Genomic DNA, 53,515 nt, shown 5'->3' on the forward strand with positions numbered 1-53,515 from the left:
CCATCTCTGGTGGATGATCAAGCCCTGCCGCACAGCGTACAGAGCCTCCATCCCTGCCCAGGCACTCGGCTCACTGCAAGAGGGAGAGTGGGCTCTGCAGAGTCCAGCAGCCCCTCGTGGTGGCCAGCAGCTCTGCAGCCCCAATTCTGTGCAGCACATGGGATTCTGTGCAAAATCTGCACAATTCCCCCAGGAGTAAGTTTCACATCGAGTTTTACACGTCATTTTCTCTAGCACTCGTTTTCCATCTGTGTATTTCTCTGAATCTCCCTAACCCTTCTCTATTCCTTATCACTGATCATTCCACCTCAGGTTCCCAGGTCCTTCCCCTGAGTTTATTCCGTCATCTCTTGCTGCTCACTCAGATCATTTCCCTCCTCAGGATAATTTTGCATTCACTCTTCATTTGAATTTCCCTCCACTTTCTCCAGGCTTCTCTCTTTACACTGGTTTTACTTTATTTTTCCCTTTTTTATTCTTTCATTTCTTCTCTCCCTTAAACTTGCCCTGTGCGTGACCCTCCACATCTTCATCTAGCTGACATCACCCTGCCCTCTAACTCCTTCCCACCTAACCAGCCCTTCCTTCATGACTTGTAGGTCACACTCCTCAGTCCCTGGCTCTCCCACTCCCAGGATCCCTGCTGGTACAGAGCTTCCAGATTCTCCCCAACTCTCCAAATACTAATTAATTCTGTGTCCCTCCCACCCCCACATCTGCCTGTCCCCAGATGTTAATTCTCCCCCAACTCCACATCACTCCTTCCCCCAGCCCCTCCATCAGTTCTGACCCTTCCCAGCCCCCACATCTTCTCCTCAGAGCACCTATGATCCTCTTGCAGCTCCAGGGGTTCTTCCCCCTTCCCTCCCCTCCCCTTTCTTCCCCTCCCACCCCTGGTACTGCAGAGAGGAAGGAGGAGTTTCCAGGCATAGGTGCTGACTCTGTGGGTGCTCCGGGGTTGGAGCACCCACAGGGAAAAATTGGTGGGTGCAGCAGCCAACCTCCCCTCCCTGCCCCACCTCATCTCTGCCTCCACCTCCTCCTCTGAGCGCACTGCTTCCCTGCTTCTTCTCCCAGCGCTTGCTGCCACAAAACAGCTGTTTTGTGGCGTAACAAGCTCCGGGAGGGAAGGGGGAGGAGCAGGAATGCAGAGAGCTCAGGGGAGGAGGTGGGGAAGAGGTGGGGCCAAGGCGGGGATTTGGGGAAGGGGTTGGAATAGGGGCAGGGAGGGGGCAGAGTGGGGGTGGGGACTTTAAGAAAGGGGTTGGAATGGGGGTGGGGCAGGGGCAGAGTTGGGGTGGGGCTGAGGGGGTCGAGCACCCACCGGTGCCAGCAGAAGTGGGTGCCTAAGTTTCCAGGGGTCATAAAGCTAAGAGGCCAGAGGATTGGGTAGACAGGAGTCCTCCAGACAATAGGGGCTAGGATGACTTGGCTAGAGAAGCCCATTTTTGCATGTCCAGTGGGCTGTTTCCCCCCCTCCATGTCTCAGTGACACTGTCTGACCCAGCATCCCCAGAGTCCTCCTGGACCACACAGGACAGTGGCAAACAGGCTGCACAATCCCTGGGGCAATGAGATTGGCTTCTCTGCCTCTCTCACTCCCTGATTTCTACGGTTTGGCAGTGCAGAGGCTGCACAGAGTTGAGACCAGAAGCAACCTCCAGGGTCACAGTGATGGCATGATAGAAAGCCCGCAGGCAGAGACAACGGTGTGTGAGGCTAGGGAGGCTGATCTCAGGGTCCCCAGAGGGATATTCCCCCCTCCCTTACGTGTCTCAGCGACACAGTCTGAGCCGGGATCCCCACCCGACCCAGAGCCAGCGTCGGATTCTCTCCCGAGGGATGGAGCCTGGTGGGAAAGTGAAGATTGGGGACTCGTCACCAGCATCAATAAATGTCACCTGCCCCCGGGTACAGTCCAGATAAACCCGGATCCTACTGGGGACCTGGCTCAGGGTCAGGGGGGTTTCAGGGGTGGTGAGAGCCCGGAACTGATCCCTGCACCGCTGCACAGCCCAGATCCCTCCCTCAGGGCTGAGGCTGATCCATCCCTTCCTCCTCAAAGAGACTCTGGCCACCCCCACAGCCCAGTATCTCCCACCCCCCACCTTCACCTCCCAGGAATGACTCCCTGAGGTGAATCCCTCACAGCCCAGCACACAGAAACAATAGTCAAATCTCTCAGGGTTGTCGGGCAGTTGCTGCCATGTGTCTCCCCATCTCACACTTTTCCAATCCTGAGACAGGATGAGTTGGGGATGAGCCGTGTCTGGATCCAGAGTCACATTCGCTGGAGAGAGAAAGAGAATCAGAGTGTTAGGGGCAGAGCTCAGCCCTGAGGGAGGCTGGGGCCATTTCTCACACTCTCCAGCAGCCCTGTTCTGGCTGGGACAGGCCTGGATCCCAGAAAGCTGCCTCTGTCCTGGCGGTCTGAGGCTGAGCAGAGGTGTCACTGAAGCTCCTCACTCTGTTTCTCATTTGCTTGCAGAAGCTTCAGCTCCCTGTTCCCTCTGCTGGGGCTGCTCATTTCCCAGCAGCAGAGACACAGGCAGGAAGGTATCAGAAGCGTTTGGTGAGGAGGGAACGGAGGAGGCAGGTACCAGCTTTAAACCCCGGCGAGAAGCTCCCTCCCCTAATGAAACCTCCAGTCCCAGGCCAGGGAACAGAGAGGAAGGTGCAGTGCAGGGGAAGAGCTGCTTAAGACCAATGAGTTGGAAGTGGCATAGGGTGCGGGTAGCCCCATCACTAGCCCAGAGAGAAGGGAGGAGCTGCCAGCCTCAGAGGTAGCGCATCTCCCCAACCCAGGAAGCAGCTCCAATGGGCGAGCCCAGCCCTGACCAGAGGAAAGGCTGGATGTTGGAGAAGGGCGATGAGGAGTTTCTGGGTAAAGCAGAGGGATGTGGCAGCCCTCAGGGGAGAGAGCTCTGTTCGGGTGCTGCTCAGTGAGAATGAGAGGGCATGAACGCAGCATCATTTCATCCGTGGGCCTGAACGCAGCACTAAGTTTGTTGTTAGGAGTGTTTGACTTCACTTTGGGATCTCCCCAGGAGTGCTGGAAGCTTGAGAGATGTTGCGGGGGTCACAAAGTCCTGCTGTCTGTGGCCCCACCCCCTCCATAGCCCCGCCCCACTTCTCCTCTTCCTGCTGAAGCCCCACCCCCTGGCCAGGCTGAGAACCTTGGTCCCTGTGGAGAGCCCCTGTCCCTCCACCTGGCCTGGGCAGAGATCTGGGGGCACAGAGAGCAGCCCTTGGCCCATAGAATCATAGAATATCAGGGTTGGAAGGGACCTCAGGAGATCATCTAGTCCAACCCCCTGCTCAAAGCAGGACCAATCCCCAATTTTTGCCCCAGATCCCTAAATGGCCCCCTCAAGGATTGAACTCACAACCCTGGGTTTAGCAGGCCAATGCTCAAACCACTGAGCTATCCCTCCCCCCCAATATCCCCACTCTCCAGAGTGCGTCACCCAGAGCAGGTAGAGGATGCAGGGCTCCCCAGTGCAGCTCCCCAGTGGCAGCCTGGCTCTAGTTTTTGGCCTGGCCAGGAGGCAGGGCCTCAGGGGAAGAGGAGCAGGGGTGGGGCAACTGAGAGGGGCCAGCACTGGGAAGAGGCTGGAGCTGTGGGCAGCGGAGAGCTGATCAGCTGCCCCAACATGAAGCACTGTCTGCGATGCTCCACGCCTGCCCAAGGCTTGAGGTTTGGGGGAAACTTGGCCTCCTGCCACCAAACTATGCCCATGTTAAAAATTGGGGGTGGGGGCATGCCCCCCTGGTCCACCTTGTTCCTGTGCCCCTGGATCTCCTCGCTGTTCAGTGTGTTTTAGGGCTCTGTGTGCCATGGCCACTGTTGGTTTGTTTGGTAACTTTAGCTACAATCTCATGAAGATGTTTTCACTGGAATTTTCTCATAATTTAAAGACAATCTCCAGCTGCAAACTCACCCAGTCTGTGTGCTCCTAGGGGTTCCCCTCTTTTTGTCTCCACTTCATATGGCAGAGCATCTGGAGCAGGAAAGGAGAAAAGAGACGAGATGTCAGGCTCTCATATCTATAATGACAACCTCACTCTGAACTCATAGACCTGTGTTTTAATTATGATAAAGAACCAGATCGAGACACATTCAGGTATTTAATATAAAAAGTTCTGAAACCTTCTATTTCCTCTCTCATTCAGACCTCTCCCAGTAATGGCAGCAACATGATCTTCCATGAAGCCTCACAACCATCTCAGGACACACAATCTGTAACAGAGATTTACTTTTCCCTCATCATCCCCTCCCACCCTTCAGACTCCAGTTGGTTTGTCTCATTCACTTACTGCCTTTTATAGTAATCTAGACCCAGATCATACAAAGACTTTGGCATAAAAAGAAAAGGAGGACTTGTGGCACCTTAGAGACTAACCAATTTATTTGAGCATGAGCTTTCGTGAGCTACAGCTCACTTCATCTCTAAGGTGCCACAAGTACTCCTTTTCTTTTTGCGAATACAGACTAACACGGCTGTTCCTCTGAAATTTGGCATAAAAGTAATTTTACCCACTTTGGTCCCTTTGACACTAATGGGCTGTTAAGAGGCTGTGAAATCCTGGCTCTAATTGTGAGTCTGTTTACTCAGTTTCTCTAGCATGACCAGCACGATGGGGCCTTGTCCTTCATAGGCAGATATAGGAATAATAATAAAATCATTTTTTCAATGTGGAAAGTGAGGCTCAGAGAAGGTGGTTCAGTGAGCCAGATTCACCCCTGGCAAAAGGAAAGAGGGGAGGGGCCATTTGTGACTCCGCTGTTCAGTGGCTGCCGGGGCTGGTGCAGACTTTGGCCCAGGCTGAGGAAGTTCTGAAGCCAGACAGAGCTACCTCCCTCTGACAATGGCCCCTGTGTGCCTTGCCCAGCGTGCAGTGTCAGAGGCCCAGCTTTACACTGCCCACCTCCCTCTGTCCCTCGTCCACCCCCCCTCCCTTTTCCACCCGCCCTCGCCACCCCCACCCCATTCCCAGCCCTCTCAGGAACACGCCTTCTGCCTGCAGCTGCTGGGGAGGAGACACAAGAGGCTCCTGTGCTGGAGGGATCCCTCACCGGGGGGGGGGAGGGGCTTTCTCCTTCCCTGCAGCCCATTTGGCCCAGACTAGCTGCCGTACGGGACCAGAACCCAGTGATGGGCTGGGGCCAGCTTTTGGACAGACCGAGATGGAGCGTTTATACTGACTGACTTAGCTTTGGCCTGGACTCTGGTTAGCAGTTTGCTTGGCAAAAGGAAATGTTGCCTTAAATTGCCTTGTTATTAAGTGATGTGTTCATAAGTTGCTATGTGGGACAAAGAGATGTTTTGACCATGCAACAGACACCCAAAGGAGCAGTTAGCAAAGTCTGCAACACCTATGCAGAGAAGAGAATAGAGACATGAAAATAGCTTTGACAGCAAAAGCCCTGCTTTTAAAAAGCTCATGCATGTGTAGTCTGAGTTATAAAAGGTGCTCAAAGGTGATTGGAAAAGAAAAGACAGTTACCTTTTCCATAACTGGTGTTCTTCGAGATGTGTTGCTCACATCCATTTCACAGTAGGTGTGCGTGCTCGCCATATGCACTATTACTGGAAGTTTTTCCCCTAGCAGTACCCATAGGGCAGCGCCTCCATGGCGCAATATAAGGGGCGCTGTGCACTCCCCCAATCCTCAGTTCCTTCTTGCCGGACAACTCTGACAGTGGGGAAGGAGGGTGGGATGTGGAATGGACACGAGGAACACATCTCAAAGAACACCAGTTTCAGAAAAAAGAACGAGGTGTACTTGTGGCCTTTGTCCACACTAGGAGTTGAGGTCGAATTTAGCAGCATTAAATCGATTTAACCCTGCACCCGTCCACACGACGAAGCCCTTTTTTTCAACTTAAAGGGCTCTTAAAATCGATTTCCTTGCTCCACCCCCGACAAGGGGATTAGCGCTGAAATCGGCCTTGCCGGGTCGAATTTGGGGTACTGTGGACACAATTAGACGGTATTGGCCTCTGGGTGCTATCCCAGAGTGCTCAATTGTGACCACTCTGGACAGCACTCTCAACTCAGATGCACTGGCCAGGTAGACAGGAAAAGGCCCGCGAACTTTTGAATTTCAATTTCATGTTTGGCCAGCTTGGCAAGCTGCAGGTGACCATGATGGAGTCCCAGAATCGCAAAAGAGCTCCAGCATGGACCGAACGGGAGGTACGGGATCTGATCGCTGTATGGGGAGAGGAATCCGTGCTATCAGAACTCCGATCCAGTTTTTGAAATGCCAAAACATTTGTCAAAATCTACCAGGGCATGAAGGACAGAGACCAAAACAGGGACCTGAAGCAGTGCCGCGTGAAACTTAAGGCGCTGAGGCAAGCCCACCAGAAAACCAGAGAGGCGAACAGCCACGCCGGGTCAGAGCCCAAAACATGCCACTTCTATGATGAGCTGCAGGCCATTTTAGGGGGTTCAGCCACCACTACCCCAGCCGTGTTGTTTGACTCCTTCAATGGAGATGGAGGCAACACGGAAGCAGGTTTTGAGGACGAGGAAGATGATGATGATGATGAGGTTGTAGATAGCTCACAGCAAGCAAGCGGAGAAACCGGTTTTCCCGACAGCCAGGAACTGTTTCTGACCCTGGACCTGGAGCCAGTACCCCCCGAACCTACCCAAGGCTGCCTCCCAGACCCAACAGGCGGAGAAGGGACCTCTGGTGAGTGTACCTTTTAAAATACTATACATGGTTTAAAAGCAAGCATGTTTAATGATTAATTTGCCCTGGCATTCGTGGCTCTCCTGGATGTACTCACAAAGCTTTTGTAAAAGGTTTCTGGGGAGGGCAACCTTATTCCATCCACCATGGTAGGACAGGTTTCAGAGTAACAGCCACACTCCAAGCCAGTAGCATGTACTCTGGAATCATTGTAGAACAAAGCCTTGCAGTGTATGTTTGCTGGTGTTCTTTATCCGTTCTTTATCTCTCTGTGTTATCGTCAGGAGAGTGATATCATTCATGGTCACCTGGTTGAAATAGGGTGCTTTTCTGAAGGGGACATTCAGAGGTGCCCTGGAATCATTGTAGAACAAAGCCTTGCAGTGTATGTTTGCTGGTGTTCTTTATCCGTTCTTTATCTCTCTGTGTTATCGTCAGGAGAGTGATATCATTCATGGTCACCTGGTTGAAATAGGGTGCTTTTCTGAAGGGGACATTCAGAGGTGCCCATTCCTGCTGGTCTGTTTGCCTGTAGCTGAACAGGAATGTTCCCCGCTGTTAGCCACGGGGACGGGGGAGGGCCTAGCCACACACTGTGGGGAGGCAAAATGCAACCTTGGAGCGAAAGCACATGTGCTACGTATGTAATGTTAACAGCAAGGTTTACCGTGAAAGAGTGTACCCATTGTTCTATAAAATGTGTCTTTTTAAATACCACTGTCCCCTTTTTTTTCCCCACCAGTTGCATGTGTTTCAATGATCACAGGATCTTCTCCTTCCCAGAGGCTAGCAAAGATCAGAAGGTGAAAAAAACGCACTTGTGATGAAATGTTCTCTGAGCTCAGGCTGTCCTCCCGCACTGACAGAGCACAGAGGAATGCGTGGAGGCAGACAATGTCAGAGTGCAGGAAAGCACAAAATGACTGGGAGGAGAGGTGGCGGGCAGAAGAGAGTAAGTGGCAGGCTGAAGACAGGGCTGAAGCTGGAAGGTGGCAGCAGCATGATGAGAGGAGGCAGGATTCAATGCTGAGGCTGCTGGAGGATCAAAGTAATATGCTCCAGTGTATGGTTGAGCTGCAGGAAAGGCAGCAGGAGCACAGACTGCCACTGCTGCCCCTCTGTAACCAACCGCCCTCCTCCCCAAGTTCCATAGCCTCCACACCCAGAGGCCCAAGAATACGGTGGGGGGGCTTCTGGCCACCCAGCCACTCCACCCCAGAGGATTGCCCAAGCAACAGAAGGCTGGCATTCAATCAGTTTTAAACTTTTAAAGTGCTGTGAGGCCTTGTCCTTCCCCCTCCACCACCCCTCCTGGTGCTTCTCTCCTCCACCATCCCTCCCGGGCTACTTTGGTAGTTATCCCACTATTTGTGTGATGAATGAATAAAGAATGCATGAATGTGAAGCAACAATGACTTCATTGCCTCTGCAAGCGGTGATCGAAGGGAGGAGGGGAGGATGGTTAGCTTACAGGGAAGTAGAGTGAACCAAGGGACGGGGGGTTTCATCAAGGAGAAACAAACAGAACTTTCACACTGTAGCCTGTCCAGTCATGAAGCTGGTTTTCAAAGCTTCTCTGATGTGCACAGCGCCCTCCTGTGCCTGTCTAACCACCCTGGTGTCTGGCTGTGCATAACCAGCAGCCAGGCAATTTGCCTCAACCTCCCACCCCACCATAAATGTCTCTCCCTTACTCTCTCAGATATTGTGGAGCACACAGCAAGCAGTAATAACAATGGGAATATTGGTTTTGTTGAGGTCTAACCGAGTCAGTAAACTGCACCAGCGCGCCTTTAAACGTCCAAATGCACATTCTACCATCATTCTGCACTTGCTCAGCCTGTAGCTGAACAGCTCCTGACTACTGTCCAGGCTTCATGAGCCATGGCATTAAGGGGTAGACTAGATGCCCAAGGATAACTATAGGCATTTCAACATCCCCAATGGTTATTTTCTGGTCTGGGAATAAAGTCCCTTCCTGCAGCTTTTGAAACAGACCAGAGTTCCTGAAGATGCGAGCATCATGCACCTTTCCCGGCCATCCCACGTTGATGTTGGTGAAACGTCCCTTGTGATCCACCAGTGCTTGCAGCACTATTGAAAAGTACCCATTGCAGTTTATGTACTCGTCGGCTTGGTGCTCCGGTGCCAAGATAGGGATATGGGTTCCGTCTATGGCCCCACCACATTTAGGGAATCCCATTGCAGCAAAGCCATCCACTATGACCTGCACATTTCCCAGGGTCACTACCCTTGATATCAGCAGATCTTTGATTGCGTGGGCTACTTGCATCACAGCAGCCCCCACAGTAGATTTGCCCACTCCAAATTGATTCCCGACTGACCGGTAGCTGTCTGGCATTGCAAGCTTCCACAGGACTATTGCCACTCGCTTCTCAGCTGTGAGGTCTGCTCTCATCTTGGTATTCTTGCACCTCAGGGCAGGGGAAAGCAAGTCACAAAGTTCCATGAAAGTGCCCTTACACATGCGAAAGTTTCGCAGCCACTGGGAATCGTCCCAGACCTGCAAAACTATGCGGTCCCACCAGTCTGTGCTTGTTTCCCGAGCCCAGAATAGGCGTTCCACCGCATGAACCTGCCCCATTAGTACCATGATGCATGCATTGCCAGGGGCCATGCTTTGAGAGAAGTCTGTGTCCATGTCCTCATCACTCTCGTCACCGCGCTGAGATTGCCTACTCACCCGGTATTGCTTTGCCAGGTTCTGGTGCTGCATATACTGCTGGATAATGCGTGTGGTGTTTAATGTGCTCCTAATTGCCAAAGTGATCTCAGCAGGCTCCATGCTTGCCATGGTATGGCGTCCGCACAGAAAAAAGGCACGGAACGATTGTCTGCCATTGCCCTGACAGAGGGAGGGGCGACTGACGACATGGCTTACAGGGTTGGCTTACAGGGAATTAAAATCAACAAAGGGGGTGGGTTTGCAAGAAACAGAATGGCCCCCTCAAGGACAGAACTCAAAACTGGGTTTAGCATACCGTTGATTTCACAGAGGGAGGAAGGAGAAAATGAATACAAAACAAATCTGGTCTATTTCTTGTTTTGATCCACTTCATCTATCTTTGTACATCTTGCTGGCAGCAGACTGTGCAGTACGACCGCTAGCCGTCGTCATCTCCTGGGTGCTCGGCAGAAGACGGTGCAGTATGACGACTAGCCATCATCTTCTGCTGGCTGGAGGTTAAAAGATAGTACACTGCCGGTAGGACTGAATCGCCATGAGACGAAACTTAAAAGGGAAATGACCTGGCTGAGTCACTCCCATGTTTACCCAGGTGCCCGGTTAAAAGAGCACCCAGGACTACGTCGATGACAGCTACCAGTCATACAGCACTGTCTGCTGCCAAAAGGCAATAAACTGCTGCTGTGTAGCAATGCAGTACCACGTCTGCCAGCACCCAGGAGACATACGGTGACAGTTTGCTGAGCGGGCTCCATGCTTGCCATGGTGTGGCATCTGCACAGGTAACTCAAGAAAAAAGGTGCAAAACGATTGTCTGCCCTTGCTTTCATGGAAGGAGGGAGGGAACGGGGGCCTGACAATATGTACCCAGAATCACCCATGACAATGCTTTAGCCCCATCAGGCACTGGGATTTCTACCCAGAATTCAAATGGGCGGTGGAGACTGTGGGAACTGTGGGATAGCTACCCACAGTGCAACGCTCCGGAAGTCAACGGTTGCCTCGGAACTGTGGACACACTCCGCCGACTACATGCACTTAGAGCATTTGTGTGGGGACACACACAATCGACTGTATAAAAACGCTTTCTACAAAACTGATTTCTATAAATTCGACCTAATTTCGTAGTGTAGACATACCCTGAGAGACTAACACATTTATTTGAGCATAAGTTTTGTGGGCTAAAACCCACTTCATTGGATGCATGCAGTGGAAAATACAGTAGGGAGATGTATATATACACCCAGAGAACATGAAAAAATGGGTGTTGCCATACAGACTATAACGAGAGTGATCAATTAAGGTGAGCTGTTATCAGCAGGAGAAAAAAACCTTTTGTAGTGATAATCAGGATGGCCCATTTCCAACAGTTGACAAGAAGGTGTGAGTGAGAGTAGGGCAGGGAAAATAAACATGGGAAAATAGTTTTACTTTGTGTAATGACCCATCCACTCCCAGTCTTTATTCAAGACTAATTTAATTTAGTTTAATCTGCTACCCAAGATCCATAAACCTGGAAATCCTGGATGCCCCATCACCACAGGCATTGGCACCCTGACAGCAGGATTGTCTGGCTATGGAGACTCCCTCCTCAGGCCCTACGCCACCAGCACTCCCAGCTATCTTCGAGACACCACTGACTTCCTGAGGAAACTACTATCCATCGGTGATCTTCCAGAAAACACCATCCTGGCCACTATGGATGTAGAAGCCCTCTACACCAACATTCCACACAAAGATGGACTACAAGCCGTCAGGAACAGTATCCCTGATAATGTCACGGCTAACCTGGTGGCTGAACTTTGTGACTTTGTCCTCACCCATAACTATTTCACATTTGCGGACAATGTATACCTTCAAGTCAGTGGCACTGCTATGGGTACCCCCATGGCCCCACAGTATGCCATGTAGATCCTTAATAATGCGTTGGAGGGGTTTTAGTTGGGGGCTGAAGGTGACCGCTAGTGGCGTTCTGTTATTTCAGCCCCCAACTAAAACCCCTCCAACGCATTATTAAGGATCTACAACCTATCCTAAAGGATGACCCAACACTCTCACAAGTCTTGGGAGACAGGCCAGTCCTTGCCTACAGACAGCCCCGCAACCTGAAGCAAATACTCACCAACAACCACATACCACACAACAGAACCACTAACCCAGGAACTTATCCTTGCAACAAAGCCCGTTGCCAATTGTGCCCACATATCTATTCAGGGGACACCATCACAGGGCCTAATAACATCAGCCACACTATCAGAGGCTCGTTCACCTGCACATCCACCAATGTGATATATGCCATCATGTGCCAGCAATGCCCCTCTGCCATGTACATTGGTCAAACGGGACAGTCTCTACGTAAAAGAATAAATGGACACAAATCAGATGTCAAGAATTATAACATTCATAAACCAGTCGGAGAACACTTCAATCTCTCTGGTCACGCAATCACAGACATGAAGGTCGCTATCTTAAAACAAAAAAACTTCAAATCCAGACTCCAGCGAGAAACTGCTGAATTGGAATTCATTTGCAAATTGGATACTATTAATTTAGGCTTAAATAGAGACTGGGAGTGGCTAAGTCATTATGCAAGGTAGCCTGTTTCCTCTTGTTTTTTCCTACCCCCCCCCCAGATGTTCTGGTTTAACTTGGATTTAAACTTGGAGAGTGGTCAGTTTAGATGAGCTATTACCAGCAGGAGAGTGAGTTTGTGTGTGTATGGGGGTGGGGGGATGTGAGAAAACCTGGATCTATGCAGGAAATAGCCCGACTTGATTATGTAAAGAGTTGTCACTTTGGATGGGCTAGCACCAGCAGGAGAGTGAATTTGTGTGGGGGGGTGGAGGGTGAGAAAACCTGGATTTGTGCTGGAAATGGCCCACCTGTTGATCACTTTACATAAGCTATTACCAGCAGGACAGTGGGGTGGGAGGAGGTATTGTTTCATATTCTCTGTGTGTATATAAAGTCTGCTGCAGTTTCCACGGTATACATCTGATGAAGTGAGCTGTAGCTCACGAAAGCTCATGCTCAAATAAATTGGTTAGTCTCTAAGGTGCCACAAGTACTCCTTTTCTTTTTGCGAATACAGACTAACACGGCTGTTCCTCTGAAACCTGTCAACATTCAAAAACTATTCAGAGAACACTTCAATCTCCCTGGTCACTCGATTACAGACCTAAAAGTCGCAATATTACAACAAAAAAACCTTCAAAAACAGACTCTAACAAGAGACTGCTGAGGTGGAATTAATTTGCAAACTGGACACCATTAAATTAGGCTTGAATAAAGACTACGAATGGATGTGTCATTACACAAAGTAAAACTATTTCCCCATGCTTATTTCCCCCCACTACTGTCACTCACACCTTCTTGTCAACTGTTTGAAATGGGCCATCCTGATTATCACTACAAAAGATTTTTCTCCTGCTGATAATAGCTCCCCTTAATTGATCACTCTCATTATAGTCTGTATGGCAACACCCATTTTTTTATGTTCTCTGTATATATATATATATATATATCTTCCTACTGTATTTTCCACTGCATGCATCCAATGAAGTGGCTTTGAGCCCATGAAAGCTTATGCTCAAATAAATTTGTTAGTCTCTAAGGTGCCACAAGTACTCCCCGTTCTTTTTGCTGATACAGACTAACACGGCTACCACTCTGAAACCAGTTACAGAAAAGGTAACTCTCTTTTCTTCTTCACGTGATTGCTCATGTGTATTCCGCAGTAGGTGATTCCCAAGCTATACCTGTTGGCGGTAGGTAGGAGTTCACAGACACTTGGGACGGAGCCCTGCCCTGCCAAACACGGCGTCTGGGAGGTGATCGCATAATGCGAGGTGAATGTGTGCACCGAAGACCATGTTGCAGCTCTACAAGCGTCTCGAATAGGGACGTGAGCCAGAAAGGCAGCGGACGAGGCTTGCTCCCTGGTAGAGTGCACTCTCACAGTTGGGGACGGGGGGACTCCCGCCAGGTCGTAACATGTACGGGTACACAAAGTGATCCGGCTAGAGAGCTGCTGAGTGGAGATCGGTCGACCCTTCATTCCTTCAGCCGTGGCGATAAACAACTGTGTAGATTTCCTGAACGGTTTTGTCCATTCCAGGTAAAATGCCAGGGCCCTTCTCACATCTAGCATGTGGAGGCAGCACTCCTCACTAGATACGTGAGGCTTGGGACAGAGGACTAGAAGGAAGATATCCTGGCCCATAGGATAGGCTGAGACTACTTTGGGGAGGAATGAAAGGTGTGGGCAGAACTGGACCTTGTCTTTATGAAAAAACGTATATGGGGGTTCGGAGGTCAGGCCCAAAGCTCTGAGACTTTCCTAGCTGAAGTGATTGCCATGAGAAAGGCTACTTTCCATGCAGGAGGAGGGGGTGTGGGCTGCAGGCTCTGGGGCAGGGGGTGAGGGGTGCAGGCTTCGGGACAGAGTTTGGGGGCAGGCTCTGGAAAGGAGTTTGTGGCCAGGACAGGATGTATGGGAAGGGGATGGGGGTGCAGGATCTGGGAGGCAGTTTGGGTACAGGTTGTGGACTGGTGCCAGAGGAGGGGGTGAGGGATGTAGGCTCTGGGCTGGGACAGGGGGTGCAGGAGGAGGGGTGAGAGGTGCAGGCTCTGGGACGAAGTTTGGGTGCAGGCTCTGGGCTGGGGCAGGGGGTGGGGGTGCAGGCTCTGTGAGGGAGTTTGGGGGCAGGAGGGGAGGTGTGGGAAGGGAGTAAGGGGTGCAGGCTCTGGGAGGAGGTGGGGGATGCAGCGTTTACCTGGGGCTCCTAGGCGGGGTGGGCTGGGGGCGGGTCTCCATGTTCTGCTACCCCCAGGCTCTGCCCCTGCAGCTTCCTATTGGCCACAGGAGTGCTTGGGATGGGGGCAGCAGGCGGAGACCCAGCCCCGCCCCACCCTGCCCAGGGGCCACAGGGAGGGGCCAACAGCCACAAGGAGTGAGCAGGCAGGAAGCCACTCAGCCCCGCTGTGCTGCCAGTGGTGGGTGGGGGCCCTGGGCCATTTTAAATCGCCTGGGGGACGTGCGGGGAAGAAGCGCTTGGGGGCAGCAGGTGGGGCCGTGGGAGAGACATGGTCCCAAACATTGCTGGAGCCGGATCCCGGGCCAGGAATATTCCTGGTGCCCAGGCACCACGGGCCCATATAACTGGCCACCTATGTGTGTGTCCTTGCACAGGCTGGTGGAAAGCTGATACGGCTGCCAGGTGCACTTTGACGAACAAGGGCGCTAGACCCTGGGCTCTTAGATGAAGGAGGTAATCCAGTATTAGCTGGAGGGGAGCAGCCACTGGTGAGACGCCATGATTAGCGGCCCATCAAGAGAACTTTGACCATTTTGCCAGATAAGCCTGATGCGTGGAGGGCCTCCTGCTTTCCAGGAAGGCTTGCTGGACACCCTCCAAACAGGTCCTTTCCTCTTGGTCTAACCACTGAGCATCCATGCCATGAGGTGGAGGGCTGCAAGGTTGAGGTGGATGAGGTGACTTGGTCCTGACAGAGAAGGTTTGGGTGGCCCAGCAGCAGCCATGGGTGGGGCAACGGACAGGTCCGTCAGAGTCCTGTACCAGTGTTGTCTAGGCCATGCCAGGGCAATCATGAGGATGTGAGCCTTGTCCAGCTTGATTTTTTGCAGGACCTTGCTGATCAACAGAATTGGAGGAAAGGCATATAGCAGCTGGCCCAACCAGGACAGAAGGAAGGCGTCGGAGATCACGCCCTTGCCCAGGACTCTCCTGGAGCAAAACTGGGGGTACCGGCGGTTCTGCCTGGTCACAAAGAGGTCCACTTGGGGAGTGCCCCACGTTTGGAAGATCATGTGAGCCACCTCCAGATGCAGCAACCACTCGTGCTGGGAGGAGAAGTCCCAGCTCAGGTGATCCACCTCGAGAGTTCTGGATGCCAGGTAAGTGGTAGACTTCCAAGTCGATATTGTGGGTGATGCAGAAATCCCACAGCAGGAGGGCTTCCAGGCAGAGGGCTATAGAGCGGGCTCTGACTTGCGTGTTGGTGTAGAACATCAAGGCCGTGTTGTCCATGAGAACTCTGACTACCCCGCCTGCAAGGCACTAGTGAAAAGCCATGCAGGCCAGACAGACTGCTCGGAGTTCTTTGATGTTTATGTGCAGGCCCAGTTCCTGCGCAGACCACTAGCCTTGGGTCTGGAGGTCTCTGACACGGGCTCCCCACCCCAAGTCCGATGCACCAATTCTATGGTGGGGGAGTGGCTCCTGAACGGGACCCCTTGGAGCTTGTTCTCCAGGGTGGTCCACCAAAGGAGGGAGGCAAGTATGGTCTCAGGCATGGTGAGGACTTTGTCCAATCTGTCTCCAGACTGGGAGAACGTTGAGGCCAACCAGAGCTGAAGGGGCCTCATTCTGAGTCTGGCATGGCGTACCACGTACATGCATGCTGCCATGTGGCCCAGGAGCTGGAGGCACTCCCTGGCCATTGTCACAGGAAACCTCGTGACTGCCCTAATGAGATCCCTCAAGGTTTCGAACATGTCCGGAGGAAGAGAAGCTCTGGCCGATGTCGCATCGAGAATTGCACCAATGAACTCTATTCGTTGTACCGATACCAACGTAGATTTGATGTTGTTTACCAACAGCCCCAGTGCGGTGCACATGGGCAGGAGGAGTGTTACATGGTCCTGTACCTGTGACCTGGAGCTGCCTTTGACCAACCAGTTGTCAAGATAGGGGAAGATCTGGACCTCCCCGACGTTTGAGGTAGGCTGCCACCACAGACATACACTTGTGAAGACTCTGGGTGCTGTTGAGAAGCCAAACGGGAGGTCGGTGAACTGGTAGTGTTCCTCTCCTACCATGAAGCAGAGGAAACATCTGTGTCCCTCGAATATGTGAATGTGAAAGTACGCATCTTGGAGATGGAGGGCAGCGTATGAGTCTCGGGGATCCAGGAAGGGAATAACGGAGGCCCGGGAGACCACACAGAACTTGAGTTTTACCATGTATTGGTTTAGCCCTCACAGGTCCAGGATGGGCTTGAGACCCCCTTTGGTCTTTGGGCTAAGGAAATAGTTGGAGTAGTAACCTTTGTTCCTGAACTCTGCAAGCACCATCTCCACCACTCCTAGGTGAAGGAGCTGCCACACCTCTTGCTCGAGCAGACTCTCCTGAGAGGGGTCTCTGATGTGGGACAGGGAGGGAGGGAGGGTGGGTAGGTGGAGTTGAAAGAAATTGGAGGGTATGGCCCCGGGAGATGGTGTTGAGTACCCAGCGGCCTGAGGTCAGCAGTGACCACTCTGGGAGGAGTGTGTAGAGATGGTTGGAGAAGGGTAGGGTGGGGGGATCCCTAGTGCAGACTGGTAAGTCATCCCCAGGTGTCCCATCAAAATGTGCACTTACCCACCTGCTTGCCCTTAGAGGGGCCAGGTTGGGGGGCGGACTGAGCCTGCCACTGTGAATGCTTCTTATAGGTTCTAGATTTCCTGTAAGAAGGTTCGTGCCAGGAGTGGGTGGCTTGGCTGGGGGCCTGCTGAGACTTAAACTTGGTCCTGGCCGGGGCCGGGACATAGAGGCCAAGAGTCTTTAAGGCCATGCAAGAGTCCTTGAGACCGGTGTAATTTTATGTCTGTTTGCTCTGCGAACAGGGCCTTGCTGTCGAAGGGGAGGTCCTCCAGGGAGCTCTGTGCCTCATTGGACAGCCTGGACAAGAGTAGCTACGACGCCCTCCGCATGGACACTGCAGAAGCCATGGTTCTTGCTGCCATGTTTGACGCGTCCAAGGCTGCCTGAAGGGCTGCTCTGGCAGCAGCGGTGCCCTCCTCCACCAGGACCTTGTACTCTTTCCTGTCACGTTCCTGGAGGGAGTCCGTAAACTTAGGAATTGACCACCACAAGTTAAAATCATATCTGCCCAGCAGGGCTTGGTGGTTTGCCACCCTCAGCTGAAAGCTTGAAGAGGAATGAAGCTTTCTGCCTAACAAGTCCAGCCTCCTTGAGTCCTTATTCTTTGGGGTGGGCATGGGCTGGCCTTGGTGCTCCTTGTGGTTGACTGCCTTGACCACAAGGGAGTTGCAGGAGGGTGAGTGTACAGATATTGTGCCCCTTGGTGGGCACAAAATATTTCCGCTCTTCCCTCTTAGAGATGGGGGGCAAAGAAGATGGGGTCTGCCATAGGGCAGTGGAGATTTTTGTCACCCCCTTATGGAGCAGGAGGGCCACCCTAGCCAGCACTGTGGCTGAGAGGACATCAAAGAGGGAGTCCAAGGGCTCCTCAACCTCCTCAGCCTGTAAGTTGAGGCTTGAGGCCACTCTTTTCAGGAGCTCTTGGTGGGCCTGTGTATCCTCCTGGGGAACAGGAGAAGGGGGCGCCATAATGGCCTCATCCAGGGAGGATGAGGATGGACGTGCGGTGTCTGGTCCCCTTCTGAGTGTGGGACCAGAGAGGAGCATTCCACTGACCCCCTGCCTGGGTGGTTGAGAGCAATCACTCGAAGAAGAACTAATAAATATATAATATGGATGTGTATAATATGTCAGACATTGTAAGAGGGTAGTCGGAGCATCATAGGAGAAATCCCCTGTGACCCACCTATGCCCCAGGTAGGGCTGTCCTTAGGGGGCTGTGGGGCCTGGGACAACCTATCCTCCACCCCAGTAACTGGGTAATATTTCTTTCAGTATGTCTGTCATTACGTACTCTCATAGTAATTGTAATGGCAAGGCATGTTTGTGGTAGAAATAAAGGTTTGAATTAATCCACCTGAGTGACTTGGACCCCAACTGTGTGACATTCTCACCCAACAATTAAATAGAAGTGTCATCTAATTATGAACCAGTTGGCCAGAACCATTCTCCTCCCTCAATCTCAGAGGCTTATCCTAATTCCCCGCCCTCATCCCTCCACCCCCACAGATTCCTTCTTTGTACCTTTGAACTTCCTCAGAGTCTCCATTAGAGCACCAGTTTTCTGGGAGAAATCACAGAGCCTCTTTTCCAGCTCAGGAGAAATCTTCACTGACTGCTGGAACTTCCCCTTCTCACACCTGGAGAGAAAACATTTCACATGGTTCTATTTCAATTAGTGACGCATTATAAGTTGTTGCTAGTCAGTTGCTGTTCTAAAAGGCCTAGAGTCAGAATTCCTCTACTTCTCCCAGCCTTAGTGCAGATGCAACACAAACCATGGCCATGCAACCTTCCCCCCAAAGGACCAGCTCTGGGGACAAAAGGGGACATGAGTCTCTATAGCAAGTTCACTCTTTGGCCTCCATGCTCTGAGGGACAGGAGGTTTCCTTGTTAAGTGTTGTAGAAATCTGTCAACTTGGAACTAGACTGAGTCCCCCCTCCCCCAGCTCATTCCACACAGCTCTTCACACATTCCTCAGGTGGGAAAGACTCTTGACCATGGCTGCTCTGGGCTGAATGGTAACCAGGGCCCCAGCAGTGACAGGCCCATATTCCATCCCAACAATCCTGAGACAGCCAGTCCCCCAGGGATGTGACATCTCTTGGAAATACTGGAGGTCAGTTTTTCCCACTGAATGGAGAATTCCAGAGTCTTCTATAAAAGGGTGAGAATCTCAGGATTAAATGGATCAGAGAGATTTGTATCCAGAATATGACCTTCCCCACACATTTTGCTGTAGCGCCCTGGGGAGATGCGGTGCTAACATCACCACCAAGATTTTTCTCAGCATTGTGAAGTGTGAGGGGATGTGAGAGAGAGCCACGTACCTGCTCAAGGTGCTTCTGAGATCCTAGAGGAGAGAGAGAGGGAAAGAATTTCAGTCCCACCTGAAAAAAGAAAAGGAGGACTTGTGGCACCTTAGAGACTAACAAATTTATTAGAGCATGAGCTTTCATGAGCTACAGCTCATCCGATGAAGTGAGCTGTAGCTCACGAAAGCTTATGCTCTAATAAATTTGTGAGTCTCTAAGGTGCCACAAGTCCTCCTTTTCTTTTTACAGATACAGACTAACACGGCTGCTACTCTGAAAAAAGTCTCACCTGACACACTTAATTTTCCAAGAAAGGGATTTTGAAATATGGGGAAGAGAGGCCCTGCCCTGACTACATTGCCATATATTCACTGAAGTAATGGGGCTTTTGTCTCTCTTAATATCTATGTGTCTGTGACTGTGCAATGACCAATGGTCATTTACATTTCAGGAATGCACACATGGAATTACACGGTGGTCTCTGATTGCTGGACTCCTGTGCTCATGTTTTAGGAGCTGTCCTGTCCCTGTGGTGGGATCTGGAGTATTTCTAACTCAGTCTCACCTGCAGGAATTCATTCGCTGGCTTCTTATACTTCCCCTCCAGGTCACTGATCAACTTGCTGAGACAGGAAATCTCCTCAGAGAGTTTGGTGATATTTTCCTTCTGTATCTTCACAGTCACCTCTTCCAGCTTTTCCAGCTGGGCCAGCAGGAGTCGCTCTTGTTCCTCCAGGAACTGCCACAGTTGCTGAAATTCAGACACAATTTTCTGCCTCTCCTTTTCTATGTGTTTCTGTAAAGCAACAGGGAAAGGGCTGGTCAGGGACAAGGAAGCAGCGTGGGGTCCTTCCATCGAGTGCTGAGTGTGCAGAGGGGAGAATTTCCTTTCAAACCCTAAAATTTCTGACACTTGACTCTCCCCTGTGGTCACTTGGGAGAGGATTCTCTCTCATCTTTTTCATTTCTCAACAGTGTCTCTAAAAAGGGATGTTTCCATTTCTGAGGTGGTCAGGACATTGTGTTATCAATGGCCTCTGAGCATGGAGACCTAGAGCAGCAGGAGGCAGGACTCAGCATTACACTGACAGAAGTTCCAAGGGAAAAAAGGAATCAAAGAATTCACCAACGCAAGAAATGACGCAGACACAGGGAAAGTCACAAGGGCTAGAAATTAACTCATTCACTGAGATGAAAGCTTAGATTCTGCACATGAACCTAACACAGAAAATCTAGGATCATGGAGGAACACACACAAGCCCACGTTCACCAAGGCCACACAGGAGTCTCCTTCCAAACAGACCTCCCAGGGTCAGTCCCTGCCGGTTAATAACAACAGGCACCTACCAGATACTTCCGGCTTTTCTTCTCTCCAGTCTCTTTTAATCCCAGCAGCTTTTCTCTCTCTTCCCTCAGAGTCTTCAAATGGGCCAGGATTTTTCCCTGTAGAAACAGAGATGATTTGGGAGGTTTTATTTTGAGAGATGAGAGGGGTGTGTAAGGGGATGTTTTCCCACCCAAACCGAAGGTGAATGTTGGTCCTAATCGGTTGATGACACCAGGGCCACCAAAGAAATTAAACCTAACAATGGCAGTGTATCATATTCAGGCTTATTGCCAGTTCAGATTCAGTCTTTTTAGTAATTAGAGAGAGAGCTCCATTATCCAAGCTTGATTGGTATTTATTAATTAATTACTAGTGTGAAGGGTTGGGTCACAGAAACCCCTTTGGGACTGCCACCTGATGTGCTGGGACTATCTCTAAGCCCGTTTTCCCTGGCAGTTTGGGACTTCAGTGCCTTGCCTGGTTGTGCCAGACATGCCAGCCTGCTGCAAACACAGACCCAGGTCTGAACCACGTCCCCCAAAAGCTGCAGGCTTAACTGAAAACAGCTTAAGAAGTGCTCCCGTCTCCAGCACCCAGATACCCAGTTCCCAATGGGATCAAAACCCCAAATAAATCTGTTTTACTCTGTATAAAGCTCATACAGGGTAAACTCATAAATTGTTCGCCCTCTATAACACTGATAGAGAGATATGCACCGCTGTTTGCTCCCCCAGGAATTAATTACTTGCTCTGGGTTAATTAATAAGTAAAAAGTGGGTTTACTAAACATAAAAAGTAGGATTTAAAGTGGTTCCAAGTAATAACAGACAGAACAAAGTGAATTACCAAGCAAAATAAAATAAAACATGCAAGTCTAAGCCTAATACAGTCAGAAACTAAATGCAGGTAAATCCCACCCTCACAGATGTTCCAATAAGCTTCTTTTACAGACTGAACTTCCTCCTAGTCTGGGTCCAGCCATCACTCACACCCCTGTAGTTACTGTCCTTTGTTCCAGTTTCTTTACGGCATCTCTTTGGGGTGGAAAGGCGATCTCTTGAGCCAGCTGAAGACAAAATGGAGGGGTTTCCCAGGGGCTTATATAGTCTCTCTCTTGTGGGTGGAAACCCCTCTCTCCCCCTGTGTAGAATTACAGCTACAAGATGGAGTTTTGGAGTCACATGGGCAAGTCACATGCCCATGCATGACTCAGTTCTTTACAGGCTGACGCCATTGTCCACATGCTAGTTTGAACCTTTCCAGTAAAGCTCAGATGTGGATTGGTGTCTATCAAGGTCCATTGTTAGCCAAGTACTCCCAATTACTTGAATAACCCCTTCACACTATGTTGACCAGATTTGCCTTAGGTGCTTCCTACAGGAAACACTTTAAATACAAGCATAGAGCCAAGCCCATAACTTCAGATATAAAAATGACACATGCATACGAATAGGATGAATACATTCAGTAGAACATAACCTTTGCAAAGATATGTTACATGGCATATATAGCATAAAACATATTCCATTTATGGCATATTTACATTCATAAGCATATTTCTATAAAGCATTATGGGGTGCAACATCACAACTAGTACAGCATAGAACAGGAAACTGGGGTCATGTGGTAGTGAATCAATTAATGTGATTTTCAGAAGATTAACAAAGTGATACAAATCCCAGAAACCACCAGGGCTCGAAATATGGGCTGGGATTCTCCAAGCAGCCCAACTCCCAATTGAATTTCAGCCTTGAAGCCCTGGGGATTGCACTGGCTGGACAGACCTGGTCTAAGCATTACAGACAAACCCCATTAGACAGGCTGATTTTTGGTAAGAATGGTTGGGGTTTGCCCTAGTGCTATCTTGAATGCTTTTCATAGAAATGCCTTCTGGGTAGCTACCCCTACAGTCCCACTGCCTAGTAAAGGTGGCAGAAGCAGTGGATTCTGGGAGATTTGAAAATGCTGTATTGTGGGACTAATGGAACCATTTTGGCTGGTCCTTGCCTACATACACAATAAAGCAGATGAATGACCCCGCTCAACACCGCCCAAAGGTTAGTTCTGCTGCAATCAAGCCTAATCCTTGTAGTATTTGGAATGAGCCTGCACTCTCTGGAGCCCTTTTGTGTGTGGATTCAAAGTGCTCGGGGTCCCACACAGTGTTTAGCACATTGATCATCTCTAGTGCAGGCCGGTATCTGAGTTTAACCCCTCATGGAGCAACATAGGAATTCAGAATCCCCGTGGGAAACCTCCTCTCCCTGCTGGGCTCCCCGGGGACCTCTATTAAGGCATCTTTCCCTCCTAGTGTCTGTACTTTATCACTGCTCAGTGCTGCTGCTAGGGTGGCAGTTATTGCCCAGTGGTTTGGGCACTGGACTAGGTCTTGGGATACCTGGGGTGTATTCCCAACTCTGCCACTGACCTGCTGTGTGACCTTGGACGAGTCACTTCCCTCTCTGTGCCTCAGTTTCCCTTCACACCCGTTCTCTTGTCTACTTAGTCTGCAACCTGCTCAGGGGAGGGATTGTTCCTCAGTGTGTTTTGTGCACGGCACAGATCTCATTTCAGAGCTGTAAGGGCTGCTGTGAGCCAAATAAAAATAAGAACAATTATAAACCATGATACAAATCAGTAATAACAGCCACAGCTTGTAACTTCCCCTTCTCCAGCCTGAAAGCAGCACTCTCACATAGACAGGCCTGCAGCTCTTGTGATCTCAGCTTCCCTGATCATTTAACAGCTTTCATTTCATAAAAAGTTCCTTTATTTCACCAGTGGAAGCTGGGTTTGGCAAGGATTCAGCTACTCAGATAAAAGTTTCCCAAATCAGGTATCTTTAAAGAATTTTTTTTTTTTTTTGCCTTTCTTGCCAGTCCGCCAGAGCTGCATGATGTAGATACACTTGTGACAGGCAACTTGCAGTGAAATTAATCTGTAATTAAAATCCAAAGTTATTGCCCATTAAACTTGAGAGAAATTCCCTACCTTGTACTCCTGGGCTGCCTCTTCTATGGAAACCACCGTGTGAGTTCTGTGAGCCCGGGATAGATAGCAAACCAGACAGATGGGGGTTTGGTCCTTTTCACAGAAGAGTTTCAGAGTTTCCTGGTGTTCCCCACACATCCTCTCTCCTCCTGCTGTCTTTGCTGCCCGTAAACTCAGCCATTTGGCTATTGCTACCAGGTTTTCCAGCCACCTGTTGGGCCTGAGGTTTCTCTGTTGCACAGTTGCTCTGCACTGAGGGCAGGAGGCGGCTGTATCGGGTCCCTCCCAGCACTGGGCGATGCAGGCTCGGCAGAAATAGTGCCCACACTCTATTATCACTGGGTCTTTAAAATACTCCAGACAGATGGGACAAGTAGCTTGTTCCTGCAGACTTTCCATGGGATTCTCTGCAGCCATGGCTTCCCCTGGACAGTGTAACAGAGTTAGTTTCACTTTTCTGAGCTCATAAATATGCTCCACCTGCAACACAATTGAGTGTCACCAGGTTCCCCTTCCTGGAACTGACTCAGGCTGTTTGCTGAGGTGGAGCGAGCCACTGATAACAAAGTGGCCAGGAGGGCGAAGGAGGGCAGGGGGAAGAATGCAGGCACCCCGGGGACGCGCCTGGGAGCACGTAGCTTTAACAATTAAAATCTGGGGTGGAACGTGATCAAATGTGCCCCTATGGCTCTTTGCTCCTGTGGACAGTCACTGAGACTTCACAGGACATCAGCATCCCCCTGTCACAATGTGCTTGCAGGAGCAGGGTCTGTGTGTTTCTAAGGAAGGATAGTCAAGCTATTGTATATGTGTGTGTCTATAATTTTGATGTATAATATTGCTGTTTGTTTTTAAGCATTTTTCTTTATTTACTGAGTGAAATTTTCATACTTGCAGAATATGATGGGTTTGAAGCTTTGTTTTTATATTTTTCTCAATTTAAATTTTCACAGTTGTGGGAAATTAGTGGGGGATAAAACAATAGCGAGTCAGACTACAATTATTTAATGACAGCAGACATTGAGATTCAAAAAGTTAAAGCTTTATAACCATTAAAACACAAATTGTCAACATCACATGTGAAAAGATGCAAAATAACTCTCCTTAAGTCAAACTCGAATAAGTTCTCATGCAGCACTGTTCCTTTTGTGACTGTACATTGTGATTATCGTCAATGGAAATATATAGTCATTGGTTTGCGTGTGTACAGTGAAATCAACATTTATCACCGTTTACTGATAAACTCTATTCCTTCTAAGCCTAGGGATATTAAATTCACAGGCTAAAAATTTTGTTAATCTGGAGTCCATGTTTCAAAGGCCTGATTCTCATTTACATTAAGGCTGCTCTTGCTCAATGTAAACAGGCCTTAATGCAAGCAGTGTCACCATCTCTCATAATTTTATCAAGAGTCTCATTCTATTTGGTGCATTTGCTAAAGCCCTGTTAGAGGGTTTATTCCTTCACCCTCTCACTTCCCTGGTCCTTCTCGCATGAACAGAGAACAACAATATCCGAAGTCCGAAGGTGCAAACAATTCAATGTTTATTGGGGTGAACTTCCACCAAGCTTAAATCCAAGCTCCTTTTTCCTTATTTTTGAATCCCAACTTACTTCCTGTTTGCCCCTAATTTATATAGCAATAGTCTCAGCTGTACCTTAACCAATCATTTTACTGAAATCTATCTGACCAATCCTATCATATTGTAACATAATTCTCTAACAAATTATATCCCACTACCCTAATTAACTTACACCTAGCAAAATTAATTATACAGCAGACAGAAAGAATTAGAGAACCAGACAGATTAACAATAGAAAAGTGGGGGCCATAAAGATAAAACTTACAGAAATGAGGGTTTCACAACCACAACTTATTGAGAAGTGATTTTTTGCCAGACAGGATGCTATCAAACTAAGTTTTCTTCAACCATCTTTAGCCCAATAGCACCTTATTTCAATGTGACTAGTTTGGAATGTGAGGAGGTGACCGTTTGCGTCCCAGTTTATGGCTGCCTCTGCTGCTTAGCCAAAGGCCTTAGCCTAAGCACAGGCCTCAGACTGTCACTGTGAGAGAAGGCCCTTACACCCGCAGACAGTGATTTTGATTCTTTCTTTTATACCTTTATAACTAGCCAAGTGATAAGAATACACCGAAATTCTTAAAGTATAGGCCTTTACAGACAGGCCTGAAAAGCCCCAGCTCCTGGAAGCATGGGATGAGGTGAGACTCTCGGCTTTCATTTTCTATGCAACGGAAGATTCTCGCCCTCTCAGTTGCAGAGAAAATCTAAAAAAAGTGACCCAAGTGCCACCTACAGGTCTGAGCAACCAAAACCCAAATAGAAACAATCTAATGTTTATTATGATTACATTTCATAGAATCACAGAAGATTAGGAAGAGACCTCAGGAGGGTCATCCAGTCCAATCCCCTGCTCAAAGCAGGACCACACCAACTTCATGATTTTGAGGAGCCTGACTTGTGCTTTGTAAATGCCGGGGGTTGGCAATACTGTGCCACACAGGTGCTGACTTCTCGTTTCCCCTGGAGGTGCTCCACTCCTTTGCCCCCCAGGGCACATCACTTAGGGCAGGCCAGGGGGTGGGAGCTGAAGGAGAGGAGGAGGAGGAGCAGGGGTGGGGCCACTGAGAGGGATCGGGGTTCACTGCCGGTCGGGGGCTAAGGCCACTTCAACTCCCCCACCAGGAAGAAGCTGGCTCTGCTGGCAGGGGCTGCACTTCACATCGAGGGAGCTGATCACCTTCTCAGCTCCCCGACCAGGAAGCGCAGCCCCTGTTGGTACCATTCCACGTCTGCCCAAGGCTTTCAGTTTGGGGGGTTCACCTGGCCCCTTGCTGCTCAAACAATGCCCATGTTAAAAAGGGGGGGAGCATGGCCCCTTGGCTCCAACTGGTTCCAGTGCTCCGGTGGACATTGCATAGCTTCCATCCACTGCTACTGGCTCCCAGGAGCCATTCCATGGTGCCCCACACTCACAGTCCAATCAATACGAGCGCCCCTGGTGAGGACATGCCCCGCCAACACAAGAAGCAAAGTGCAGACAGCACAAGTGATGCAGTTACCATGGCAGCTGTAGGCCGACATAAGTTAGGTTGACTTAATATTTTAGTGTAGACATGCCCTGAGTGATATTCTACCTGGGTCTTATTGAAACAGATCTTTAACCACCCACCGCTGGGGAGAATGTTTACTAGAACCAGTGAAAAGTCGGATCCAGTATGGTGAATGCACAGGAGTTTATTTGAGAATGAATCACACAAGCAGTATAAGGTTATCTAATGCATGTCTCCCGAGTGAGCCTCAATTCCCCGAGCACAAACCCTCAGTAACTATGCTGGCCTTACACTGTATCCTGATTGGCAAACAAAGTGGGTGTAGGTATCACTTCTAGATGAAGGCTCTTCTCTTCTCTGTCACTTGGCTTGTCAAATATTCCCCAAGGCAGAGTCTTGGCTACTCGGAGATTGTCTTACGGCATTACAGGTGTCTTCGGAAGTTAATTAAGGAACGTTTCCTTCTTTCTAAACCTGATTTACTTTACTTAATATTTATACCTTTTTTTCTCCAAGAAGTCACATGTTCCAGAAACATTCCCTGTGGATGTTTTATTACTAATTTTCTCTAATTAATATTTTGGAAGGGAGTGCACAGAGGTACCGACCAAAGATCACTCCATGTTTACCCTCTTATCAATGACAGGTTTCAGAGTAACAGCCGTGTTAGTCTGTATTCGCAAAAAGAAAAGGAGTACTTGTGGCACCTTAGAGACTAACCAATTTATTTGAGCATAAGCTTTCGTGATCTACAGCTCACTTCATCGGACGGCATGATGTCTTCCAAAGTGGGTCATTTTTCTCCAGGTCAGCTTGTGCCAAGCTTACCGATCGCTTGTCTTCATGCATCTGACAAAGTGGGTTCCAGCCCATGAAAGCTTATGCCCACATAAATTTGTTAGTCTTTAAGATGCCACAGGACTCCTCGTTGTTTTTTCAGAAACAGACTAACATGGCTACCCCCTGAAACATGTTTTTTTGCATTTTCTTTACCTAGTGGGCTGGCATATTGACTGACATATTCCAAAGGTTGGTATTGAAACATACACACAGAATAGAGCCAGCCAGTGAATTTCCACTGATGCTAAGAGAAGAATCCTGTTCCCAGAATCCTCGAGCAAATTCAGACATGTCAAGCCATACCACATTCATTCATAACAACCATAGCGCAACACAAAACAACCGCAGCCGATGAAGCGGGCTGTAGCTCACGAAAGCTCATGCTCCAATAAATTAGTTAGTCTCTAAGGTGCCACAAGTCCTCCTGTTCTTTTTGCGAACCACATCATACTAATTCAGCACCGTCCCAAGAGGTCTCATTGCCAGGAGGATCAGCCTCACTCCCAGCCTGGATGGAACAGAACGGAACTCAGACCCAGAGTTACCTTATTTCACTGTCCCTGGCAAAGAGTTTCATCTGCTTTTCTTCATTTCCCCTCCCCCATCAATTATTTTAGGGCAGCAGAAGTGAAACCCAGGAGCAGTGGGGAGGAGACTGGAGAGACAAATTCCTCAGTCTGTGCCAGCTTCAGCTATTGGTGCCGACACCATACTTCCCTGAGTGCTTGGCACAGCAGCAGAGTTGAAGAGGGGGGAGATCTTTGCACCCCATGCACAGGAGAAAGGAAAAAACAGGTTGGGACAGTTACTGAGCTGGAAACTCCACCAAAGAAAACCAAAATGGGAAAAATGGAGGACATGTGCAGGGGGGAGGGTGAGCATTGCACCTGCTGACTGCAACAGCCCCCCCCTCCACTTGGCCTCAGGACCCTTTAGATCCCAGCGGAGCAGGGCCGACTTTACAAATCCTGGTGCCCTCCACAGCCCGAGCACCTGCACCCCTGCTTGCAGATTGGGTAAAATGAGTTCCCTGTGGGAAACGCCTGCAGGAACCATCCCTCTACTAATGACCAATTGACAAGGCAGCCATCAGACCTTAAGAATATCGTTCAGGATGTGAGTATGTACTTTGTGAATGTCTGTGCGGTCGCCATCCTTGGTCTTTATGTGTTTCTAGAGGTTCTAAATCTGAAACATGTAGCAGAGGTGACTTCCACTCTGTTGAGCTTGAAACTGTCACCACCAAAGCTGAATCCAGGGAGGTGTAACACCACCTTACTCAATTCACTTTAAATAAAATAAAAGGCTACATGGTATATTTTCTATTGGTGCTGGGGGGACACAACAAAGCAGGGAAGCAAATCCCATGACTCTGCTCACAACAATTGCAGCTGGAATATTAACAAGGAACAAATCAGAATTGTCTTTCCTGCTTTATTTACTATAAATACCCATCTGAGTGAAAAGGAGCCGAGAAGCAGCTTTAATACCCACAACAATGGAAAAGAGACCTACAGATTTTGGAAACAGCTTTTTTAATGGCACTAAAATGACAACAAAGTAAAGGAAGTAACACTGTCTCACTTTCAGTGACAGTTTATAATTCTCTGTCCCTCTTGCATTCCCTTTTCTTTCATACTGTTCCTTTTTGACTCACCATTTTTTCTAGAAAGAAAAGGAGGACTTGTGGCACTTTAGAGACTAACCAATTTATTTGAGCATAAGCTATCGTGAGCTACAGCTCACTTCATCAGATGCATGCACTCACTTCCAATCCCTGTTTATTTCTGTGTCTCTTCCACTCTCCTTGGATCACTGTCACAGATCATTCCCCCTCATGGTCTCCATTCTTTCCCCTCTCACTGCCTCTGGCTGTTTCACCTCTTCAGAGTGTTTTCCTTTCATTGTTTTCATATCTAGTTTTCACCCTTTCTCCAGGACTCTCTGTTGGTTTTGTTTTGCTTTGACATATTTTCCTTTTGTTTCTTCTATTCCCACCCTGTCCAGTGTTAACAACCCCAAAAGTTAAAAATCGTGAGACAATCAAAAAGCAGGGGTTTGACACCCACCTCCCGCCCCCCGCCAAAAAAGCGGAGGTTTCAAAATTATATTATATAATGTATCTGGTTCATCTTGTGATTTTTGTCCATTCCCTGCTCATCCCCATGTGTGTGATTACAATGGTGCCAACCCTCCCAGCTTCGTAGAGGAAGGTGCCTTTGGCCCCTGCCACAGGAACAGGTCCATAAGTAGTGCAGGGTGAGAGGGGCAGCCACCCAGGGTGCAAAGCCAGCGGGAGCAGGAAAATGGGCCGGTGTGCAAGTGGGGCTCATGCCCCCCCACCCGCCCCCGATTTCTGCCTTCCATTTAGCACAGAGATTTTCAAACTGAGGGGGGCACCGGCAGATCAGAAGCTGGTGGAAGCCACCTGGCCTGCTCATGCTTTGGGAGCCAGGGAACTGGCTGTCTGCCCAGTGTTAGGAAGGAAACTGGAATCATAGAAGGAACCATAGAAGGAAACTGTTGTCCCAGGACAAGTCTGCTCTCTCTGGGCTGTGCCTCTGGCTTTGGGGCTGCAGCTCTGCTCCCAGGACAGGGTCTGCTCTCTCTGGGCTTCTTTTCTGGTCCCTCTGGATCTGGCACAGCTCTGCTCCCCAACTTAGCTTGGGCCCCTGCTTTCTCCTTAGCTCGGCCTCACTCTGTCTGACCCAGGCAAATCCAGCTCGCACAGAGGATGGGACCTCCCTGGCCTCCTGACTCTGATTAGCCTGCCCACCCTGTCATTCATGCTGACCTGGAGCATTGGCCTCTCCCCATTGTTCCTGGGGACTATCAGTCTCAGGGTCCTGATTTCCCATAGACCCTTCCCCTTTTAGTACTGGGAGCTAGCCAACCAACCCCGCCCCCCCCCCCCCCCACTGAATTTAGTAAGGGGGCAACAGTCCCCTTACATATCACATCCACTCCCACATTCAAGGAAAGAGGAACATTGCCTCATGGGAACAGATATCTGGATGTTGATAAAATATGATCTTTAATTACCTTCTTTTATAGGTGCCACAGATCTTCTCCATGCTAAATCCAGCCACAAAATTAGAGAGGAGAGCGAGTCTGAACCGGTATTGCATGAGTCAATATTGTACAAACAAATACACTGAGGGAAAAATCAAGTTATAAGTTCATCAGAAGCTTCACTGGGTTGCATGAGTGTCTCTCTCCCAGGGTGGATCTTCACTGCAGAGTTAGGCCAGCATCAGATCTGGCTGTTGCCCCAATCTGTTTATTGCACAAGCACAAAAACTCTGACTCAAGTCTGGTGGTGCTTTACACTCAGGCTAGCTGGCAAGACTTTAAGTGTAGGCTTTAGCCCAAGTACCACTTTAATTCAGGTTGGTTACATGCCCACTTTGCCGTCTGGAGGGAGGTTAATCGTCTCAGGGGCTGATAGTCCTCCAGTGCCTTCCCACAATTCCTCCTGGGCCATATTTTCTTGGCCACTACCTACTTTACTACTGTATTGGTTATCAATTTTTCAGATTAGTTTTTTGTGGAAAATTCATCCAGTTTAGTCTTTCCCCACATTTTATAAAGACACATTAAAAAACACACACCCCAAAAGAATGATAGTAATAAAGAAAGCAAGCAAACAAAAAAAGATTTCCTATTGTAACAATTAAAAAATAATAATTTAAAAGCAAACAACTCCACCACAGTTAAAGAAACAGCCACATGAGACTCCAAATTGGAACAAAAAGTTTCTTGTCAGAGGAAGGATAATGATACTTACTTATTTCGTTATCTCGTTTCTCTAAAAACGAAAGAGAAATAAATATATATTTTTGTTAGGCATTTCTATTTTCTTACCTTTTATTTCACTTTGTCATCAAAGTGAAGGCTGAGAGAAATCAACATCCTCTTCAGAACATCAGACAAGAGGATCCAGTGGTCCCTTCTGATCTTAAACTCTGACTTCACGACTCTATTGCTTACCAGTTTTTTAAAGTAGCTTTTGGTGTGCAATCTATCCAATTTAGCATTTCCCCACATTTTACAGAATTACACTAACCCTTCCAAAAAAGAATAAAAACCTGCCTCTTAGAAATCTCTAATGATGGAGATTCTACATCCTCCTTAGGCAACTTATTCCAGTGCTTAACTACCCTGACAGTTAGGAAGTTTTTCCTAATGTCCAACCTGAACCACCCTTGCTGCAATTTAAGCCCATTGCTTCTTGTCCTATCCTCCACGGTTAATGAGAACAATTTACTTCCTTCTTCCTTGTAACAACTTTTCATATACTTGAAAATTATCATGTCCCCCCCACCCCCCAGTCTTCTCATCTCCAGACTGAACAAACTCAATTACTCTATTGCTTACCAATTATTCAAATTAGCTTTTTGTGGGAAATTTATCCAGGTTAGTCTTTCACCGACATTTTATGAAGTTATATTAATGTCCATAATCATAATAATAATAAACAAAACAACAACAACAATAATAATAATGAATAAAGTAAGCAAACAAACAAAAACAGGTTTAATAATGTAAAAAAATAAATAAATAAACGTTACATTTAAAAGCAAACAACTCCACAATTGATCAAACTTCCTGTGCCAATGATGGAGTACAAAAGTTTAAAACCATGCCCTTTGGACTTCCTGGGGTCACTGCCACTTTCCAGCAGCTGATGGACAGAGTGCTTCGGCCGCATGGGTCCTACACAGCCACACACATTGATAATATCATCATCTGCAGTGACAGCTGGGTTTCATGGCCACCCCAACCAAGTGTCAAGTGGCCACCCATGATGTCTCTTACGTATCATATTCTGTGGGGTGGGGAAGGGGAAGCTACGACCTTTGTTGGAAAAACTCCAAGCCCTAGTGGGCTGCCCTGTCCCTTTCACTAACAAGCCAGTCTAGTGGCTTATTCAAATAGCGGGGTACTATCAACGGTTCATCCTACCACAGCTGCCGCTTTGACAGACCAGGTTAAGGACACTGCAGCCAAAAGGGTCTATTGGATCAAAAGCTGTGACAAGGCATTTAGGGCACGACAAGAGCCATTGACCCAGGAGCCTGTACTATTCCACTCAGCCTTCTTAAAGCCCTTTATTCTCCAAACAGATGCGTCCGATGGCAGACTCGGAGCAGTGCTATCTCAACAAGTCAGAGGAGGAGAACACCCTGTTGTCTATCTCATCAGGAAGTTGTTCCCACAGGAGGTAACCTAATTAGGCATTGAGAAGGAGACTCTGGAGGTGAAATGGAGCCACTGATGACTTAATGCTATTATTGGTGATGGCAGCCTTTACAGTGCCTTTACAGCACAGTAGCTTGCTGTCTCAGGAGTGTCAAAAATCACACACCCCCCACCCCAAGTGCAGCAAGTTTGAGCGCTGTAATGCACCAGTGTAGACAGGCTCTGAGCGTCGACCTGGTTGACCAGGAGTGCTGGGAGATCTCTCTCCCCAGCGCTCGCAGGTGACCCCACAGGCAGCGGTTTGCTGTCTAGTGAAGACAGAGCCAAATGCTTCACAACCACTGCGCGCCTCCGGAGGGAATTCTGCTGAAACCAGCGGGCTCTCACCTTGGCGTGGAGTTCTGGGAGATGGTGCGTTTAAGCATGCGGGAGTATGGAGGGTCAACTCTGTTCCGGTCCCAGAGGCTTGAATTATCTGGGGATCCTGGGGCTCAGAAGATTGGGTTCCCCTTTCTTCAATCCGGTGGCACCTCACCAGGTCTGGGATACACACACCAGTAAACAGAAACCTTCTCAGTGCCCAGCATTCAAACCCCCTTAACTCTGACCAGGTGGGTTCTGGAGACATGAATGGAGAGGTCTCCCCCTCAGGCTGCCACATCCCTTTGCCTTGGGCTGAGGGGGGCTCTTTCCTGGATGCTTCTCCCTGTTTCTGGATAAGAGTCTCTCCCTCCAGGGCTGCCACCTCCTGCTCCCTTTGCCTTGGGGTGCGAAAGTTTCTATTAATGGTTCTTCCTGGGCTGGGGAGAGGCTGTCTCCTGTTCCACATCTTCCACCGTTCTCTGTGGCCAGGATAGAGCAGCTGGTGGCTTGAACCAGAGACACCTGTGGCCAGGAGCTGCCCCGACTCTGCTGCTGGGAATGTGGCAGCCCCAGGAGGGGGAGCGGGGAGATAGAGCAGGGGAGGAGGCAGAAAAGCAGTAAGATAGACCGGAGAACCCAAGGGGACTGTCTGTGACTCCATGTTCAGGCTGTTATGGTGCTTGAGAGGATCACATTTGGTACCTAGCGTGGGGTTTGTACCCTGGTTTGTAACTGTTTGCCCTGAGGTTGGTACTCACATTTGTGAGCTACTCTAGACAGTGGAGTTGAACCTGGGTCTCCCACATGCCACCTGAGGGCTCTCACCATGGGGGTGAAAGTTATAAGGCAGGTGACATCAAAAAACCCACCTCCACCTTCTCCCCACCCTCACACTCACACTTTGTGTGGAGCGAGGCAGGTGCCTGACTCATTCCAGCAAGAAACGCCTCAGGTGCCTGAGCCACTGACCGTCAGGCGCTAGGTTCCCGTCTGTGGGCGGCTGAGCAGAGACCAACGCACCCCTGCAGCCCCGGTTTAGGCACCTGTTGGTGAGAGGGGGCAGCGCTTAGGCCACCCCTCCCCCCTTGTCCCCTCCCCCCTTGTCAGCATCTCCCCTTGTCTTGCTTAGATGCCTCCCCGCCGAGTGAGCTGGCTTTTGTGAATCGCACTGTAAGGTGCCTCTGATGCCCACACATTGTCTAGGGGGTTCAGGCCCCTGACTCAGCTTTGCAGAGTATGATTTTCTGGTTGCCTACAAACTAGGCCCTGTGACGCTCAGCATTGCAACACCAAGTCCCTTCGTGGATTGCACCCTGTGCAACCAGTCATCTCTCTGCAGCGCACAGCTGAGCAATTCCAGATTGACATGGGCGTGCACAGGACAGAGACAGAGCACAGGCTGGAGAGTGACACATCCCAGTAAAACCCCAAACTCTCCTCCTAGAGGTGCGATATTCCCTGTGGGGTCTAGGGGGACACAACCAAGTCAAGAAGCAAATCCCACAGCTCTGCCCCCGACAACTGCAGCTGGGACATTCAAGCGGAACAAACAAGAAGAATTGTTTGTAATGTTTTATTTACAGTAAGTAACTAAAGGTGGTAAGTAAAAGGAGCCGAGAAGGAGCCTTAATAACCACAGCATGGCAAGGAGATCCCCAGCTACGAGAACAGTTTTCTTAATGGCACCAAAATAGCACCAATGGCCAGGAATTAATACAGGGAATTAATAAATTACAGTCTCACTTTCAGTAACATGTCATAAATCTCTCTGTTCCCTTTCTTTTCATACTCTCCTTTTCTATTCATTTTTCTAACCCGCACTTCTGATCCGTTTAGTTTCCTGTGTCTCTCCCACTCTCCTCCCCTCCCTGTTACAGATCATCCCCCATGGCTGCTCCATTCCTCCCCCTCATAGAGACTGGGGTCTGTGAGGCTAGAGAGGCTGATTTCCGGTTCCCCCTTTGCTATGGGTCTCAGGGGCACAGTCGGAGCCGGGATCCCGGCCCCACCCCGAGCCAGGGGCGGATTCTCTCCCCAGGGACGGAGCCCGGCGGGAAAGTGAAGATCGGGGCCTCATCACCAGCATCGATAAATGTCACCTGCCCCCGGCCACAGTCCAGACAAACCCGGATCCTGCTGGGGGCCCGGCTCCAGGGCAGGAGGGTCACAGGGGAGGTGAGAGCCCAGAACTGATCCCCCCACCGCCCCACAGCCCAGATCCCTCGCTCAGGGCTAAGGCTGATCTGTCCCTTCCTCCCCACAGACTCTCTGGCCACCCCCACAGCCCAGCGTTGCCCACCCCCTACCTCCACCTCCCAGCAATGTCTCCCTGAGGTGAATCCCTCACAGCCCAGCACACAGTGCTCAGTGTCAAATCTCTCAGGGTTGTTGGGCAGTCGCTGCCTCGTGTCTCCCCATCTCACACTTTTCCCACCCTCAGACAGGACGAGGTGGGGATCAGCCGTGTCTGGATCCAGAGTCACATTCGCTGGGGAGAGAGAATCGGAGCGTGAGGGGCAGAGCTCAGCCCTGGGAGAGGCTGGGGCCATTTCTCACACTCCCCAGCAGCCCTGTTCTGGCTGGGACAGGCCTAGATCCCAGGGAGCTGCCTCTGTCCTGGGCACCTGAGACTGAGCAGAGATGTCACTGCACTTCCTCAGTCTCTGTAAGGAGACCCACTTCATTAGTTTCCCATTTGCTTGCATAAGCTTCAGCTCCCAGCTACCCCTGTTGATTCTGCTCCATTCCCAGCAGGAGAGACACACCAAGAAAGGTTTTAGTGGGGAGGGAGCAGAGGAAGCAGGTCCAGTTTTGAATCCGAGACGGAACCTCCCTCCCCTAATGCAGCCTCCACTCCAAGGGCTGGGAACAGAGAGGAAGGTGCAGCATTGGGGAAGAGCTGATTAACACCACAGAGTAGGAGGTGGCATTGGGTGGGGTAGCCCCATCCCCAGCCCAGAGAGAAGGGAGGAGCTGGCAGCATCAGAGGAAGAGCATCTTCCCAATCCAGGAAGCAGGGAGCAGCTCCAATGAGAGAGCCCAGCCCTGCCCAGAGGAAAGGCAGGATGTTGGAGAAGGGCGATGAGGAGACCCCCCTGCACTGGGATAAAGTAGAGGGATGTGTCAGCCCTCAGGAGAGAGAGCTCTCTTCGGGTGCTGCTCAGGGAGAGTGTTTCTGTTCATTAGCATGGGCATGAACTCAGCACTAAGGTTGGTGTCAGGATTATTTGTGTTCCAGCACCTTGGCAGAAGTTGGGGAGGGGGGGTCGCACCACCTGTGGCCCTGCCCTCTCCCTGGCCCTGCCCCACTCTTCATCTTCCCGCTGAGGCCCTGTCTCTGGCCAGGCTGGGAGCCTTGGCCACTATGGAGAGCCCCTGACCCTCCACCTTCCCATGTCCCCACTCTCCAGCGTGCACCACCCAGGGCAGGTGGAGGGTCCGGGGGGAAGAGGAGCAGGGGTGGGGCCACTGAGAGGGACAAGCACCAGGAAGAAGCTGCACTACACAGGGCGAAGTTGATCAGCCGCCCCTCCATGAAGCACAGCCAACGCTGCGATGCGCCACGCCTGCCCAAGGCTTGCAGTGTGGGGGGCCAACACGGCCCCCTGCCCCCAAATTATGTCCATGTTAAAAAGTGGGTGGGCTTGGCCCCCTGGGCCCCCATGTTCCAGTGCCCCTGGATCTCCTCGCTGTTTAATGGGTTATTTTTAGGGCTGTGTGTGTCATGGCCACTGTTGATTTGGTTGGTAACTTTTGTTACAATCTCATGAAGATGTTTTCACTGGAATTTTCTCCTAATGTAAAGACAATCTCCAGCTGCAAACTCACCCTGTCTGTGTGCTCCTAGGGATTCCAGTGCAGACGGCAGAGTGTCTGGCAGGGGAAAGGAGAAAAGAGATGAGATTTCAGGCTTTCTTATTTATAACAGGTTTCAGAGTAGCAGCCATGTTAGTCTGTATTCGCAAAAAGAAAAGGAGGACTTGTGGCACCTTATAGACTAACCAATTTATTTGAGCATAAGCTTTCGTGAGCTACAGCTCACTTCATCGGATGCATTCAGTGGAAAATACAGTGGGGAGATTTATATACACACAGACCATGAAACAATGGGTGTTTATCATGCACACTGTAAGGAGAGTGATCACTTAAGATGAGCTATTACCAGCAGGAGAGTAGGGTGGGGGGAGAGAAAACCTTTTGAAGTGATAATCAAGGTGGGCCATTTCCAGCACATTTCAAGGAGTTAACAAGAACGTCTGAGGAACAGTGGGGGCGGGGGGGGGGGAGGAATAAACAAGGGGAAATAGTTTTACTTTGTATAATGACTCAGCCACTCCCAGTTCTATTCAAGCCTAAGTTAATTGTATCCAATTTGCAAATTAATTCCAATTCAGCAGTCTCTCATTGGAGTCTGTTTTTGAAGTTTTTTTGTTGAAGGATAGCCACTTTTAGGTCAGAAATCGAGTGACCAGAGATATTGAAGTGTTCTCCGACTGGTTTATGAATGTTATAATGCTTGACATCTGATTTGTGTCCAGACAGCCCCCCAACCTGAAGCAAATACTCACCAGCAACCACACACCACACAACAGAACCACTAACTACAATACCCACCTGCGGAAGTGAAGAAACAGACTGATAGAGCCAGAAGAGTTCCCAGAAGTCACCTACTACAGGACAGGCCTAACAAAGAAAATAACAGAACGCCACTAGCCGTCACCTTCAGCCCCCAACTAAAACCCCTCCAACGCATTATTAAAGATCTACAACCTATCCTGAAGGATGACCCAACACTCTCACAAATCTTGGGAGACAGGCCAGTCCTTGCCTACAGACAGCCCCCCAGCCTGAAGCAAATACTCACCAACAACCACATACCACACAACAGAACCACTAACCCAGGAACCTATCCTTGCAACAAAGCCCGTTGCCAATTGTGCCCACATATCTATTCAGGGGACACCATCACAGGGCCTAATAACATCAGCCACACTATCAGAGGCTCGTTCACCTGCACATCCACCAATGTGATATATGCCATCATGTGCCAGCAATGCCCCTCTGCCATGTACATTGGTCAAACTGGACAGTCTCTACGTAAAAGAATAAATGGACACAAATCAGATGTCAAGAATTATAACATTCATAAACCAGTCGGAGAACACTTCAATCTCAATAAGACCAACGTCTTTGCAGCCTCACAACCATCCCAGGACACAATCTGCAAGAGAGATTTACATTTCCCTTTCTCATCCCCTCCCACCCTTCAGACTCCAGTTGGTTTGTCTCATTCACTCACTGCCTTTTGTCGTACCCTAGATCCAGATCATACAAAGACTTTGGCAGAAAAGTAACTTTACCCACTTTGGTCCCTTTGGCCAGGGGTTGGCAGCATCATGTTGTGCGACGGACACTTGACAAAATTACTGGAGTGAGTGACGGACACTGGCTGGGGGTTATGTCATTCAGTCATCATTCAACCCGTAAAATAACACACAATTTTCCACACTGAAAAAACCATAACCTAGCTCGTTAATAAATAATAGTAATAAACTCAACTCACGTTAGTGTTTTTGAATGTACCTCACTGCCGCAGTCAATATTTTTTTTGTGGGATGGGGGCATTGAAATAAATATTTATCCTAAAACCATATTTCAGTGCTTTGTTGTCACTAGTTTTTTATTTTTCTTGTTTAAATAATATGTCTGATGGGAGGATGAGTGTCTGTATGTGTGTGTCCCACCTCTACACCACTTACCCCATGTCTATCCCCTGTCTGTGTCCCTTACATGGGAGATCCCCCATCGTGTCACAGGATGTGGGAAGCAGAGAATGGGGGTCTCTCAGTGGAGCAGGGTTTCCCTTCCCTTCACTGTGACCAGGGCACCCCTCTCCAGGCAGGGGTTATCCCAGGGTGGGTGGGAACCTCCTCTGCCTCCTGACCAGGACATAGGGACAAGCTCTGGCTCTGGCTGTGAGGGGAGACACTGAAGGGCAGGGGCTAGGCTGAGGGGGGATGTGCAGTGGGTTCAGCACTGAGGGGCTGGAGGGAGCTCGGCTGAGGGAGGCTGTACAGTGGGGGGCGACACTGAAGAGCTGGAGCTAAGCTGAGGGGGGCTATGCAGTGGGGTCGGCACTGAGGGGCTGGAGCTAGGCTGAGGGGGGCTGTGCAGTGCAGGGTGGCACCGAGGGGCTGGAGGGAGCCAGGCTGAGGGGGGCTCTGCAATGGGGGGCGGCACCGAGGGGCTGGAGGGAGCCAGGCTGAGGGGGGCTCTGCAATGGGGGGCGACACTGAAGGGCTGGAGCCAGGCTGAGGGGGGCTGTGCAGTGGGGGGGCGACACTGAAGGGCTGGAGCCAGGCTGAGGGGGGCTGTGCAGGGGGGCAACACTGAGGGGCTGGAGCCAGGCTGAGGGGGGCTGTGCATCCAGCCACAGAGAAGTTAGCAAAGTCCAATACCCCCTGTGTGGAGACAAGGGTCAAAGTGGCGTGTGCATAATCAGTAAAAAGAGTACTTGTGGCACCTTAGAGACTAACCAATTTATTGGAGCATGAGCTTTCATGAGCTACAGCTCACTTCATCGGATGCATACCGTGGAAACTGCAGAAGACATTATATACACACAGAGACCATGCAAATACAAACTAACACGGCTGTTACTCTGAAACCTGCATAATCAGTGGTAATAAACCAATCAGAGAAGAGAACAATAACATGAAAATAGCTTGAACAAAAAAAGCCCTGCCAATGATATGATATGTGTGTGACCTATATAAGGAACTTAATATTCATACCACTCAAAGGTGATTGGAAAAGAACTAGTAAATATGCAATTTGGATGTGTATAATATGTCAGACATTGTAAGGGGTGATCAGAGCTTCGAAGGAGAAATGCCCCATGACCTACCTACGGTCCGGGAGAAGGGAACTGACCAGCACTTCTTTCTATATGCGATGGCTAGTAGCAAATATCCCAATGGCTGGTGATGGGGCACTAGACGGGGAGGGCTCTGAGTGAGAGAGAAATTTTTCCCAGGTGTCTGGCTGTAGGGTCTTGCTGAAATCCTCAGTGTCCAGCTGACCACAATATTTTGGATAGGGAAGGAATTTTCCACCAAGTCAAATTGCCAGAGACCCTGGGGATTTTTTTTGTTTTTTGTCTTTTGCCTTCCTTTGCCATATGGGGCACATATCATTTACCGATGTTAAACTAGAATAAATTATGGATTCTCTGTAACTTGAAGTCTTTAAATCATTATATGAGGGCTTCAGTAATTCAGCCAGAGTTTACAGGTAAATTGCAGGAGTGGGTGGGGAGGTTCTGTGGCCTGCAATGTGCAGGAGGTCAGAGTAGATGGATCATGATGGTCCCTTCTGACCTTAAAGTCGATGAGTCATTTCTTACTTTGTAACTGTAATTGAAAAGCATGTTTCTGGTGCAAACAAAGGTTTGAATTAATCAACCTGAGTGTCTTGGACACAAATGTCTGGCCATCTCACCCAAAAATTAAATAGAAGCATCATCTAAGTGTGAACCAATTGACCAGCACCATTCTCTTCCCACAGTCTCAGAGGCTCATCCCAATTTCCATTCCTAGATCCATTTTAGGTACCTTTGAATTTCCTCAGAGTCTCCGTTAGCACAATAGTTTTCTGGGAGAAATCGCTGACTCGCTCTCCCAGTTCAGGAGAAATCTCCTCTGGCTGCTGGAACTTCCCCTTCTCACACCTGGAGAGAAACAATTTCATGTGATTATATTTCATTGTGTGACTCATTATAAATTCTGGCTAGTGAGTCGCTGCTCTAATATGCCTGGAGTTAGAATTCCTCGACTTCTCCGAGCCTCAGAGCAAGTGCAACACAGCCCATGGCCATACAATCTTCCCTTCAAAGGTCTCATTAATATTCTTCAGCTCTGGTCTGAAGAGATCAGCTCTGGGGACAAAAGGGGAATTGAGTCTCCATGGCCAATTCACTCCTTGGCTTCCATTCTCTGAGGGACAGGATGTTCCTATATAAAGTGCTGTAGAAATCTGTCCACTAGGATCTAGACTGAGACCTCCCAGCTCATTCCACACAGGTCTCCTAACAACCCTCAGGCTGGGAAAGACTCAGGTGGGAAAGACTCTTGACCACTGCTGCCCTGGGCTGAATGGTAACCAGGGCCCCAGTAGTGACAGGCCCATATTCCATCCCCACAATCCTGAGGCAGCCAGTCACTCAGGGATGTGACATCTTGAGGAAACACTTGAGGTCAGTCTTTCCCACTGAATGGAGAATTCCAGAGTCTTCTGTACCAGGGTGAGAACCTCAGGATTAAGTTTATCTGAGAGATTTGTATCCAAAATGTGACCTTCCCAACATACATTGCTGTGGAGATCGGTGCTAACATCATCTCCATGCTCTTTCCCAGCATTGCCAAGTATGTGTGGGAGTGAGAGAGAGAGCCACGTACCTACTCAAGGTGCTTCTGACATCCTAGAGGGGAGAGAGAGGAGAGAGAGAAATTAAAAAAATCTCAGATTAAAAAACCCCACCTGAAACACACTTGGGATTCCAGGAAAGGGATTTTGCAAATACAGGGAAAATCAGCCCTGCCCTGGCCCCGGGGCCATGGTTTCACTGAGCTAATGGGGCTTTTCCATCTCTAATATCAATGTGTCTGTGAGTCTGCAAAGAACAATAGTCATTCACATTTCAGCAATGCACACATTGAGTTACACTGAGATCTCTGACTGCTGGACCCCGGTTCCTGTACTTCAGGAGCTGTCCTGTCCCTGTGTTGGGATTTGGGATGTTTCTAGCTCAGTCTCACCTGCAGGAATTCACTTGCTGGCTTCTGACACTTCCCCTCCATCTCACTGATCAGCTCACTGAGACGGGAAATCCCCTCTGAGAGTTTGGTGATATTTTCATTCTGTATCTTCACAATCTCCTTGTCCAGCTTTTCCAGCTGGGCCACCAGGAGTCGCTCTTGTTCCTCCAGGAGCTCCCGCAGTTGCTGAAATTCAGACACAATCTTCTGCCTCTCAGTTTCTGTCTGTTTCTAGAAGAAATAAGGAAAGGGCTGGTCAGGAACATGGATGGAGCCTGATGACCTTTCATACAGTCTTACAAGAGAGAGTTTCTTTACAATCTCTAACACATCTGTGTAGAGACCAGGCCATGAGCCGACAGGCCTAGTGCTCAGAGCTGCAGTCAGAAGGAAGGAACTACAGTCGAAGTCAGAGCTGGAGTCAAAGTCAGGATCTCACCAAGGGTTGGGGCTACAGTCGAGCTCAGAAGTCATGCCAAAGGCTGAGCCAGAATCAGTGTCTGGAGTCACACGGGGGATCAGGACTGGAGTCGGAGTCAGGCACCCTCGCGAAGGGTCAAACCAAAGTCAGACAGCAGTACTGCAGGTCAAACCTGAGTCAGGAACAACTCCAGGGCCAAGCCAGAGTCAGGGTCCAGTCCAGCAGCAGATTGGCAGTTGTTTGGACAACTTCCCGTGACTCCTGCTGGCGTAATTCATGCAGCCGAACGTCTGCTCCAATCAGGAGCTTCGTAGGCAGATCCGCTGGTGGGCCAGAGTTCCACTAGCCCCTCCCCTGCTGGCTCTGGAGAGCGGTCGGGTTGTAATAAGAGTCTCTGTGGACTGAGGTTCAAAACCCACCATTCTTCACATCCTGACACTTGACTCGACACTGTGATCACAAAGGAGAGGATTTTCTTACAGCTTCCCATTTGGGCCCAATCTCTCTGCAAGGGCTGTCTCCGTGTCTACCAGGATATAGTCAGTGCGGTTTGGGAGAAATTTTGTGAAAGCCACAAGGGGTAGTAATTAACTCATTAACGAAAATGCATCTTAGATCTTGCAGAAGATGCTGTTGTCCTTCTCCAGGGAGAGAACATTTGTGATATGCACATCTGCACACACACACACACAGTATCCCATGATCATGGAGAAACACACACAAGCCCACAGAGAAATCTACCAATAAACATCCCTCCCAGCTCCATGTCCCAGCAGGCGAAGAACAGGCACCGACCAGATACTCCTGGCTTCTCTTCTCTCCAGTCACTTTCAATCCCAGCATCTTTTCTCTCTCTTCCCTCAGAGTCTTCAAATGGGCTTGTATTTTTTCCTGAGAAACCGAAATGATTTGGTGGGTTTATTTTGAGGGTTGTAGGGGGTGGATGAGGTGTTTTCCCACCCAAAATTCAAGATAACAGTCAGTCTTCCTAGATAGACTAGGTGGGTAAGGCAATATCTTCTGCTGGCCCAGCTCCTGTTGGTAAGAAAGCCAAGCTTTTGAGCTTACACACAACTCAGCTCTGGGGAACGTACTCTTTCCTAGGCCTGAAGAAGAGCTCTGTATAAACTTGAAAGCTTGTTGTTCACCCACAGAAACTGGCCATGAGCAGATATTACTTCACCTACCTTGTCTCTCTAATATCCCGGGACCAACAACAATATTGTATACAACAGTGAGTCTAGAGATAGGACATCCGAGACACCAAGGAAATGAAAGCTTATTTATGGATACTGGCCATGTTTTGTATTCAGATTGTTTGAAGTTTTTACATCCACTTTCTCCATTGAGTGGAACCAGTGGAAAACTGGTGTCCCATGATGGTGAATCTATAAAGCTATTTTTGAGAAGATTTAACAAACAGTGATACCAATCCCAGAAGCCACCGGGGGCAGCCATGTAGGCTGGGATGCTCAAAGGAGTCAAACTCCATTGACTTTCAGCCCTGTACCCCTGGGGATGGGATGGGTTGGACAGCACTGATGTAAGGACTAGGGCAAACCCCATTAGATGTGTTGACTTGTGTTAGGAACAGCTGGGGTTTGTCCTAGTGCTGTCCTAGCCCCTTTCCCTGCAATGGCCTCTGGGTAGCGACCCCAAAGTCCCTAGCAAAGACCCCAGAAGTGGTGGATTCTGGCAGATTTCAAAGGGCTGCCTGGTGGGACGAACGGAACCACGTTGGCTGGTCCTTGCCCATGAACACACGAGAACAGGTCAGACTGACACAGGTCTGCACTGCCCAGGGGTTAGTTTTGCTGAAGATAAGTCTGATCCCAGTGGCATGGACCTGCACTGACTGGAGCCCTTGTGGGTGTGGACTGAAGGTGCTTGGGGTCCCACACCATGTTCAGCCCAGTGATCTCCTCTAGTGCAGGCCGGCAGCATCTGAGTTTAACCCTCATGGAGCAGCACAGGAATTCACAATCCCCGTGGGAAACCTCCTCTCCCTGCCGGGCCTAGGAACTGTATCAAGGAGTCTTTTCCTCCTACTGTCTGTACTTCATCACTGCTCAGTGCTGCTGAAAGGGGCAGAGTAGCTAGTGGTTAGAGCACTGAAGTGGGCCTTGGAAAAGCAGGTTTTTAAATCCAGCTCTGCCACTGATCTGCTGAGTGACAAGTCACTTGTCACTGAGTGACAAGTCACTTCCTCTCACTTTGCCTCAGTTTCCCCTCCCACCATTTGTCTGTCTTGTCCAGTTAGACTGTAAATGACTCGGGGCAGGGATTGGCCCTCACTGGGTTTTGTGCAAGGCCCCCACAAAAAAAAAAATCAAGGTCAGATCTCATCTGGGGTCTCCAGGGGATGCAAATAACAATCAACACTGTGATACAACCAGTAATACCAGCCACAGCTTGTAACTCCCCCAATCAGCTTTCATGCAATGAAGGCTACACACAGCTGAATGACAGGGTTACACCATTAACCTGTAATTAACATCCAAAGTTATTACCCATTAGACTGGGCAGCAGCTCTGTACCTTGTACTCCTGGGCAGCTTCCTGTACGGGAACCACCGTGTGAGCACGGGGATCTGTCGCACACCACACAGTTGGGGGTTTGATCCTCTTCACAGAACAGTTTCAGAGCCTCCTGGTGTTCCCCACACACCCCACCCCCTCCTGCTCCCTTCGCTGTCTGGAAACTCAGCCGCTTGGCGATTTCTAGGACATTTGCCAGCTGCCTGTTGGGCCTGAGGTTTCTCTGTTGCACAGTTTCTCTGCACTGAGGGCAGGAGGCGGCTGTGTCGGGTCCCTCCCAGCATTGGGCGATGCAGGCTCGGCAGAAATTGTGCCCACACTCCAGAGTGACAGGGTCTGTGAAATACTCTAGACAGATGGGACATGTCGCTTCCTCCTGGAGACTTTCCACGGGGCTCGCTGCAGCCATGGCTCCCTCCGGGCAGTGGGACAGGCTTTGTTTCCATTTCCTGAGTTCACACTATTCCCCGCCTGCAGCAGCAAGGGGGTGTTTCCTTGCCTGAAAGTGACTCATGCTGTTTGCTGGGCAGGAAGAACCCGACCAATTTCACCCCGGGAGGCTTTTGTGAAAAAATGAACAGTCACACCCCTGACAGGTAACTTTCAGTGAAATTAGCCTGTAATTAAAACCCCAAAGGGCTCCCGGCCTCCAATCAGCCCCTGTGCTGGTGGGGAGGGTCACTGAGGCATCCCCCTGTGAGGATGAACCTGGAGGAGCAGCAGCTGTGTGTCTAAGGAGTGATAGTCAGGCTTGGCAGACATTTTTTATAATATAAAATTTTGACAGATAATGTTTATTTTAAGCAATTTTTATATTTATTGATTTAAACTTTCACCGTTGCACAACAATCTGGGTTTTAAGCATTTCATTCCAATTTAAATTTTCACAGTTGTGGGAAATTCTGGGGGGATCAGACAATATTTTGGTCAGGCCAGAACTAATTAATGACACTTGACACTGAGATTCAAAAAGTTGAAGCTTTAGAACCGTTAAAATTGTCTGTGAGGAGCTAAATCTCCTCCCTCCCCCAGCAGCTCCCCCAGGGCAATGACCCAGAGCCTCCCCCACCACCACAGGGACGGAGGCTGAGAGTCCATCTGCTGGCGGCTCAGGGGCCTGTGGAATGTGCTGGGATCTCAGCCTGGGCCCTAGGGGGCAGGTGACCCTGTCACACAACCACGCCCAGCAAGGCCTGCTCCCATTTTCTCCCAGTTTGTCCGTCCCAGCAGAGAGACCAGGGACTGCAGGGAGACCAAGCTCCCGTCCCCCACGTGAGGGCTGGGGCCCAATGCCCGAGGGCAGCCGGTGTGAGGGGAGCTCGCACTAGGGGCCTGCAGGGTACGTGGTGTGGGATAAACAGAGACCTCTCAGGCCACTTGCCCATTGCAGCTGCAGGAGGGGATGTGGGGACAGACGGAGGAGGCCTGGGGCAGTCTGGGAAGCCGCCATCGGGGACACGGCGAGGGAATTCAGCTGTGGCGGGGAAGCCGTGCTGTGCAGAGATGCTGCTGCGGATGCAGCTAGTTACCCGGGTCCAGCGCCGCAGCAGGTTAACAACATGGTTACTAGACGTTGCAGCTCAGCGGAGTGAAGTGCTGCCCTTTTGCTGGTCTCCGCGCGGCTTGAGATCTGTGAGCATCCCTCAAACACCTTTCCCCTGCTGCTGTCTCAGGTACCTGAGTCTTCACTCAGCGTTGCAGAGCAGAGCAGATTCAGTGCTTTGGTACAGGGTTACGGAAAGGAAAGAGACTGGCATGGTACATATAGTACCTGTAATTTCTGTCCCCTGGCTGTCGGATGTACCGTGTGCAGCTGGTTACTTAGAGACATTCAATCAGACAGCTGGGGTGGCCTTTTTCTGCTCTGCCCCTTTCGCAGTAAATGGTGGCTGTAACTTTCCCCACTCCGGTCCCTTTGGCATCACTGGGATGCTGAGACCTTTCAGGATCAGGACACCGAATCGTAAGCTTTCTAGGTCTATTTGCTCAGCATCTGCTTAGAGCTCAGCACCCTGGGGCCCTCATCCTCCACAGACTGTAATGCGAAGAGACACACAGGCATTGTATAGATGGGGAAACTGAGGCGGGGAGAGGGCTGGTTCAATGGGCCCCCTATTCACTGGCTGCAAGGGCCAATGCAGACCTGAGCAGCAGCTTGGCGAGTCCTGAGCTCCAGCCAGAGCTGCATCCCTGGTTTAATGGTCCTAAGGGGCTTTGCCAGGGTACAGAGTACAAGAGATGCAGCTTCACCCTGGCCACACCCCTCTATCCCTTTCTCCCCCTTCCTCCTCCAGCCTGTCCATGCCCCATCCCCACTCCCTCCCGCCCCTCCCAGGAGCACTCCCTGTGCCTGCAGCTGCTGGGGAGGAGGCACAAACAGCCACTCTAGCTGGCATAGGAGCCAGAGCACAATGATGGGCTGGGTCCAAATCGCAAGAATGTCTTTTGATTTAGGGTCCAAATTTGGGGACTGAGCTAAGTGCTGAGGGGCTGGTTCTCCAAGGGGCTGGGCACCGGCAGCGCCCACTGACTCCGGCTGCAGCTGCGAATGTGGGTGGAACACGTGCCCTGAAGTCCTGTGTTTCGAGGAGATAAACTGAGACACCCCAAATTAGGCCACTGTTGTAAATTTAGGCCTCACGGACTTGTCCATTAACAGCAGTACGTGGGCTAAGTCTCACTGTATGTTGCTGTTTATACTAGGTCACTGCTCGGTCCCACGTTTGTAAGCAGCAGAGGTGCTGACCTCATGGGTCCTCCAGAGCTCAAACACCCACTGAAAAAATACAGGGGGAGCTCAGCACCCACCAGCCACAGCTGTTCTGCGGGGCTGCCAATGAGCTGTTTGGTGGCTGGGGGAGGTGCCTGGGGGAGGGCAGAGAGCAGCGAGCTGCAGATTGGCTGCGGCTTCGGGGAGGGGTTGGAGCAGGGGTGGGAAGAGGCAGACAGAGGGCAAGGCGTTAGGGGAGGAGGCAGAGTGGGGGTGGGAAGAGGCGGAGTGAGGGCAGGGCCTCAGGGATGGGCATAGTGGGGGTGTGGCCTCAGGGTGTAGCGGGGGTGAAGCACTCCCAGGGAAAAATAAAAGTCAGCGCCGATGGTAAGCAGAGAGCTAGCAGTGTAAGGCCCATATTATATCCCCAGTGTCTACAGGCAGCCAGTACCCCAGGGATGTAACAAGTTCATAATCTTTCCCACGGGATGGGTAAACCCACCGTTTTGTTCACAGGGCGAGAACCTCAAGGTTAACTTGAACAAAGTGAAAGTAGCGGAAATGTGGCTCCTGTCCACACTGTGCTGAGGTGCCCTGGGGAGACGTGGCTTTCACCTCGTGGCCAAGCCCCTGCCCAGTCTCAAGAAGTGTGAGGGGCACTGAGAAGGAGCCACGTGCCTGGTCGAGGTGCCTCTGACGTCCTAGAGGGGAAAAAGAGAGAAAAGAGCGCTCGGTCTAATATGTCTCACAGTGGGGCCCCTGGTGGGGCTGTCGGACTCTGGGATACGGGGCGATGGCTCTGTGCATGGTAAGTTTAGATCCTCCTTTCAGCAAATGCAGAATGGGGGAAGGGATCAGAGTTTGCAGCAACATCAGGGGATGAGATTTCAGCAAACCATGTGCTGGCAGTTGCAGAATCCAATCCGTGAAAGGCCCCAGCCCAGCAGCCCACCTGGATACATGTGTTATCCGTGCAGTTCTCAGCACACTGGGGAGTTCTGCATAAAAATGGCTGGCTGGGTCTGGCCCACTGAACTCAAGGCCAGCACCAGCCTCTGACAGCCCTGACAACGCTGAGTGCAGGAATGAGAATCAGCCAGTGGCTCCCTAAGGGGTCTGCGGATAAACCAACCTGTCCTGGGAATGGAAAGGGGGAGGCAGCCAAAGACTAGTCAGGGACAGTAAATACTGCAGGGAAAGAATTAGGGAACACAAGCAAACCAGAGAAACGGTAACCGGCAGGCATCAACAAGGATCAGAAGGGATTTTACAAACACCGGAAATCGAGACCCTGCCCTGGCCCCATGGATTCTCTGAGCGAATGGGGCTTTTCATCTCTAACATCTGCACGTCTGTAACTCTGCTAAGAACAATAATAATTCCCGTCTCTGCCATGCACACACTGAGTTACGCTGTGATCTCTGAGTGCCGGACTCCAGCGCCCAGGATTCAGGAGCTGTCCTGTCTCTGTGCAGGGGTCTGGGTGGCTGGAACAGTCTCACCTACAGGAATTCACTCGCTGGCTGCTGGCCCTGCCCCTGCAGCTCACTGATCAGCTTGTTGAGACAAGATATTGGCTTGGAAAAGTTGGTGGCATTTTCACTTAATTTCTTCCCAATCTCCCTGTCCAGTTCCCCCAGCTGGGCCAGCAGAAATTGCTCTTGGTCCTGGTTTCAGAGTAACAGCCGTGTTAGTCTGTATTCGCAAAAAGAAAAGGAGTACTTGTGGCACCTTAGAGACTAACCAATTATTGGAGCATAAGTATGCATCCGATGAAGTGAGCTGTAGCTCACGAAAGCTTATGCTCAAATAAATTGGTTAGTCTCTAAGGTGCCACAAGTCCTCCTTTTCCTCTTGGTCCTGGATATTCCAGCCCAGAGAGTCAAAATGAGAAACAATTTCCTGCCTCTAAGCTTCTGTCTTTCCCTGTGATGGCAGGTCACGGACATGTGGAGACTCATGGGCCATTTCATCACCCTCCTCCTCCCCTAACGCGTACATAGCACTTCTCATTTGTAGAGCTCAAGCACTTTACAGTGAAGGTCAGTGACGTTCTCCCCATTTCACAGATGGGAAACTGAGGCACGGCGCAGTGAAGACCCAGATCCCCAGTGGGACTTAGGTGGCTAAAGCCCAGGTTTCGACCCCTGACTCCCAGAATTAGGTGCCACTGAAATCCAGAAAACCTCTGCCTGGCTGCCTCTAACTCTGCAGGGGCCTCAACTCACTCAGCACCATTTCGATGGGAAAATTTCCCAAGGTTCCTGAATTTCTGCTTCTGGGCCTGGGCCCTGCTGCCTCCTTCTCGGCGTCCAGACACCTGCCTCACGTCTAAACCCCAGAAGGAGCCTCCAAGCAGAAGGCCGGCAGTGGAAAGCCTCTCTTGCCCGTGGGGCCCAATCCTGTAGCAATGCGCTGAGCACCCCTTTTGGATCAGGGCTCAGACAAAACCCAGAGGAGGTGCTGGCAGAGGCTCCTTTATAACATAGAGCCCAGTGGTTAGGACACTCGCCTGGCGTCTGGGAGACTCAAGTTCTACTCCCTGCTCTGCCTGACGGGGAGGAAGGGTTTGAACACAGGTCTCCCACGGCTCAGGTGACTGCCCTAACCACAGGGGTCTGGGATATTCTGATGTGAGGCTCCCACAACCTTTTCTGATCAAGCTGCTTCACATTGGCTAAATAATTAAATAGCCCCTGAGTCAGAGCGAGGGGGTGCAATGAGTCTATAGCAGGGGTGGGCAAACTTTTTGGCCTGAGGGCCACACATGTATGGAGGGGCAGGTAGGGAAGGCTGGGGGAGGCTGTGCTTCCCCAGCCAGGCGTGACCCGGCCCCTGCCCCCTATCCAACCCCGCCCCTCTCCCTGCCCCTTGATTGACCCCCGGATCTCCCACCTCCTGTCCACTCCCCTTGCCCCCTCACTACCCCCTGGGACTGCCACCCCCATCCAAACCCCCTGCTCCCTGTCTGCCCCCCTGGGACCCCCAACCCCATCTAATCCCCCCCCCCCCCCCGCTCCCTGCCATGCCCTGGGAGCCCGCCCCCATCCAACTATCCAAATTTTGTTTCTGGTTTTCATGTTGCAATTTTAGTTTTTCCAATTCCTGTTCCAAATTTTCCTTTTCATACTCACAGGCATGGTGCTTTTCTGTGAGCTTATTTACAGCCTGAGACATAGCACAGGTGACTCGTGCTGCTGTTTGGACTTTCTTGGGAAAATAGCCCTGTTGATTCCCCAACAAGAAGTTGTCCAAACCTTTCTTGTGCAGTGTAGAGACTGCAGTAGTCACACATGGATCAGACCCCAAGCTTTTAAACACCTGTCTTAACAAGCACTCATCAACCATAGCTGGAGGCCTCAGGGTGTCCCCCTTCTTCTCAGGAGTAAACCCACCTTGCTCGCACTTGCAGAACATCATAGACTTGAAGATAACACGAATTCAACTCCATGTGCCTATGTATTTTCCTCTCTCCCAATAATCTGATCCCAATCTGATCCAATCCTCAATTCCTCGGCCACTGAGTCTAATATCTTAAGACAAGAATTTAGCTTATCCAACCAGTTCAGAAACAGTTGACTTAGTCACTGGCACGGTCACCATCCTCGGCTACAAAATATTGAAATGGATCTTTAACGACTGACAGCTGGGCAGAATGTTCCCGGTACCCGTCAACAAGTCAGAATCAGTAGACTCCATGCAAAACAGTTTATTTGAGAAAGAATCACAGACGCAGTATAAGGTTATCTAATGCACATCTCCCTAGTGAGCCTCAATTCCCCAAGCACAAACCCTCAGTATTTATACTGGCCCCACACAGTATTCTGATTGGCTAGCAAAGCGGGTATAACTATCAATCTAGATGAGAATTTATCTCTTTCATTGTCTTCTATTCTCAGTCACCTGATCTATCAAGGATTCCCCCGAGGCAGTGGTTTTCAAAGGAGTCATATGCCCTGTGGACATTTTATTACTAATTTTCTCCTAATTAATACTTTGGAAGGGACTGCAGAAGGGGTACCAACCAGACATCACCCCACGTTGGTGCTCTCATCAATCATTCACTCAAGCTGTCAGTTAAATGCCTTCCAAAGGGGTCATTTTGCCCCGGGTCAGCTTGTGCCAAGCTCACTGATCTTGTGTCTATACATTTTCTTTACCTAGTGAGCCGGCATATTGACTGACAAAGGTCGGTAACAGAACAGATACGCAGAATAGAGAATTTCCACTTTAACCGTTTGAAACTAAGGAGGCCCTGCTCCCAGAATCCTCTAGCAAATTCAAACATGTCAAGCCGTACCACATTCATGTTCACCACATTCATTAATAAGAAGCACAGTAATTCATAATAATTCAGCACCGTCCCAACACCCTGGACAGTGAATCTCCTTGTTTCCACCCCTGTCTCAGTGCGAGGGAGTCGTGCTTCTCCTTCAATGGGTGTCAGTTCCCTGTCACTCCCAGCCTTTTACCTCCCCACAAAAACTCATCAGGGCTCTGCCAGTCCTAACTTTGCCTTGCAGATTAACACTGGGCACAACCTTGTCTCCAGCCCCTGTGATGTGTCCTTCTGTAGTGGCCACCCCGTCTCCACTGGACACTCAGACATTCCCAAGTAGGCCATCGGGACAACACCAGCTTCTTTGATTCATCTGAGGATCAGTGCCAACAGAACATCACAGCACTGAGATGTATTTTTAGTGAAAACAAACAGGAGTTTATTAGTTAAGATTGAAGAGATAGTGAGCGAAGCAGTAAGACCAACAGGTTACAAACCAATCATCAGGTATAACAGGATTCAGATAGGCCGAGTTTAACTTTAACAGGTAAAATCCATGGCTAAAGCATTCTCCTAGGGCCACCAGCCACCACTGATGAAATCCCCCTTTTCATAAATGCAAAGCATGCTCTCTTTTTGGCTTCCTGAAGGACTGCAGGGTGCTGTTCTTGTCCCCCAGTTATAGTCCAGTAAACCGCTGAAGTGATCCCCCCACCATTGTCTGTTCTCCAGTGTGCTCTTTCTGTTGGTCCTATATTCCAGTGGCTCTCAGCCTTTCCCCACCATGGTACCTCTTTCAGGAGTCTGATCTGTCTTGCCTCCTTGGCTCACTGAAAAATGACGTGCTTCCAAAATCTGACAGAAAAAGACAAAAGTGTCACAGCTACTATTAGTGAAAAATTACTTCCTTTCTCTTTTTTATCATATAATTTTAACAAAGAAATCAATTGGAATGAGGGATTTCAAGTGATTAAAAAAATTAATCCTGATTAATCACATGATTATTTGAACTGTTAAACAATAATAGAATACCATTTCTCTAAATATTTTTGGATGTTGTCTCCATTTGCAAATATATTGATTTGAATTACAACACAGAATACAAAGTCTACAGTGCTCACTTTATTTTTTATTACGAGTATTTGCCTGTAAACCCCCCCAAAAGAAATAGTATTTTTCAATTCACCTATTACAAGTAGTGTAGCTCAATCCCTTTATCATGAAAGTTGGACTTACAAATGTAGAATTATGTAAAAAATACCTGCATTCAAAAAATTAATTAATTAATTAAATAAAACAATGTACAATTTCAGAGCCTGTAAGTCCACTCAGTTCTACTTCTTGTTCAGCCAATCGCTTCGACAAACAAGTTTGTTTCCATTTGCAGGAGGTAATGCGGCAAGTGAGACGAGGCAATCTGATGACACGGTTGCAGCCGGAGTCGCAAGATATTTACATGCCAGATGCGCTAAAGATTCCTCTGTCCCTTCATGCTTCAACCACCGTTGCTTAACGTCCCTTCCCCTGGCCTGTTATACCTGCTGCCCATGCTCAGACCAGAGCTGATCATTCTTCAGCTTTTTAGCCTCTTCTAGGTTCTGTGGGGAAAATTTTTCATCTGCCAGTAGGGTTCCCAACTCTCCTGGACTGGACGCCATTTGTGGCAATGGCGTCTGGTCCGGGAGAGTTGGAAACCTTATCTGCCAGAGAAATCCCCTCTGGCTGGCATTTCCCATTTGCCTGCCTCCTGCCGAAGGAGAGTCAATTGGCTTCACCCACGGACATAGCTGCTATCTCCCATTGGGGTGGATTAATTACCTCTCCCGCTGGTGCAGTACA

At 49.7% G+C, this 53,515-nt stretch overlaps 1 protein-coding gene across 1 annotated transcript; it reads right to left on the minus strand.

The window, feature by feature from the left end:
• Positions 1 to 898: 898 nt before the first annotated feature.
• LOC125621575 (uncharacterized) lies at positions 899 to 45,254 on the minus strand. Its single transcript, XM_048818621.2, is given in 15 exon segments — positions 899 to 2,290; positions 3,942 to 4,001; positions 18,322 to 18,437; positions 19,130 to 19,152; positions 19,680 to 19,910; positions 20,462 to 20,557; positions 23,433 to 23,912; positions 34,890 to 35,401; positions 36,742 to 36,786; positions 40,527 to 40,642; positions 41,370 to 41,392; positions 41,730 to 41,960; positions 42,946 to 43,041; positions 44,688 to 44,736; positions 44,738 to 45,254. Coding segments are annotated over 15 exon segments (2,952 nt in total). The 5' UTR covers positions 45,097 to 45,254; the 3' UTR covers positions 899 to 1,775.
• Positions 45,255 to 53,515: the final 8,261 nt, after the last annotated feature.

Source organism: Caretta caretta, chromosome 14 (genome assembly GCF_965140235.1).
Source record: "Caretta caretta isolate rCarCar2 chromosome 14, rCarCar1.hap1, whole genome shotgun sequence".
Classification (NCBI taxonomy): Eukaryota; Metazoa; Chordata; order Testudines; family Cheloniidae; genus Caretta; species Caretta caretta.